At 43.0% G+C, this 72089-nt stretch overlaps 2 protein-coding genes and 1 long non-coding RNA gene across 7 annotated transcripts; 2 read left to right on the top strand and 1 right to left on the bottom strand.

The window, feature by feature from the left end:
* Positions 1-8485: 8485 nt before the first annotated feature.
* smug1 (single-strand-selective monofunctional uracil-DNA glycosylase 1) lies at positions 8486-11345 on the bottom strand. The gene is made up of 3 exons (XM_046334810.1): positions 11217-11345; positions 10702-11002; positions 8486-10395 (listed from the first exon to the last, which is right to left on the bottom strand). The coding sequence occupies exons 1-3, from the start codon at positions 11279-11281 to the stop codon at positions 9868-9870; spliced, it is 894 nt and encodes a 297-aa protein (XP_046190766.1). The 5' UTR covers positions 11282-11345; the 3' UTR covers positions 8486-9867.
* A 10210-nt stretch (positions 11346-21555) lies between these two features.
* LOC124023800 lies at positions 21556-22391 on the top strand. The gene is made up of 3 exons (XR_006836793.1): positions 21556-21636; positions 21836-21930; positions 22030-22391. It is a non-coding gene; the product is annotated as an uncharacterized LOC124023800 (long non-coding RNA).
* A 10307-nt stretch (positions 22392-32698) lies between these two features.
* LOC124019432 (heterogeneous nuclear ribonucleoprotein A2 homolog 1-like) lies at positions 32699-68342 on the top strand. Of its 5 annotated transcripts, XR_006835781.1 has the most exons (7): positions 32699-32768; positions 41536-41709; positions 63581-63695; positions 64531-64674; positions 64801-64974; positions 66816-68137; positions 68272-68340. XR_006835781.1 is itself a non-coding variant. In XM_046334801.1 (6 exons), the coding sequence occupies exons 3-6, from the start codon at positions 63671-63673 to the stop codon at positions 68042-68044; spliced, it is 351 nt and encodes a 116-aa protein (XP_046190757.1). In that variant the 5' UTR covers positions 32699-32768; positions 41536-41709; positions 63581-63670; the 3' UTR covers positions 68045-68342. The 5 variants fall into 5 exon arrangements, 4 of the variants coding, with proteins under 4 accessions (XP_046190757.1, XP_046190750.1, XP_046190741.1 ...); XM_046334801.1 differs by having other exon boundaries at positions 68037-68342; XM_046334794.1 differs by having other exon boundaries at positions 66816-68342.
* Positions 68343-72089: the final 3747 nt, after the last annotated feature.

The following is a 72089-nucleotide window of genomic DNA, read 5'->3' as shown; positions in this document are numbered from 1 at the left end:
GTCAGTCTCTTAAGGTGCAGGTGAACAGCAGGTTGTGCAGGTGGAAAACTGGGCTTTTCAACAGTCTTATGGCCTGGAGGTGGATGCTCTTACCATCTGCCAGATAGAAGCGGAGAGAACAGGCCGTGGCTGAAGTCCTTTGTGATCTTCCAGGGGACGGTGAAGCTGCTTTTACAGATGGGGATGTAACAAGACAGGATGCTTTCTATGGTGCATCTGTAGAAACGGGTGTCTTTCAGAACAAGGCTCCCATGTGGCAACTTTTTGAAGATGTGTTGCTCCATGTGTGTTATGGAAATAACGGGAAAAGATTGTAATGGTGAGTATAAGATGTAAAATGTAACCCCTTTGTGTAGATTGGATGTATAGATGGAACAATGAATAGTGCCTAACCTTTACTTAACATCTCAACACATTAGGAAAAAAAAGTGCATGTTTATTCAATATCACACAGTAAAATTTGTTAAGGATTAGTATCTAACATTAGCTAACTGGGTGTGACAAAACATAGGCCTACTATTAAATCACACACTTTATGATTTTAGCTTAGTGTGGAAGTATTGGGGCTGACATTAGACTATTTTGACAATCTGTCAAAATACACTCGTACTGCAAGTACTGTAGCTAGTTAGCTCACAAGCTAGCTAAATTGTTAGATGTGCCTAATGCACTGATCCTACCTGCTAGTGCTAGATATTCTAATTGAAAACAGCAGACAACCAAACTTCTGATTTAAAAAAAGATAACATAAGCAGCAAAAACTTTACTGTTGAATGAAATGTTCATGGTAGAGATGGAGAGGAAAGGCCCCTATTCTAGTGCCAGCCAATTCTATAGCTCTGTTCTCATTGTTCTTGGTTACTTCCTGGTTGCACTGGGGTCTCGGATTGGTTGGCGAGTGCAATTCTTTGTTAAGTCTTGGTTACAGACGGCGATATGATTGGTTGCCGCAACCAGACATTTCCTCGACTCATAGTTGTCAAGGGGGCGTCACAGAGCCACTGGGGGTGTAGAGTTTAGGGCAGTTATTAAATATGCAGCACACGATTTGAATTAAAATCCCAAGTGTCTCAGAAAATATCAAATGCTTTTATTATTTTTGGTTTTATAACAGACCATTCGCAAGAGACTATTGGAATAGAGGTGGCATTTAATTGCAGATTTGGAGACTTGGTGACAAAAGATGTTGTAAAGGAGTGTGTAACTGGCTGCAGGAAAGTCAGGCGCAGGAGAGCAGAAATGGGTAGCAAACGGAGCCCTTTATTGAGGCGAACAAAACACGGTACTCAGAAAACTAAACACACACAGGTTACAATAACCCGGCGCAAACCAGCCTGGAGTAAACATACATTTACATATAACAATTCCACACACAGACATGGGGGGAAACAGAGGGTTATATGCAAGATTAGTAATGAGGGAATGCAAACCAGGTGTGTGGAAAACAAGACAAAACAAATGGAAAATGAAAGGTGGATCGGCGATGGCTAGAAGACCGGTGACGTCGACCGCCGAATGCCGCCAGAACAAGGAGAGGGACCGACTTCGTCGGAAGTCATGACAGATGTTCGGTAATTCTCCAACTTTCTCCCTTCAATTTTCCTTTGCCTTCCCGAACCATCTTCCTGGTAGCGACAAGATACACTTTACCACTGTTCCAGTGGTTTTAAGCTTCTAAATTGTTGCCCAAATAGTGGTAAGTGGTACATTCATCAAATGTTTTTCTACCCATTGCCTGATCGTTTAGTAAATAAGTAAGTCTCTCTCTCTCTCTCTCTCTCTCTCTCTCTCTCTCTCTCTCTCTCTCTCTCTCTCTCTCTCTCTCTCTCTCTCTCTCTCTCTCTCTCTCTCTCCCTCTCCCTCTCTCCCTCTCTCTCTCTCTCTCTCTCTCTCATCACATGACCTGAGAGGGAGCCTTCACAGTGGAGATGATGGATGGGGCTTTTAGTACCTATTTAGAATGAAGCTGTCCCCACCGCTCTCTAATTACCAACTCCCTGAAGGAGGCTGCTGCCCCACTTAATTGCTTTTTGTTTGTTGACCTAGTTGAGCTCTTAGATGGATCGGTAAGAGAGAAAAAAAATAGAAAGACCTATAGCCCCTACCGGCCATTACACTTCTTTATTGTCCCTGTCTGATCTGTAAGGTTTTAATTGGTATTGGTAGGATGTTAAGCCCAGATCACTGAGGCAGACCAGTAGCTGAAAGTTTACTGGTTCAAATCTTGGGCCGGATGATAAAGGTGGGTGAAACCAGAGCGCTACTGGCTTCAGATGATAGCTACCATCCACTGTTATTGTGCCCTTGAGAAACGCATTAACCATCCACCCTCCAGGGGAACCCCACTGCAGCTGATATGTGTTGTCGAAGGAGAATAGGAGCAGATCAAGAGACACATTTCTTTAGTAATGGATTGTAGTAATGGATGGACTAACAAAGTACTATTATATTAAATTTACCTCCATATTGCTTACACCTGTCCAGAAGGTATTTTCAGATCTTAAGGTACATGAGAAGGATGTAGTGGTGGACCGTAGGTTGATTCGACATACAGTATTTTCCAGAGTCATGAATATGCCTTTGAAGTTATTCATATGAATTAAAATGTACCTTTTTCACAGCATCCTCAACATCTGGCAACACACATATGAAGGTTGTCACATTAGGCGGAGGCAGGTCTCATATTCAGATCTGAATGTGTTTTTAAAAGCTGCACTCACAGTGGAATCACAGCATTTCTAATTAAGTGAGGGATTAATTCGCCCTCTGCCATCTACGTGCCACCGCCATTTCTCATCCATCAACCCAATCACAAGTATCAACTGAGCAGGGCAGCCAGACAGCTCATTGCTCAGAACAAATGAATAATTTTAAGTTGAAATAAAAGAGGAACAGACTACTTCAGGAATACCATCTGTAAACTCAGAGAACAGAATCTGTCATCGTCGCTTGCCACAGCCAGTACCACAGCCTCTGAAATACCACAAAGAGTACTGGCCGCACCACAATGCACATTGCTCTCAACCCATAGAGACTTGAGACAAGGCAGCAGGATATCTGTCTGCTGTATACAGTCCTAAGGCTTGTTCACACATAACTCACGGAGCTTCTCCCGCTTCCCCCGCCCCATAAATAAGTCTGCCTTCTTTTGATAATGCCAGCTTAACGTTTAGTCAATAAACTCTGCTGGTGTGCTTTTACCAAGGCTGCTTTTTCCCAATATACAGTATATCAAGTATACACTCTTAGAAAAAATGTACTGCAATTATACACCTTGATAATGTGGAGCATTTTCCTTTGCATACAATGGCCATACTATCAAATGTTTCAACTTGCTGCCTTACACACACATACACTACACACACACACACAACACACACACACACACACACACAGTCGGCCCAGCGTCTAATTTATTCAAGACATTCTATTCCTCTCAGTAATGACTGGAGAATGGTTGAGAACTGAAGCATTCCTTTCTCTATAAGCCTCTGGGTAAGACTCCACTGAACCTTCACCTGCTCATAATGATGACACAACCAGCATTAGCCAATAGTCTCTTGGCCTCTATGTGGACAGTTGAGGACAGTTTAGGTCCGGTGGTGAGGGAACTAGTTTTTCAGGCCAACCCAACCTTAACATTGACAAAATCCACATTTACTGAAGGAGACAAACTGGGTTAGACTGGAAAACAAATAACTTGTAGCTGATAAAATGTGGGGAGTGGTTTCAATTTGTAGAGGGAGGTAGGCCATTACCAAGCCAGAAAATTACCATAGTAAGTGAGTGGGAAGCAGTGTGGTGCCTCTACATAACCCAGCAGCACGCTCTCTCCTAACGACTCCAGAGGTGTAATGAAGACAAACCCGGGCAGAAATTAGCAGCAACAGTAACTAAAACATTGATAAATAAACCACTAATAAAAAAGAGCAGTGGGGGCGATGGAGGGGGTAGAGAGAGGAGAAGGGAAGTGATTAGTACAGTGCATGGTGCAGAAATGTGACAATTTATCTGTCTTGTCTCGTATTTTCTCGAAACACACTGAAAACAGCAATGGCCGATGGTAAATGGATTTGCCTAGAAAAATCAATCCCCCATATGACCGTGTGCATGTACGTCCGTGTCGTAGCCGCATGGTGAACCCTCACTGTTCTTTCCCCCCTGCTGATCCGACTAATATCCTGCGCCTGTATGACTTATCTGTGTGTACCGCGTGAGCACCGTCCCACTCTCGAGAGCACGCCATGATTGATGGGCTTTGCAGCCACAGAAAAAAAGAAGAGTTCAAGCAAAATGGGAGTCACACAAGACTTTAAACAACAATTCTTATGATAAGCAAAACACTTAGGAAAACTAAACTTATACATTCAAATTTTCATTAAATTATTCTTTAATTAGAACATTCATCTTACGAGAATCTATCCAATAATTTCACAGTAACCTTTTCTTATAAGCAGGACTTAAAAATAAAAAAATCTATTTATATTTTCTAGATTTTCCAAAAACATTAGGCTGGATAAAACTGCACATTTAAAAATGTTAATATTCCAATAGAAACCCCAGTCATCTCAACACTGAAGGCCAAACGGAGTGATGGGAATGGGGAGGAAACAGCCCAAGCAGAGGGGGGCAGAATTTAAGGTTCCATGAGGGGGGTATCAGTAATGTGTACCCCCGCCTACACTCCCCCAACCCCCTTTCCTCCAGTGTGTGTGGACAGTGTGGAGGTTATCAGTTAGGTGTGCCCCTCTCGTGCCCTCGCTCTCTCCGTATGACGGGCGGCCCTGGAGGATAATAAAGAGGGATGATGCTGATGTTGTGCCATCCACCTCCCTCAACATCCCCCCCACCTCCTCTATCCTCTCTTGCAGAACATTTCGCCCCTTAATTTATCACCTCTCCCCCTCCTCCTTGTCTCCCCCTCCTCCCACCCTCGCTCTAATTCTGGTTTAATAACCGCCACCTCCATTCATCACAGAATCGATGGCTCTGACAGGCCCACGCCGGCTAACGTTAGCTCCCCTGTCCTTTCCTCACGCATGGACGTGGGGTCACCGGGAGGTCAGGATGCCAAGAAGTATGTCCTGCGCCATTGTTCCTTGGCGTAAGATGCTGAAATGCACATACAAACACCCACACATCATCAGTCAAGTGGACTGTCATGTTTGAAAAGCAACAAGCCAGACACAAATACCAAGTCAAACACACATTGAAAGGATCAGTCTCAAAATGGAAAATTATGCACCTGAGGAACATCAGAATCGATTGAAGGATCAAACTGGACTATCTTGAGGGGTTATTGTCTTACCCCATTTACTATATGCTGAATACACTGTACATAATATGTTCGTCTTACCTATGAGCAATATTTGTGTGTCAAAATGTGTGGGTGGAACACCGTGACACAAAAACAAACCCCTCTATTGTCAGCCTCCATCATGCCAGGCAGTTTGCTCATTGCAGCACAGCTTGGGTTTGTGGTAGAGAGACAGGACAGCAGCTGAATTTCACCTAGACCCACATCTAGGGCACATGACAGTACACAGGAGGGTACTTGCAGAGGAGTGTGCGTGTTGTACCGCAGGACTCTAATCCGTAGAGCGGGTCCTATTGGCAAGGCTCATTGAGCTAATTAATAATGCGGCACAGAACAGAGAGGGATGGGAGTCATTAGGGAACTGCAGCTATGCTCTCAGCCCTGCGGTGGAGCGCCATCCTGTGTGTGTGTTTGCATGTATGAGAGAGATAAAGAACGCAAGGGAGCTTTTGTGCTTGTTTGCAATTGTATTATATAGAAGTGTGAGAGAGAGTGGGGGGGGGGTGGAGAAGGAATGTGTGACTCTCGCTACATGTGTCACGGCAAAGACCAGAGTTCAGATAGTGTGTGTGCATTTGAATACGTGTGATTTTGCTTGTGGGTGTGCCTATTGTCATGTTTTGTCTTATATTGTCTTGTCATTTTGCTTTTCCTTCTGTTCGTTTTCCCCCCTGCTGGTCTTTTTAGGTTCGTTCCCCTTTTTCTCTCTCCCTCTCTCTCTCTCTTCTCTCTATCGTTCCGTTCCTGCTCCCAGCTGTTCCTATTCCCCTAATCAATCATTTAGTCTTCCCACACCTGTTCCCTATCTTTTCCCCTGATTAGAGTCCCTATTTCTCCCCTTGTTTTCCGTTTCTGTCCTGTCGGATCCTTGTATATTGTTCACCGTGCTGTGTCTTTGTATCGCCCTGTCGTGTCGTGTTTCCCTCAGATGCTGCGTGGTGAGCAGGTGTCTGAGTCTGCTACGGTCAAGTGCCTTCCTGAGGCAACCTGCAGTTTATGATCGAGTCTCCAGTCAGTTCTCGTCATTACGAGTGGAATTGTTCTTTATGTTTTATTTACCACTCCGAATTGTCTAGGAGTATTGAATATTTACTTTACTGGATTAAAGACTCTGTTTTCGCCAAGTCGCTTTTGGGTCCTCATTCACCTGTATAACACCTATGCTGCTCGGCAATCGCTCATCCATATATTTATATGTACATATTCTCATTCCCCCCTTTTAGATGTGAGTTTATTAGGTAGTTGTTGGGGAATTGTTAGATTACTTGTTAGATATTACGACACTGTCAGAACCAGAAGCACAAGCATTTCGCTACACTCGCATTGACATCTGCTAACCATGTGAAAATTTGACTTGATTTTGAGTGTGCAGGTGCTCTGAAGTCAGAGAGTTTTTGTGTGAGAGAGAGTGAATGGCCATTATACAGACACCACATCCTGCCTCATCAAGCTCCCCCCAGACAAACCCATTTAAGATGGCGGCCCCTCCTCTCTCTCTCAGACACACACCTGCACCCTGTAATGGTGAGGCCCGTAGCTGGTGACTGTAGGATTTATGCATTATCCAGGATCAAGACAAACAACATCAAACCACCGTACTGCAGCAGCCCTCTCTACCTGCCTAGCTCCTGATGATTGGGAGCCATTGTGATCAGAGTTAAAAGAGGTACAGAGAGAATTCATGGAAGTACTTTCCACTAAGCTGCTTATGCAATGAACACCGTAATTACTCAAGATACAGCATTGTATTAACATGTTACATAGCACTCCTGTGTAATGTTCCACTAAACCACAGCGTATAATACAAATAACTGGCTGATTTAGTATAATAATGAGAATGAAGTATACAGTCCATTCCTTGCCTTAGGCAATACAAAAGAAATGCAACATAGTGGAAATGAGTTAATGTACAAAAACATTCTAATAATGCCAGAGCAAAGTCATGGCAATTCAATATTTAACATCAGCAAAAAATGAAAAGTCCCTTTTTCAGGACCCTGTCTTTCAAAGATAATTCGTAAAAATCCAAATAACTTCAGATCTTCATTGTAAAGGGTTTAAACACGGTTTTCCATGCTTGTCCAATGAACCATAAACAATTCATTTACATGCACCTGTGGAACGGTCGTTAACACACTAACAGCTTACAGACTGTAGGCAATTAAGGTCACAGTTATGAAAACTTAGGACACTATAAAGAGGCCGTTCTACTGACTCTGAAAAACATCAAAAGAAAGATGCAGGATGGCAACAACAACTGCCCGAGTTACACCAAGAACGCACAATCCCTCCATCAGTGCTCAGACTGTCTGCAATAGGCTGAGAGAGGCTGGACTGAGGGCTTGTAGGCCTGTTGTAAGGCAGGTCCTCACCAGACATCACCAGCAACAACGTTGCCTATGGGCACAAACTCACCGTCGCTGGACCAGACAAGACTGGCAAAAGGTGCTCTTCACTGACGAGTCACGGTTTTGTCTCACCAGGGGTGATGATCGGATTCACATTTAACATCGAAGAAATTAGCGTTACACCGAGGCCTGTACTCTGGAGCGGGATCGATTGGGAGGTGGAGGGTCCGTCATGGTCTGGGGCAATGCGTTACAGCATCCTCAGGCTGAGCTTGTTGTCATTGTAGGCATTACAGGGAAGACATCCTCCTCCCTCATGTGGTACCCTTCCTGCAGACTCATCCTGACATGACTCACCAGCATGACAATGCCACCAGCCATACTGCTCGTTCTGTGCGTGATTTCCTGCAAGACAGGAATGTCAGTGTTCTACCATGGCCAGTGAAGAGCCCAGATCTCAATCCCATTGAGCACATCTGGGACCTGTTGGATCTGAGGGTGAGGGCTTGGGCCATTCCCCCCATAAATGTCTGGGAACTTTCAGGTGCCTTGGTGGAAGAGTGGAGTAACATCTCACAGCTAGAACTGGCAAATCTGGTGCAGTCCATGAGGAAGAGATGCACTGCAGTACTTAATGCAGCTGGTGGCCATACCAGATTACTTTTGATTTTGACCCCTTTGTTCAGGGACACATTATTCCATTTATTTTAGTCACATGTCTGTGGAACTTGTCCAGTTTGTCTCAGTTGTTGAATCTTATGTTCATACAAATATTTACACATGTTAAGTTTGCTAAAATAAAGACAGTTGACAGTGAGAGGACATTTCTTTTGTTTAATGAGTTAATTTTTTAAAACACTAACATCAGGTACACACTAAAGTGCATTACAAGGCAATAGCATAAGATTAATTCCATGCATTTCTAAAACGATCATTCTTATTAAGGGACCACCTGATTTAGGTTCACACATGGAGAGTGGCACACAGAAAGCTTGATCACCTGACCTGTGGAATTTTGCCTGAGGTGTACAGAATGTTGTGTAAGGGAGGAAGCATCATCGGAGAGAAACCTGCAAGGGAAACACTTTAGTCCCTTTTCCATTACAAGCTTAACCTCCAGCAGAGCTGAGTGGTATAACAGCACTGTGCAAGACCATTTGAGTGCCATGTATGTCAAGGGCTTCTTCTAATTATGCATGACCTATTGGGGCTTCGTCCCAGTACAAACATTATAGAGATGGCTTTATACCTAGCTATGCAGTAATGTGGGTTTAGGACCTTGAAGGCCAGAATTTTACTTAGTAGTAATGATAAGATGTCAACACGTTAAGACCTGCTAAGAAGTAACAGGTAAGGACAGGGCATGCGCATGCATAAAGCATCAGCCAAGCAACAATGGTTGGCTTGAACATGTATTAAATTGACCAAATGAGAAACATTGCTTTAGCAATGTTGTTACAATGGGACAGAAAACTAGCCCACATTCACTCCAAATTTGCAAACCACTGTCAAGACAGAGAAGGAAATAAAAGAAACTACTGCAACATGACTTATTTTTCTTGTTAACAAATTACAACACATTGTCATTTAACAGTGGAAATAACTCTGAAGAACAAACTAAAACCTATTCTAGACTAACTGGTCAGTTACATCACCAGAGTCTGATAGCAACAGAGCTGTTAAAAGACCTAAGGCAAGCTCCTCCTAAACCTGTATACAGTATCTACTGTAATCCTGAAAATCTTTAATCTTATAATTGTTGTAAATGATATCATTTAAAAAACTTTGAATTTCTTTATTACAGTCTCTGGAACTATTTCCAGGTAATATGCTACAGAATGTCCTCACAAAGGTCAGAGATGAGAACCTGTCGACATGCTGTGAGGCAGTACACACCACAGTAAAGTACATATAGACATAATGTATCTTTTCTGTAATGGATATAACAGCATCTGAGGAGAGTCATTGTGGTGCACTATTTCTCCGCATGGCCTATAAACATGAGAGCTCTGGAGGGGAACTGCTGCTCAACAGGGACTGCTGTGTGAGAGGGCCTGGGTGATGTGTTCTTCCCCCTAAAGATGAAAGTTAGGATTTGGGAAGGGTAAGCTGACCCTAGATCTGTCCCAGCGGGCAACTTATACCCCCAGGCCAGCATACAGCAAATACAGTATTCACTCATGGAGGCTGATTAGCTAGAGGTCACATGGTCAGCAGGGATAGGACACCCAGTTCCTCCAGCTTGGCCTTAGCTACTGCCTCCCAGCCCTTATTGGCCAACGGGTTCCTGGGGGATGGGTGCATGATGCCCTCCACCCGTACCTCCATGCCCGCCGCAGTGAGGGCTCGCCGTGCTCGCTGCTCTGCCACTCTGCCAACCCCAATCACCATGGTGACGCCAATGGCAGCCACAGCCTGGCACAGTGCCATGTCACAAAGAGCCAGGAGGGCCTCACGTTCCCCAATGACTATCTCGGGGGGTGTTAAGTTCTTGCCGGTGGTACCCATGAACATAAGTGGGCACAGGTTATGTACAAAAAAATGGCGGAAGAACACATCTGGCTCACCACACAGCTTGCGGAAGAAGCCCCAGAAACGGGAGCCACTCACTTCGCTCTGAATGCAGGCCAGACCTTTGATTAGTCGCTTTGGGTGCTCTGAAGGGGGATGTCCAACCTCCCCAGTGATTTTCAGCCAATCACGGACATAGTTTACCTCACCAAAGGGTACCTGAGAGCAGAGGAGGACTGATGATTAGGTGGATAATGATACAACTCTATTCTACCCTGACTTTTGATTTAAACAGAGTGGGGCAATATTGACTTATTTATGTGTACACCTTATTCCAGACATTTCCATTCTGCAATGGTGAATATGAGAAAGTGCTAATAAACGTTTATATTGTCCTCTATCAACCAAAAGTTCTAGGAGGCTACTATTAACCTTTTGCCTTGAATTGAAGTAGGCTAACTTAACAATGTAGCTATCAAGTGAGAGGTGTTGGGCTCTCTCTTTGGCCTGTCTGCACATCCTTACCCCGGTCTGAGCCATGCCGAAGGGTCCCGGGTTCATCCCCAGGAAGAGAATACTCTGTCCGCCACGACAGTAAGTCTCAACGAAGCAGCGGTGCGGTTCCCAGGCATATTCCAGCGGGTTGTAGATGTAGTGCACGGGCTCACTGAACGAGAGCCGGCGAAGGTGAACGTTCAGCTCCAACTCCACTTGCAGAAAACGAGAGGCTACCGTGGAACCATCCAACATCAACCCCGGACCCAGAGTAAGTGAACAAACGTTGTTCTCATCCGGTTCGTGTTTCTCCGCATCTCCCTCTCCAACCCTGAGGACAGATACATAAAACAATCCCGGTACTTTGATTATCAATAGGAATGCTAACCCGGTTATCAACGTCAGCAACGTCAGCGGATATTAAATTGCTTAGTCACAGAGTTATTTTAAAGTACGCATAATATAATGCACATGTCCCCTTATAACAGAACGGCTGCATTAATGTCCTTAAAACAGCACATTTTGTCGCTGTAGTTGCACTGTACCTTTTGAGTTCATGTGTGTCCATCCTGAGCGGATGTTTTCCGGAAAGAAAGACCAGCAATTGCATTCTGGGAATAGTAGTTCCACGCAGAGAGTCGACCAACCCTTCTTATTATACAGTAGCGCAGTGCTACCAACCAACGAAGGTGATAGCTTATGTTTTACTGAACACAAACCGGCTGCGCGCGTGCGCCATCGTGCATAAATTTATTTTGCCCGCCCCCCTTTCCGTCTCTGTGATAAGAGTCTCCTATGATCTGCACCGCGAGGGATTTGACAAAAATAAACACATATCATGCACTTGCACAGGGTTGGGGAGTAACTGATTAGTCTACATGTAATCAGTTACATGAAATCTGATTACTAAAAACGGTACTACCTGTAATCAGTTACTTTACCAGCAAAAATATTGTAATAAGATTACAGATACAGAAAAACAAAATGATTACTTATTGGATTACTTTTAAATTCAGAAAGGATGTTTTGTGACACCTTTCTGTTTTCTCAATGACATTCAATTCAGCATTGAAAAAAAGGTGCACGTTTAAGTTTCTTCTACCTGAGCGAGCCTGACCGCAAGTCAGAGACTACTATGATGACACACCAAATGCATTTGATGGATAATTTTTGTCTTCTTCTAAAGACTCTTAAGGGAAACGTAATACAAAAGTAACCGAAAGTAATTCTGTTACCGAGTTTGGGTAATCTTAAAGTTACATTACTGATTACAATTTTGGAAAGGTAACTAGTAACAGATTACATTTAGAAAGCAACCTACCCAACCCTGTACGCACTCGCACACACATTTAAATGGGTAACATTACATACACACAAGTGGCTAGTGTATAAGGTAGTCGGTTTACTTAGAGCCATACTATCGTCTCCCTCTCTCCTTGTCCTCTGCATGACATCGAACATGGAGAAAGTAGAATCAGCAAAGCTTTGACCCTCATATCAGACAAACACTGCCACCGATCTTTGATGTTACTAATGGGTAATTGGTTATCACTGACGTGTGCCAGTGTTATCTCCTGTACTCTGAGACCTCAGGTCAAAGATTTAACACGCTGCTACAGTTGATTTTTAATTAGCGACATTTATGTAATTACTGTTTGCATTAATTAAAAGCTTCCTTCAAAGGTTCGTAGCACGGCTATATTGCACAAGCTGACCTCCCACTTTATTCAATATTTGTCTACATCTGCTTACCATTTCATAGGCCTTCTTGGCTATCCGTGGCAATCCTAGGTGAAATTTGATAAATGCTTCTACAGCACTTTATTAGCACCTTTATTCATCTCATTGGTCCACAGTTATTGAACAATAATTGAACCGTAATTAAAGAACAACAAACACTTAACACTAATGGCATATGTTCAAGGGTGACGTATTTATTTTCCGTATTGATGATTTACCATAGAGTTTCCTTGTGCGTGTATATTTGTCATGGTTCTCCCTTCACTGCAGAGCTCAACAAACTATTAAAGACTGCTGAAGATAAAATGAAAGAGAGAAAGAGACACACCTGGAGGAAGAGTAGGAAATTGGGGAAATTTACAAACAGAAAGAGAGAGGGGGAGAGAATGTGGTAAGGCTTGAGTGGGAGAGATGACAGGAGTGTTACATTTGAGACCAGGACTCCAGCTCCAGCCAGTCTAGTGCTGTTGCTATGGCAGCAGCCCTGTATCTGCAGCGCAGGCAGAGAGCCTACAGTCCTGCAACAACACACTCACACACCCCTCCCACGCCTGAACTGCAGCTGAACCTGAGTGAGGTTATAGGTTAGACGGCTGGGAGCATATAGGTGACAGTGAGCGATGAGTAGGGGATAGAGAAAAAGGCGCAAGTGAGGAAAAGAGAGAGAGAGAAAGAGGAGGATGTGCCACACAGATGGGGCGAGGGGGGACTGAACAGGATCTAATTATCATACAGGGGGAAAATATATTATTGACAGCGGAAGGGTTTCTGCTTGTTTTGCCATGAAAAAGGAGGGTTCCTATCTCCTTGGTTTTTTATTATTCTCCTGGGTGGGGGACCACTATTTTTGCTTATTCTTTATTTTGTATGGAAATGTGGCTTTAACAAAGGATATCAAATACAAACGCTTCATACATTTCACCATGGATCATTTCTAGAAGTCGACCGATTATGATTTTCCAACACCGATACTGATACCGATTATTGGAGGACAAAAAAAGCCGATACCAATTAATCGGCCGATTTGTAAAATGTATTTGTAATAATGACAATTACAACAATACTGAATGAACACTTATTTTAACTTAATATAATACATCAATAAAAATCAATTTAGCCTCAAATAAATAATGAAGCATGTTCAATTTGGGTTAAATAATGCAAAAACAAAGTGTTGGAGAAGAAAGTAAAAGTGCAATATGTGCCATGTAAGAAAGCTAACGTTTAAGTTCCTTGCTCAGAACATGAGAACATATGAAAGCTGGTGGTTCCTTTTAACATGAGTCTTCAATATTCCCAGGTAAGAAGTTTTAGGTTGTAGTTATTATAGGAATTATAGGACTATTTCTCTCTATACCATTTGTATTTCAGATACCTTTGACTATTGGATGTTCTTATAGTCACTTTAGTATTGTCAGTGTAACAGTATAGCTTCCGTACTTCTCCTCGCTCCTACCTGGGCTCGAACCAGGAACGCAACGACAACAGCCACCCTCGAAGCAGCATTACCCATGCAGAGCAAGGGGAACAACTACTTCAAGTCTCAGAGCGAGTGATGTTTGAAACGCTGTTAGCGCGCACCCTGCTAACTAGCTAGCCATTTCACATCACATCGTTACACCAGCCTAATCTCAGGAGTTGATAGGCTTGAAGTCATAAACAGCAGAGCTGCTGACAAAACACACGAAAGTGCTGTTTGAATGAATGCTTATGAGCCTGCTGGTGCCTACCATCGCTCAGTCAGACTGCTCTATCAAATCATAGACTTAAATATAATAACACACAGAAATAGGTCATTACCTATTACCTACACACAGTAGGTCATTAATATGGTCAAATCCGGAAACTATCATCTCGAAAACAAGACGTTTATTCTTTCAGTGAAATACGGAACCGTTCAGTATTTTATCTAACAGGTGGCATCCATCAGCCTAAATATTCCTGTTACATTGCACAACCTTCAATGTTATGTCATAATTACATAAAATTCTGGCAAATTAGTTCGCAATGAGCCAGGCGGCCCAAACTGTTGCATATACCCCGACTCTGTGTGTAATGAACGCAAGAGAAGTGACACAATTTCACCTGGTTAATATTGCCTGCTAACCTGAATTTCTTTTAGTTAAATATGCAGGTTTAAAAATATACACTTGTGTATTGATTTTAAGAGAGGCATGGTGTTTATGGTTAGGTACACGTTGGAGCAACGAGTCCTTTTTCGCGAATGCGCACTGCATCGATTATATGCAACGCAGGACAAGCTAGATAAACTAGTAATATTATCAACCATGTGTATTTATAACTGGTGATTATGATTGATTAAGTTTAATGCTAGCTAGCAACTTACCTTGGCTTCTTACTGCATTCGCGTAACAGGTGGGCTCTTCGTGAGGCAGGTGGTTAGAGTGTTGGACTAGTTAACCATAAGGTTGCAAGATTGAATCCCTGAGCTGACAACTAAAGATCTGTAGTTCTGCCCCTGAAAAATCCACCGTTCCTAGGCAGTAATTGAAAATAAGAATGTGTTCTTAACTGACTTGCCTAGTTAAATCCAAATTAAATATAGCTGTAAAAAAAAAATGGCGTCCAAAATTTCTGATATCCGATTGTTATGAAAACTTGAAATCGGAACTAATTAATCGGCCATTCCGATTAATCGGTCGACCTCTAATAATTTCACTCCTGTATGCATGTATCTCTATGAGTGTGTGTTGGCGTCTTCTTGTTGAAGATGAGTGAGGTTTGAGGGAGTGTTTGTGGAACTTGTTTCTGTTGGCAAAATGAGTTTGCCTGCATATCTGTGTGCATTCTGCATGCATTTGTCTTTGTGCAATGCCTCACAATGGTGTTAGACATAACACGTGTTTGAGCTGTGTGTTGTTCACTCTACCTGTCCTGCCTGCCTTTGTACATACTCTGTATGTGCATGTGTGAGTGTGTATTGTAAGTGTGTTTGCATATCTGATAGATGAACTCACTTGATGGATGGTATTTACACATCCCCCTGTAATTTCCCACATCATGATCAGGGCGTGTGTGTGAGCTGGGTGACTGTGTGTGGTTGCATGCATGGTTTTGTGTAACCTGGTGCCACAAACCTGGTTTATGTATATTCTCAATTTCCATGAAGTTCAAGCATAGTCAGGTACTGTAAACACAGATCGTGACATGTCTTGGTTTCTGGTATTTGATGGTCAAGGTTACTGGCAGCTTCATTAAATAGTACCAGCAAAACACCAGTCTCAACGTCAACATTGAAGAGGTGACTCCGGGATGCTGGCCTTCTAGGCAGAGTTCCTCTGTCCAGTGCCTGTGTTCTTTTGCCCATCTTAATCTTTTATATTTATTGTCCAGTCTGGAGATATGGCTTTTTCTCTGCAGCTCTTCCTAGAAGGCCAGCATACTGGAGTCACCTGTTCACTGTTGATGTTGAGACTGGTGTTTTAAGGGTACTATTTAATGAAGCTGCCAGTTGAGGACTTGTGAGGCGTCTGTTTCTCAAACTACATTCTAATGTACTTGTTCTCTTGCTCAGTTGCCATTGGAACACAGGAGTGATGTTTGCTGATAATTGGCCTCTGTACACCTATGTAGATATTCCATTAAAAGAATCAGCCATTTCCAGCTACAATAGTCATTTACAACAGTAACAATGTCTACACTGTATTTCTGATCAATTTGATGTTTTTTTACAGGACAAAAAATGTGCTTTTCTTTCAAAAACAAGGACATTTCTAAATGAGAACAAACTTTTGAACAGTAGTGTAGTATAATGGAGTAACGGTCTCTGTCAAGGTTTCTAACCGTTCTAGAGGTCTTGATAGGATCTTATTCAAGAGTGACTTGGAAACAGTGTGGTCAAATGAGTTCCCCGTTGACCCCTCACCTTACTAAGGGGTCAAACAGTTGAGGTCATGGCTGCAGGTCTGTTTGTGAAGTGTCCTAATATTTAGACATACACAGTGTTACCATGGATTTGTAAATTAGAATACACTACTTTTTTGACAAAAATTAAATGCTCATCATAAAATAAAATATCGAATTATCACTGTTGACAATATTGCCATTAACAATATTGATACTATTAATAATAATATCATATTGTTTCATTATCATTAGTAGCAATAATAGGGGTGTTATTTAGTCAGTTCTTGATTACTAATAGCTGCTGTAAAAACAAACATTACAGACATTTTTAGGAAACATAGAGAAGAGGATAGTATACTGGACCCTCCATAGAAAATGAATCCCAGAGTGCCCTCTAGTGGCCTGCTGATATCTCATTATTACCAACAAGGGCTGATTGTTAAGTGGTATAATGTTATTGCAATGCATGCAGGTGTCATAGAAGATGTCATGTTCTCAAATAATATTCTCTCTGACGCTCTGTCTCTCTCTCTTTCTCATGAACTCGATGCCCGCCCAGCCACCTGATCCTCGGTCACAGCCTGTAAACATATTAGGGAGGTACAGGCAGACATCTACAGGAGCCTCTCCATCCATCAGAACACAGCCAATGGCTTTAGCAGGGCTCCCTGGGTCCGGCTGGGATTGGTGTACACCGAAATGTACAATGACCCAAAGCAACCACACATTCGTAGAATATATACACACACACACATACAGGTATGACTCATTCCAAGGCATCTAGCAAGTGCAAAATGGTGCTCAACCACACACCAACACTGAGCTCTATATTCTCTATGGCTAGAGGCTGGATCAGGGCGGTGAGGGTCATCATCCGTTCTGCCTCCTTGTTACCATGCCATGACTGCAACCTCCACACAGACACACATATTACCCCAGACAACTTTCCCTCTCTCTGCATCCCAGTCAAATCTGTTTTCCAATATCGATTGTCTTATGGTCAGAAGTGGTAAACCAATACTTTTACTCACTGTATTGTAATATACGGTTTTGAAAAGCAGGTGTATATGTTACTGGGATGTGGTAATGTGTAATCTGATTGAAGTACTATAATGCTTTATTGTTGATTTCCCCCTGTGTATGTCTTTTAAAGTCAAGACTTGGGTAACAGGAACTAGGTTTTCCCTTGAGCTTTCAAGAGTGATTTCTAAGCTTTTCTCAAAAGTATTTCCCTTTCTACCTAAGCTATCATATGCATTAAGCCATTATCTGCTATTATACTATCATTTTATGTGCACTGACAATAGATAAGAGCAACAGCTAAATTAATAAATATACAATAAGAGCATCAGTGAAGTCTGATGTGATTTCCAGGCCAGGCAGACTAAACTAATGCAGATCATGCCTGGTGCCTGGTGCTGTGAGTACAGGATGTGAACCACATGCTCTATCTGATGATGATTAGGCTGTTCTCCTGGATTACCCTGTCTGCCACACCACTCAACTCCTGCACCATCGAGCCTCTGTTTCATCTTCAAGTGTCTCCGCTGCCCGCGCCGGGCTGCGAGTACCCTCGGCGTGTGTGTGATTACTTTGGGAGTGAATATTTGCGTGCGTGAGTGCGTGTGCACGTCTGTGTCTTCCTTCCCGGTCTCTGTGCACAGCTGTTCCATACCTTCACCTCTTCATCCTCCTTTTCCCTCACCTCAGGGTGCATACAAAGCTGAACCAGAAAAAATAATCTCGCCCTCCATCTCTGTTTAGCCTTTAGCATATCTTTCTCTTTTCATCTCTCGGCTTCCCTACCCTGCCTCCTCCGCTCTCTTCCATTCTTTATCTCCCTCTCTCTCTCTCTCCTGTTTTGCTTTTACTTTTTCTCTCCATCCTTTCTTTTCCCCTTTCCTTCCGCTCTTTCTCTTTTGCTCTTTCTTCCTCATCTCTCCATCTCTATCTCCCTACCACACCTCTCTCTCATACACTCCCTCTCTCCTCTCTGTCTGATGGATCACCTTCCCCTCCCGTTGAACTCCTCTGATAATCCAGGGGAAGCAGTAAGACTTCATCCATCAACAACGCTGACAGAGCCGCAAGCTGGTGCAGTCTGACATACCACCACTCTGTCTGTACCGTGTGCGTGTGTTTGTGTTTGATGTGTTTGCTTGTGCTCTTCGTAGCAGAACGACTTGGCTGACATGTTATGAACATGTGTGTATATGCATGTGTGAGTGAATTAACTCAGGGCTCCTGTACGGATTGTTGTTTTGAGGGTGAAATTTCAACCACAGGATAATGTCATCATGGTAACCAAATTTCAACATAGACAAATATTGTATAAAATATGTTGAATTTGTACCTTTAAAACAACGTCATACTTTTACCCCTTTTTCTCCCCAATTTTGTGGTATCCAATTACAGTCTTGTCTCATCGCTGCAACTCCCGTACGGACTCGGGAGAGGCGAAGGTCAAGAGCCGTGCGTCCTCCGAAACACAACCCAGCCAAGCTGCACTACTTCTTGACACAATGCCTGCTTAACCGCACCAATGTGTCAGAGGAAACACCGTACACCTGGCGGCCGTGTCAGCATGCATTGCGCCCGGCAAAACACAGGAGTCGCTCGGGCGCGATGGAACAAGAACATCCCTTCCGGCCAAACCCTCCTCTAACCCGGATGATGCTGGGCCAATTGTGCGCCACCCTGTGGGTCTCCCGGTCACGGCCGGCTGCAACAGAGCCTGGACTCAAACCAGGATCTCTAGTGGCACAGCTTGCACTGCGATGCAGTGTCTTAGACCACTGTGTCACTCAGAAGGTCCCAAATTTTCAATGTTATGTCCACTATAAGAAGAAAAAAACAATAGGCTGGGGAGCACCTCCTACTGGAGAATTGATCGATCTACAGCTACCTTTTGGTCTCCCATAAATGTTTTTAACCCAGCCCAGCCCTGCATAGCTAGGATACTTGTCACTGACTATTGAGTACCACAGTATAAGTCATAATACCCATAAAATATAGCGTTTCGTAGGCTTACCCTGGCATGACGTTTTCATAACCGTGCAAATTTCTCTCGGACTAGGTAACTTTTATCAATATATTCACCTGTAATGACCCCTTAAAAATGAAATGCTAATTAGCCATTAATGTTGCTATCATACAGAACTGCACACCCTGACGCAAACTTTGACATACTGTAATCACTCAAGGCAGGGTGGAAAAACCTTCCACATTTTTCAATGCAAACTCAAGTAGCAAGTAACCTAGAAAGTAGATTTTTGTTTCTTGTGTAAATAATTACTATTGCGTATTTCTCGTGTGTATTCTTATTTAGCATTTTTTTAATTACCCTGGCCTTTGTAGCTAACTACCCAACCTTAGGTCTCTCCGTCAATCAGAAGCAAGGATGGTTCTATGCTATGTACCGGATTGTAACCTACTACAATAACCACATGTGCATTTGATTGTTTTCTGACCTTTATTAGCGAGTGGCGTAGCGGTCTAAGGCACTGCGTCTATGTTCTAGAGGTGTCACTACAGACCCTGGTTCGATTCCAGGCTGTATCACAACAGGCCGTGATTGGGAGCCCATAGTGCGGCACACAATCGGCCCCGCGTCGTTCAGGTTAGGCAGGGGTAGGCCATCATTGTAAATAAGAATTTGTTCTTAACTGACTTGACTAGTTGAATAAAGGTTAGATAAATAATAACAAGTTAAGCCCTGTTTGCTAGCTGCTAACAAGCTATTTTGGTTCGGTCAAAGATCTGTGGTTAGCTAGATGCTTTTGAAAATAAGCTAGATATCCACCGACTGTACTTACTTGTACAATGCACTTTGTCTTCCTTACAAGAACCAGTGTAGGCTAGCATATTGACTGTTGTGACCTTTATTATTGACAAGTTCTTTGTGAACTTGCCAGATAATCTGTTAGCTCACAGTTTGTGTAGTCATACTTTTTCACGTCGTGACATGCTAGCTAATGTTAGCCCTCCAGCCAGGGCAGGGATATAGCTAGTTAAATATTCCCTGGTGGGGCTAGCTAGTTAGGCACTTTGGTAGCTAACGTTGCACCATATATCACCGTGGTGTAGTCGAACTTTCCTGACAGGAGGTGACATGGTAGCGAATGTGCCTAACGTTAGCGATTAGCGCTAACTAGCTAATGTTAAATATTCCTGCCGTGGTGGACTAGCTAGCATGTCACCATCTGTGGGGTCTGGGAAAATGTCTGACTACACAAACGATGAACTAACGTAACTAGCAAGCTAAACGTTTGCTAAATAGCCCTGCCCCGGTGAGCTAACATTAGCTAGCATGTCACCACATGGAAATGTGTGACTACACGAACGGTGAGCTAACGTTAACTAGCTGGCTAGCTACATCACATAGGACTTGTGGGCCCAATGTTTTCCCATACAAAACATAAACGGTTTTGTTCCACAAGTACTTCTGTTGTACACCAAATGATATGTGAAGTCAGTTAGCTATACATGTCAGCAGGGATGGAAATTAAGCTAGTCCGAGGCTAGTACTTTTCAGACTGGGCTAGTACATTTACATTTAAGTCATTTAGCAGACGCTCTTATCCAGAGCGACTTACAAATTGGTGCATTCACCTTATGACATCCAGTGGAACAGTCACTTTACAATAGTGCATCTAAATCTTAAAGAGGTGGGGTTTCAGGTGTCTCCGGAAGGTGGTGATTGACTAGTAGACAATGTGCCAAACTTGCCTGACAGCAGTGAAATAGCTAGTAGAAAAGGTGCCAAAGTAGCCTGTCACAGCAGTGACATTTTGCCTTTACAAACATCGCATGCCACAGATTTAGGACCTGAATGTTACCATGGCTAGTTGAAATCGTGGTCTGCTGGCCAGTGCCCGAAATCCTTATGTTCCATCGCTGCATGTCAGTCCCTTTCAGATGATCCCCCTACCACTGTTGGTCCTCCTCAGTGACCTTACGGCTGAGGGTTTTAACTTTCCTCTTGAGAATCAGAAGTACAGTCATATAGCTCATCACAATACTTTACCTCTTTGGGCAGATTAGTACCCTCACTGTCCTGATCATCTAGTTGAGCATTCCAGATAATTCCTCCATCCCAGCAGAAATGTCCCATCCACATAGTAGGATTTTAGATAGTGCAGATAGACCAATGCCCAGCCTATTTACCATTACTATAGTCTGTGGGTTATGGTATTTTAATATAGATGTCACCATTTTAGTTATCAACTTGGCTACCTAGTAAAAGTAACTTCTTTTTTGTCTTTCAGATGGACGGACCAAAAACACAGTGACAACACTTTGGTCTGCAGCTTCCATTTTCCAGTGGAAAGAGAAATGGCCCTGTATTTCCAAGAAAAGGTAAGAGGAAGATCCAGACTGTTGACTGGGAAACAAGAACAAACAATGAGGCATGAGGATTGGGTGTTGGGGGACCACTTGTCACATTGTCCAATGTGGGTTTGTGTTATGATAAACAATGTATTTTCTGTCCAGATAAAGATGTTGATACAGCATTGAAAAAGACCCACCACTGACCAAATGTCTCATTGATTACCAGTCCAATAGGAGTGCATCCCTCAGACAATCCGGTGCATGAACATCCTGTGCCAGTGTGGTCCGAGACTACAGCAGATCAAGCCTGTGAACGGACAGGTCAGTAACTCATCACATATGATACCATATTGAGTAAAACAATGAATTTGTATATGCATAGACATTTAGATTTTATGTCCCCTCTTCCCCATGTTTTAGACAAGAGGCGTGACATGCGGAACATCAGGCTCACCCCACGAAAAGCAGTGCATGATCAACGCCACCCTCAGCAAGGCAATCTGCTGGCAGTGATGTACTCTCTCTCTCACTCTGGGGGTAAGACTTATAAATTCCCACTGTGCCCATGATAAAATGCAATGTGAATGGTGTTGTACAACTGAATGAAACTGTTAGGAGATGCACTCAAAATTGAACTTACATTGACTACATTACTTTAGTTGGCTGCTTTGAGCAAAACTTGAATGTAATATAACCTATTGTTTGTGTATGATCTGTATTCATTGTTCACTTGTTTTCAACCATGTTAGGTCCAAGCACTGGGGCCTTCAGCAAGTAAGACACAAGGGGTACAAAATAATTTGTACATCACAGATATATATTCCCACTGTGCCCATGATAAAGGTTAACTACATTACTGTAGCTGGCTACTTTGAACAACACTTGTATGTAATATAACTAGGGCTGTCATACAATCAAATAAAAAACTAGATTAATTGCATTCAATTCTGTAGTTAATTGCAATTAATCACTCATTTATAATTTTTTCCAAATTTGTTCCTAAACACACACACACACAAACACACACACACACACACACACACACACACACACACACACACACACACACACACACACACACACACACACACACACACACACACACACACACACACACACACACACACACACACACACACACACACACACACACACACACACACACTCATATTATAACACTAATAGTATGGTAAAGAAGCTTACCTTGAGGGCTCCAGCAGCGCCTACAACTTTTGCAGTTTCTCCAATTCAGCTGTGGTTTGCATGGTGAAGTTGGTTTTCTGTTGGGCCAGAGCATCTCTGTGGTTGTTGGTTTCTGTGGACACACTTTACCAATTCCTGTGTGGAATTCCATCTTTTTGTGACATCTTGAACTAGTTACTCATTCTTTTGCCCATTTGCAACTTGCTGTTGTCCTAGCTCTGCAGCGTTTGGTGTGCTGTGTTTGAAATGCCCAACAATTCTTGGCTAGGGCATTTTCAAACCTGCTGTTCTGTAGGGACACTGTGATGGACCTTTGGAGACGGTGAGCGGTGCAGGGTGTTCAAAAGGCAAATATCTTGCGGCTACAATCTGGTTCTGTGTAAAGTGTTTTCAATGTTCCACTGCTTTGCTACATCCATGAAATGCTTGGAACACGTTTAATCCCTGCTGCCTGTTGCTGCTCCACCAACAGCGCCATGCCAGCCAGGATGCCTGCATTCCCCGGGTGCCCTTGTACTTTAACAATGTCTGGTACAGACAGGGATGACAGGGAGGGTGGCGGTTGTTCTGGCTCAGGTTCAAGGTGACATGCCATTCCACTTAACCTGTCCCGTAAATGGTTCCTTACTGACTGAAGATCCTCTTCAGTTGCTTTCAGGACAGATTGTATTGTGAACCGCCAATATAGGCTGTATGGCTACACTTATGAGCTCCACGGAGGCATTTGCATATGGTATAGAGAATCCCCTGGTCACCTATAGAGACCTGCAAAGAGGAAGGATGTTAAGTGCCACATTTCTTTCAATGCATGACTTTGAACACCTTGAAATGTTTATGCTGTAAGAAATGTGCTATATACACTACCGTTCAAAAGTTTGAGGCCACTTAGAAATTTAATTGTTTTATAAGAAATGTTTTTTTTTTGTCCATTTAAAATAACATCAAATTGATCAGAAATACAGTGTAGACATCGTTAATGTTGTAAATGATTATTGTAGCTGGAAACGGCAGATTGTTTGTGGAGTACCTACATAGGCGTACAGAGGCTTATTATCAGTAACCATCACTCCTGTGTTCCAATGGCATGTTGTGTTAGCTAATCCAAGTTTGTCATTTTAAAAAGCTATTTGATAATTAGAAAACCTTTTTGCAATTATGTTAGCACAGCTGAAAACTGTTGTTCTGATTAAAGAAGCAATAAAACTGGCCTTCTTTAGACTAGCTGAGTATCTGGAGCATCAGCATTTGTGGGTTCAATTACAGGCTCAAAATGGCCAGAAACAAATAACGTTCTTCTGAAACTCGTCAGTCTATTCTTGTTCTGAGAAATGAAGGCTATTCCATGCAAGAAATTGCCAAGAAACCGAAGATCTCGTACAATGCTGTGTACTACTCCCTTCACAGAACAGCGCAAACTGTCTCTAACCAGAATAGAAAGAGGAGTGGGAGGCCTCAGTGCACAACTGAGCAAGAGGACAAGTACATTAGACTGTCTCATTTGAGAAACAGACGCCTCACAAGTCCTCAACTGGTAGCTTCATTGAATAGTATCCGCAAAACACCAGTCTCAACGTCAACAGTGAAGAGGCGACTCCTGGATGCTGGCCTTCTAGGCAGAATTGCAAAGAAAAAGCCATATTTCAGACTGGCCAATAAAAATAAAAGATTGGCAAAAGAATACAGACACTGGACAGAGAAACTCTGCCTAGAAGGCCAGCATCCCAGAGTCGCCTCTTCACTGTTGACCTTGAGACTAGTGTTTTGCGGGATTAACACAACGTGTCATTGGAACACAGGAGTGAAGGTTGCTGATAATGGGCCTCTGTACTGCTATGTAGATATTCCAGCTACAATAGTAATTTACAACATTAATAATGTCTACACTGTATTTCTGATCAATTTGATGTTATTTTAATGGACAAAAAATGAGCTTTTCTTTCAAAAACAAGGACATTTCTAAATGACCCCAAACCTTTGAACGGTAGTGTAAATAGTTTGATTTGATTGATAACATTACAGTTGAAGAATATTTAGTAAACTGACATTTTCACATAAGGACAAGTGCAGTTTGTCTATACACTTTTAATTGTTAACTTCGGATTTTATGACTTGACATATCAATCACATAGTTGGAAGGATCCTATAAATCAAGACTGTGTGAATGCATGTACCACTCTGAATAAATACTGTGCCTTTGAAGATTTGTCTCGTCATGCAACTACAGTACAGGCTGGATGTCTAAACGAAGTCTATTCTGAATGTCAATAGATTTTTAGATTCATTCTCATCAATGACAACATTCTAGAGCTGAGTTATTGCTCATCGCAGTCTGAAATGTGCAGTAATCTGATGTCCCTACCTGATCTGGTTCACCTGTCTTGTGATTGTCTCCACCCCCTCCAGATGTCACTTCTTATCCCTGGTGTATATATCCCTGTGTTTCGTGTCTCTTGTGCCAGTTTGTCTTGTATGCTTTTCAAGTCAACCAGCGGTTTTCCCGTACTCCGGCTTCTATTATCATTTGCAAGTCCTCCTAGTTTTTGACCCTTGCCTGTTTTCTGGACTCCGTACCTGCCTACCTGACCTCGAGCCTGCCTGCCACTCTGTACCTCATGGACTCTGAACTGGTTTTGACCTCTTGCCTGTCCACAACTATTCTCTTGCCTACCCCTTTTGGATTGTTTAATAAATATCAAGATTCAAACCATCCGCCTCCCGTGTCTGCATCTGAGTCTTGCTTTGTGCGCTTATATATGGTTAATGATTGTATAATTTAACATTCTACAAGGCTCTTTCCTTGTAGAATGTTGACAGCTGTATAAACACATTGTATTGCTAAGGTGCACAAACTTAATAGCTACACTCACCGACACAGGATATACTATCCTTCATGCTGGCCCTGACCAAACTGGTAAGTTGTTCCTCACTATAACTGCACTTCTCCACATGGCCAGACTTTATAGTGGTCTTCTTCCCTTTTAATGGTCTTATGCTGATCCTTGAAAAATGCAATAAGAGCTGAAGTAGACACCAAAGTCAACATACTGTACAAACAGTTATCTAAGCTAAGTAATAGAACATGATGTTTAGATCTACTGCTCCGCTAGTTAAAGAGTAGTCAGGTGGTACCTAAGACGGAGAATGGGGATTGAAGAAGTACAACCACTTTATTCAATGTATTTCAATACAGCACATGGATTCATCATGGATTGGGCACAGGTCTCTGATCATGTTGGTGAACGGTAGCGGACAGTGTCGGCTCGAGATGACATGCAGGAGCTTCCTGAGGTCTTCTCTGTTGCTAGTTAGCATTTATCATTTTTTTGAGTAAATTGAGGCAAATATCTTGAGAGAATTACACATCAAAACGTTACACTAAGGTAAGTCTTATGAGTTTTATGAGTATTAGAACGCATCCACTGTGGTGGCCTATTACCAATGTGGTATTGTGAGAATGATTGTTCAGAGATCTTCACCTAAAAACCTAAAAAATAGATTCACTGTTGCTATCGAAGTCATTCCAAGGGTAGGTTTAACAGAGCAAATGAAATGTGGCCATACTTTATCAATCCTCAACAATGCCATTTAGGCCTATATATAATTTGCAAAGTCATTAGTAATTGTTTGAATTCAACCCATAATCCAACTATTACTGAACAAAAATCTAAATATAAAATGATGGTCCCATTTTTCATGAGCTGAAATAGAAGATCCCAGAAATGTTCCATACGCACAAAATACTTTTTCTCTGAAATTTGATGCACAAATTTGTTTACATCCCTGTTAATGAGCATTTCTCCTTTGCCAATATAATCCATCCACCTGACAGGTATGGCATATTAAGAAGATGATTAAACAGCTTACACATTACATAGGTGCACCTTGTGCTGGGGACAATGAAAGGCTACTCTATAACATGCAGTTTTGTCACACAACACAATGCCACAGATGTCTCAAGTTTTGAGGGAGCGTGCAATTGGCATGCTGACTGCAAGAATGTCCAACAGAGCTGTTGTATGTCTGTAATAAAGCCTTTTTGTTGGGAAAAATTCATTTTGATTTTAACTTTATTTAACTAGGCAAGTCAGTTAAGAACAATTTCTTATTTTCAATGATGGCCAGTGGGTTAACTGCCTGTTCAGGGGCAGAACGACAGATTTGTACCTTGTCAGCTCGAGGATTTGAACTTGCAACCTTCCGGTTACTAGCTAGGGTTAGGGTACCACTAGGCTACTCTGCCACCCGGGCCTGGCTCCCCAATCTTCGTTCCAAGATGGTAAAGCAGTTCAGACATCTTTTGTCCTTGTCTTGTTGTGTCATATATATATATATATATATATATATATATATATATATATATATATATATATATATATATATATATATATATATATATATATATATATATATATAACTTTTTTTTGGCATACCTTTTTATATATATTTTTTATTTTCCATAAACTCATCTTCAAAACACTGTCCTGCAACCCGCCTCACCAATTTATATTTATAAAAAAAGGTCTTATTTACCTGAAATCTGTAATCCGCCATAGAAGCTAACCAGAAGCTAGCCAGAAGCTAATCCAGAAGCTAGCCAGAAGCTAATCAGAAGCTAGTTAGTTTCTTTACTGGCTAATCGTTAAAATTCAGCTAACCACGGTTTGTGGTCATCAGCTATCCTTTAGCTCGAAAATCTATCGCCAGTTTTGTACAGCGCGGCTCGGAACAGAAAATACCGGACCTATTTTTTTCTCCATGTCCCTGGATTTCAACCGCTAAGTCTGGACATTCATACCTGGATCTCGCAGCTAGCTAGCTGCTATCCGTGTGACTATCGGCTATCGTCGATTCCAGAGCAAACATAAATTAGTCCGGAGCTAGCCAGCTGAAGAGTTCCATCAATCTCTCCTGGGCTACAATTACCTATCCGGACCCGTTTTACTGCCAACGCGGAGCCCCGCCGAGCCTTCACAACTGGACTACCGACGTTATCTACCCGAAGGAGTTATCCGGCTGTCTCCTCCGTCGCGACGTTACCTGAATGCCCATCTGCGGTCCGCTAACCGTTAGCTGTCTTATCGGTCTATCTGAATAGACCTATCGGACAATTTATTTTATTTATTTATTTTATTTCATTTTTTCTTGGGCCTCTATAACTCTCTATTGTTTTTTGTTGTTGTGTGATTTGGATTCATCCCCTCTACCACACGGAACCCCACTAATCCTACCGACGGAAACGCACGAGGTGGCTAATAACAGACCTCCATCCTATGCTAGCTTGCTACCGATGGCCCGGCTAGCTGTCTAAATCGCCGTGACCCCAACCAACCTCTCTACTCACTGGACCCTTTTGATAACTCGACTAAGCATGCCTCTCCTTAATGTCAATATGCCTTGTCCATTGCTGTTCTGGTTAGTGTTTATTGGCTTATTTCACTGTAGAGCCTCTAGTCCTGCTCACTATACCTTATCCAACCTATTAGTTCCACCACCCACACATACGATGACATCTCCTGGTTTCAATTATGTTTCTAGAGACAATATCTCTCTCCTCATCACTCAATACCTAGGTTTACCTCCACTGTATTCACATCCTACCATACCTTTGTCTGTACATTATACCTTGAAGCTATTTTATCGCCCCCAGAAACCTCCTTTTACTCTCTGTTCCAGACGTTCTAGACGACCAATTCTTATTGCTTTTAGCCATACCCTTATCCTACTCCTCCTCTGTTCCTCTGGCGATGTAGAGGTGAATCCAGGCCCTGCAGTGTCTAGCTCCACTCCTATTCCCCAGGCGCTCTCTTTTGATGACTTCTGTAACCGTAATAGCCTTGGTTTCATGCATGTTAACATTAGAAGCCTCCTCCCCAAGTTTGTTCTATTCACTGCTTTAGCACACTCTGCCAACCCAGATGTTCTAGCTGTGTCTGAATCCTGGCTTAGGAAGACCACCAAAAATTCTGAAATTTTCATCCCAAACTACAACATTTTCAGACAAGATAGAACTGCCAAAGGGGGCTGTGTTGCAATCTACTGCAAAGATAGCCTGCAGAGTTCTGTCCTACTATCCAGGTCTGTACCCAAACAATTTGAACTTCTACTTTAAAAAATCCATCTCTCTAAAAACAAGTCTCTCACGTTGCCGCCTGCTATAGACCACCTTCTGCCCCCAGCTGTGCTCTGGACACCATATGTGAACTGATTGCCCCCCATCTATCTTCAGAGCTTGTGCTGCTAGGTGACCTAAACTGGAACATGCTTAACACCCCAGCCATCCTACAATCTAAGCTTGATGCCCTCAATCTCACACAAATTATCAATGAACCTACCAGGTACCTCCCCAAAGCCTTAAACACGGGCACCCTCATAGATATCATCCTAACCAATTTGCCCTCTAAATACATGTCTTCAACCAAGATCTCAGCGATCACTGCCTCATTGCCTGCATCCGTAATGGGTCAGCGGTCAAACTACCTCCACTCATCGCTGTCAAACGCTCCCTGAAATACTTCAGCGAGCAGGCCTTTCTAATCGACCTGGCCGGGGTATCCTGGAAGGATATTGATCTCATCCCGTCAGTAGAGGATGCCTGGATATATATTTTTTAAATGCCTTCCTAACCATCTTAAATAAGCATGCCCCATTCAAGACATTTAGAACCAGGAACAGATATAGCCCTTGGTTCTCCCCAGACCTGACTGCCCTTAACCAACACAAAAACATCCTATGGCGTTCTGCATTAGCATCGAACATCCCCCGTGATATGCAGCTGTTCAGGGAAGCTAGAAACCATTATACACAGGCAGTTAGAAAAGCCAAGGCTAGCTTTTTCAAGCAGAAATTTGCTTCCTGCAACACTAACTCAAAAAAGTTCTGGAACACTGTAAAGTCCATGGAGAATAAGAACACCTCCTCCCAGCTGCCCACTGCACTGAAGATAGGAAACACTGTCACCACTGATAAATCCACCATAATTGAGAATTTCAATAAGCATTTTTCTACGTCTGGCCATGCTCTCCACCTGGCTACTCCTACCCCGGTCAACAGCACTGCACCCCCCACAGCAACTCGCCCAAGCCTTCCCCATTTCTCCTTCTCCCAAATCCAGTCAGCTGATGTTCTGAAAGAGCTGCAAAATCTGGACCCCTACAAATCAGCCGGGCTAGACAATCTGGACCCTTTCTTTCTAAAATTATCTGCCGAAATTGTTGCCATCCCTATACTAGCCTGTTCAACCTCTCTTTCGTGTCTTGTGAGATTCCCAAAGATTGGAAAGCAGCTGGGGTCATCCCCCTCTTCAAACGGGGGGACACTCTTGACCCAAACTGCTACAGACCTATATCTATCCTACCATGCCTTTCTAAGGTCTTCGAAAGCCAAGTCAACAAACAGATTACCGACCATTTCGAATCTCATCATACCTTCTCTGCTATGCAATCTGGTTTCAGAGCTGGTCGTGGGTGCACCTCAGCCACGCTCAAGGTCCTAAATGATATCTTAACCTCCATCGATAAGAAACATTACTGTGCAGCCGTATTCATTGATCTGGCCAAGGCTTTCGACTCTGTCAATCACCACATCCTCATCGGCAGACTCGACAGCCTTGGTTTCTCAAATGATTTCCTCGCCTGGTTCACCAACTACTTCTCTGATAGAGTTCAGTGTATCAAATCGGAGGGTCTGCTGTCCGGACCTCTGGCAGTCTCTATGGGGGTGCCACAGGGTTCAATTCTTGGACCGACTCTCTTCTCTGTATACATCAATGATGTCGCTCTTGCTGCTGGTGAGTCTGTGTTAACAAACCTCCAGACGAGCTTCAATGCCATACAACTCTCCTTCCGTGGCCTCCAATTGCTCTTAAATACAAGTAAAACTAAATGCATGCTCTTCAACCGATCGCTGCCTGCATCTGCCCGCCTGTCCAACATCACTACTCTGAACGGTTCTGACTTAGAATATGTGGACAACTACAAATACCTAGGTGTCTGGTTAGATTGTAAACTCTCCTTCCAGACCCATATCAAACATCTCCAATCCAATGTTAAATCTAGAATTGGCTTCCTATTTCGCAACAAAGCATCCTTCACTCATGCTGCCAAATATACCCTTGTAAAACTGACCATCCTACCAATCCTCGACTACGGTGATCTCATTTACAAAATAGCCTCCAATACCCTACTCAACAAATTGGATGCAGTCTATCACAGTGCAATCCGTTTTGTCACCAAAGCCCCATATACTACCCACCATTGCGACCTGTACGCTCTCGTTGGCTGGCCCTCGCTTCATACTCATCTCCAAACCCACTGGCTCCATGTCATCTACAAGACCCTGCTAGGTAAAGTCCCCCCTTATCTCAGCTCGCTGGTCACCATAGCATCTCCCACCTGTAGCACACGCTCCAGCAGGTATATCTCTCTAGTCACCCCCAAAACCAATTATTTTTTTGGCCGCCTTTCCTTCCAGTTCTCTGCTGCCAATGACTGGAACGAACTTCAAAAAGCTCTGAAATTGGAAACACTTATCTCCCTCACTAGCTTTAAGCACCAACTGTCAGAGCAGCTCACAGATTACTGCACCTGTACATAGCCCACCTATAATTTAGCCCAAACAACTACCTCTTTCCCTACTGTATTTATTTTATGTATTTATTTATTTTGCTCCTTTGCACCCCATTATTTTTATTTCTACTTTGCACATTCTTCCACTGCAAATCTACCATTCCACTGTTTTACTTGCTATATTGTATTTACTTTGCCACCGTGGCCTTTTTTGCCTTTACCTCCCTTATCTCACCTCATTTTCTCACATCGTATATAGACTTGTTTATACTGTATTATTGACTGTATGTTTGTTTCACTCCATGTGTAACTCTGTGTCGTTGTATGTGTCGAACTGCTTTGCTTTATCTTGGCCAGGTCACAATTGTAAATGAGAACTTGTTCTCAACTTGCCTACCTGGTTAAATAAAGGTGAAAGTAAATAATAATTTGCTCTTAACTGACTTGCCTTGTTAAATAAAGGTTAAATAAAATACATTAAAAAGTGGGTGGGCCAATGACCTCCCAGGTCTACCCATGGCTGCACCCCTGCCCCGTCATATGAAATCCAGAGATGAGGGCCTAATGAAGTTATTTTCAATTACTGATTTCCTTCTATGAACAGTATCCCAGTAAAATATTTTTAATTGTTGCATTTATATTTTTGTTCAGTGTTAAAAAAGACAATACAATAGGCCTAGGGTTTCAAACTCTGGTTGATTTCAAATGTAATGATATTTAGTCAATGCAACCAAATATCAACATTTTAAGGAGATGTAGTAATTATAATATTAATATTTGCCCTTTAGCAGACGCTTTTATCTAAAGCGACTTTTCTTCTGCTTGGATAGTTCCATCTGTGCCACTGATTTAGTCTGCCTTTTAATTCCAATTTGTCTGCAAATTAATAATTGCTATGTTGGATTCACGTCTCCAGCTCAAGCAAAAATCTAAGTTAAAGAATAGGACTGTACAGGTGTGCCAAGTTTGTAGTGTCATACCCAAGAAGACTCGAGGCTGTAATCACTGTAAAAGGTGTTTCAACAAAGTACTGATGAAAGGGTCTGAATAATTATGTAAATGTTATATTTCAGTTTTTATTTGTAATGAATGTGTCATTATTGGTTATTGTGTGTAGATTGATGAGGAAAAAAACTATTTAAACCATTTTAGAATAAGGCTGTAAAGTAACAACATTTGGAAAAAGTCAAGGGGTCGGAATACTCTCCAAATGTACTGCAGTTAGTATGCCAAAAGTTCCCATATGTCATGCTGAATTAACCAAAATACAAGATATACAAGCAATTTCTGTGTTTTTTTCCAGTTCTTCAGAAAACGGGCATGGCTTCACAACATTTTCAGATTTGAAGAAAAAATGGCGGAAAATATGCAGCCGAAGTCTGACAGGAGCAGGTATAAATTCATTGCTTTAACTAATTATGACAATGTAATAAAGTAAGGACTTTTCACATTTTGTTAGCTACGCTAGCCTTACGACCCGCATAGCATATCATTACAGCAGTTGCTTGTATGTTAGTGAGCTATTTAATGTTAGTTGGCTACTAATACATCGACCTTGCCAGTGTATTAACTATATGCTATCAAACTAGCTACGCAACGTTTAGTGACTTGAATATTCATGTCATTCTTAGCTTAGCTAAATGGTATAGTCGACGTGTGTTCTCAATCGACATTGTTAATGATGTCGTAAGATGTCTAGCTAGTAATTTGTTATGCTAACAAGTTAGCAAGAAGTTGCATAGCAACAGCATCAACTTCCTGTACACAGGCAAAGCACTAATACACTCAACTGAAAGGATAACATTTGTTTACAGTATACTAAAATTAACTAATAGTATATAGTATAGACTCATCAAGTATGTAGTATACAGTATGTTAGTATGGGTATACGAACACAACTCTAGTTTCTCCTGTTCAGGAGAAACTAGAGAAACCCGGGGCGGCAGGGTAGCCTAGTGGTTAGTGGTTAGAGTGTTGGACTAGTAACCTGAAGGTTGCGAGTTCAAACCCCCGAGCTGACAAGGTACAAATCTGTCGTTCTGCCCCTGAACAGGCAGTTAACCCACTGTTCCTAGGCTGTCATTGAAAATAAGAATTTGTTCTTAACTGACTTGCCTGGTTAAATAAAGATAAAATATATATATATATATATAAAATGTGGTCAGGACAAAATCAGGCTCCTACTGTTAGTGGTTTGGAGGGAGTATACAGGGCACTCTTCTTCCCTCTGAGGAGGAGTTTCCTATTCCCCTGGTTTTATAATGGGGACAGTGTAGGCTACTGTCCAGTTGCTGTTTTTCAGATGTTCAGTTTAACCTGTTGATGTTTTATCCAATGGCATCTTTGTCACCTCATGGCTGTGTAAATTCCTGGCTGTCAACCTGATCCTTCTTACAACCATCTGATCATCACCTGCCTCTTAACTGTCTTCAGTCTCACCTCAACACTCCCATAGATTGGGGATTATTGAGTAGGGTAGAATGTCACAGATAATCTCATTCTAATGTATTATGCAGAACAGTCACTGTTTTCAGTCATGTCATATATGGCATCATGTTCGCTCTATACATGACAGTTCTTGCTGATACATTCAGAATGTTCACCCCACTGAATATAGTTCCCTGATGTGTGTTGACCTGTACGGCGGCCATACATCACCCAGGTGGGTGTTATACATTGTTGGTGGAATTAGTGAAAATTTGGTAGTTACCCCCTATATGCAGTTACTGTAAAGTATCTTGAGACCTAGCGAACAGCATTGCATGACCTCAATCAATTATTATAAACTGGGTGGTTCCATCCCCGAATGCTGATTTTCTGATAGCCGTGGTATATCAGACTGTATACCATTTTGACTGTATGACAAAACATTTATTCTTACTTCTCTGATCTTTGGTAACCAGTTTATAATAGCAATAAGGAAACTTGAGGGTTTGTGGTATATGGCCAATATGGCCAATGTATCCAGGCACAGCTCGTTGTGTCGTGCATAAGAACAGCCCTTAGCCGTGGTATATTGACCATATACCACACCCCCTCGTGCATTATTGCTTAATTAGACCTCTTTATCTCTCTGCATTAATTTCAGTGTAACAGCATGTTGTTATGATGCGTTCATATTCCCAGGCAGTCATTTCAGCCAGAGCATCTTCAAGCCTGGTTTCATCTCTCTTCCCGCTGTGTTTGGTCCTAAATGGAGCAATAAGCCGGGTCTCATTTAGCTCTCCATGGGGCAAAGCCATTTCCATTTCCATCCTCCTCACCTTATCTTTTTCCCATCAAAATAACAACAGCCAAAAATAACCAAACCACAGTGGTCAGTAAAGAACCCTTTGTCATCAGAACACTGCAAGCGCCATCAAGTGGTGGAAATGTAATATTGCAAGTTCTGCATAATTCTAGAAAATGTCACAAATAACCACAAATGGCTATTGATGTGGATGGGAAAAACAAAGAGTAGGCTACTTCAATGCAAATTGTGTACAAATTGACCAATTATGTAGATAGGAGAGTCAATGAGCGGACAAAGACAGTGGAGTGGAGCTGCTTGTGACCTCCTGCACAGGGAGAACAGACTCTTCCAAATCAGAAATGATTAAGGATATACAATGTGACATGATTAGAACACACACTGGGTCCATTAGACCTGACCAGGAAATACTCTAGGTCCCTTATAAGTGCCTATAACTTGGGCCCAGAGTTTTCCTGGCCATAATGACTGCTAACATGCAGGTATGTAGGCTACAGTATGAGTCAGTACATCCCTCAAGGCCAACATCTACCTGACATGATGGCAGCTTCTAATGATTATAATCAAGTCATTTTGACTGTCAGGATCATCACTATATGATTCATTGCTCTTAGTAAGTGGAAACTATAAGGTACCTCAATTAAATTGCTGGTATTTTTTTTTAATGTCATGAATGAACTATCTGAGAGTATTGAAACATTTGTTTGAACATGATGTAAATGTTTGTGCATTTGAGTGTTGATTGAATAGTTAATTTGTGCAGTGCTCGTGCATGTGTGAGGTTGAACAATGTGCATGTACAGTTGAAGTCGGAAGTTTACATACACATAGGTTTTTCAACCACTCCACAAACTTCTTGTTAACAAACTATAGTTTTGGCAAGTCGGTTAGGACATCTACTTTGTGCATGACACAAGTAATTTTTCCAACAATTGCTTACAGACAGATTATTTCACTTATGACACACTGTATCACAATTCCAGTGGGTCAGAAGTTAACATACACTAAGTTGACTGTGCTTTTAAACAGCTTGGAACGTTCCAGAAATGATGTCATGGCTTTAGAAGGTTCTGGAAAGGGTAATTGACATAATTTGAGTCAATTACAGTTGTACCTGTGGATGTATTTCAAGGCCTACCTTCAAACTCAGTGCCTCTTTGCTTGACATGATGGGAAAAAACAAAATCAGCCAAGAGCTCAGAAAAGTAATTATCGACGCCCACCAGTCAGTCTGGTTCATCTTTGGGAGCAATTTCCAAACGCATGAAGGTACCACGTTCATCTGTACAAACAATAGTACACAACTATAAACAACATGGGACCACGCAGCTGTCACTTTGGTGCGTAAAGTGCAAAACAATCCCAGAACAACAGCAAAGGACCGTTTGCTGGAGGAAACAAGTACAAACGTATCTATATCCACAGTAAAACTAGTCCTATATCGACATAACCTGAAAGGCTGCTCAGCAAGGAAGAAGCCACTGCTCCAAAACCGCCATAAAAAAAGCCAGGCTACGGTTTGCAACAGCACATGGGGACAAAGATCATACTTTTGGAGAAATGTCCTCTGGTCTGATGAAACAAAAATAGAACTGTTTGTCCATAATGACCATCGTTATGTTGGGAGGAAAAAGGGGAGGCTGGCAAGCCGAAGAACACCATCCCGACCGTGAAGCACGGGGTGGCAGCATCATGTTGTGAGGGTGCTTTGCTGCAGGAGGGACCAGTGCACTTCACAAAATAGATGGCATCATGAGGTAGGAAAATGATGTGGATATATTGAAGCAATATCTCAAGACATCAGTCAGGAAGTTAAAGCTTGGTTGCAAATGGGTCTTCCAAATGGACAATGACCCCAAGCATACTTCCTAAGTTGTGGCAAAATGGCTTAAGGACAACAAAGTCAATGTATTGGAGTGGCCATCACAAAGCCCTGACCTCAATCCAAAATAACATTTGTGGGCAGAACTGAAAAAGCGGGTGCGAGCAAGGAGGCCTACAAACCTGACTCAGTTACACCAGCTCTGTCAGGAGGAATGGGCAAAAACTCACCCAACTTATTGTGGGAAGCTTGTGGAAGGCTACCCGAAACGTTTAAACCAAGTTAAACAATTTAAAGGCAATGCTACCAAATACTAATTGAGTGTATGTAAACTGCTGACCCACTGGGAATGTGATGAAAGAAATAAAAGCTGAAATAAATAATTCTCTCTACCATTATTTTGACATTTCACATTCTTATAATAAAGTAGTGATCCTAACTGACCTAAGACAGGGAATTTTAACTAGGATTAAATGTCAGGAAATTGTGAAAAACTGAGTTTAAATGTATTTGGCTAAGGTGTATGTAAACTTCCGACTTCAACTGTATGTGAGTGATGGAAACTCAGAAGAGAAACACATAGTTATGTAATTGCCTCATGACTCCTGCATGCAGGTGAATTTGTTGACAGAGTATTTAATGAAGTTTCTTGTTTCAAGAACTGCCGGGAACCTTGTGAGACAGACTGTTTGTTCTCACACTAGACACAGCACGGACAATAGATAAGGATGAAAACAAGGGAAGAAATAGGGACTCTAATCAGGGGAAAAGATAAGGAACAGGTGTGGGAAGACACAGACTCTAGAGAGAGGAGAGAGAGGGGGGGAGAGAGAGGGATGGCCTACCATTCAAGATGATATAAGACAAAACATGACATACACAGACTCTTGGCCTACCATTCTCCTCTAACCACCTCTCGCCGGCTTTGCATTCATGTTACCTGGTGAAATTGCTGTACAATATGATCTTGTTGCCATCTGATGCACATTCCCGTGCCTTGATTGTATTACTGTTGATAATATCTGGAAATGTGCATGTACACTCTGGCCCATCTACTGTTGCTGGCCCCAATTCTGACTTTTGAGTCTGAAGTCTGCTTCACTGTGTTCTGCTCTCGTAAAAGCCTGGGTTTTCAGCACGTTAACACTAGAGCGTATTACCTAAAATGGATCAATTGAAAGAGTAGGTTCAAGGCTGCAATCCACATGTGTTGTTCATTACTGAGACGTGGTTAAGGAATAGTGTTTTGAATACTGATGTTAACCTTTCTGGTTATAGCCTTTTCCGGCAAGGCAGATCTTCCAAAGGTGCAGGAGTCCGTCCCCAAACAATTTTGATTTGCTGGTTTTAAGCATTCAACATTCAAATAGCTCTTTGTTGACTGTTGCTGGGTGTTATCGGCCACCATCAGCACCGGCCTGTACCCTAAATGCCATAAGCTCTCTCCTGGCCCCTTACACTAAGTCTGAATTTATCCTGCTAGGTGACCTAAACTGGGACATGCTTAAACCACTTAACCAAGTCCTAAAGCAATGGGACTCCCTGAAACAAATAATCCTGATAGGTATCAGTCTGGTGTTTTCTGCAATGATCTTAGTGATCACTATTTTACAGCCTGTGTTCGTAATGGCTGCTCGGTGAAAAACGCTTGGTAAAAAACTTTAATGTGAGCAAGCCTTCCTTTATAACCTGGCCTCTGTAAATTGGTATAGAATCAGCTTGATCCCCCTCTGTCCAAGACGCTTGGACCTTCTTTTTTTATATTTTCAGTGGTATTGTTAACAAACACGCCCCCATAAAGAAAATGAGAATTAAAAACAGGTTCAGCCTCTGGTTTGACTGTGATCTTACAGAGTTACTCCACCTCAAGAATTGCAGATTATGGATGTGTCACTACAAACTTAAAGGTCCTCAATGATGTCACCATTGCCCTTGATTCTAAGCAATGTTGTGCTGCTATTTTTATTGACTTGGACAAAGCTTTTGATATGGTAGACCATTCCATTCTTGTGAGCCGGCTAAGGAAGTATTGGTGTCTCTGAGGGGTCTTTGGCCTGGTTTGCTAACTACCTCTCTCAAGGAGTGCAGTGTATAAACTCAGAACTGTCTCAGCCACTGCCTGTCACCAAGGGTGTACCCCAAGGCTCAATCCTAGGCCCCACATTCTTCTCAATTTACATCAACAACATAGCTCAGACAGTAGGAAGCTCTCTAATCCATTCATATGTAGATGATACAGTCTTATACTCAGAATTTGTGTTAAACACTCTACAACAAAGCTTTCTTAGTGTCCAATAAGCTCTCTCCCCAAAACCTGTTGAATCTAGGGGTAATTTTTTAAAATTTTGGAAAAATAACGTTCCCAAAATAAACGGGCTATTTTCAGGACCAGAAAATAGAATATGCATATAATTGACAGCTTGGGATAGAACACACTATAACGTTTCCAAAACTGTAAAGATATTGTCTGTGAGTATAACATAACTGATATTCCAGACAAAAAAATGAGAAAAATCCAATCAGGAACGCAGCGGTTTCTAAATAAGAGTCCCTTCCTATGCTTCCATATTGAGCAGTGAATGGGATATCAACAAGATTCCCTTTGATATTGGCTTCATTAATATGTCTAGTATCACAAGACATAGTTTCAGGCTTTTATTTTGGAAAATGAGCGTGTACGACCACATTGCGTCAGTGTCCACCTGTTGGCTCTTTGTGTTTTTCTCGCGCAAAAGACAGAGGTAGCCATTTTTCCACCCAGTCTTACTGAAAAAATCTCTGTCCTGGTTGATATATTATCGAATAGATATTTGAAAAACACTTTGAGGATTGATTATAAACAACGTTTGCCATGTTTCTTGCGATAATTTGGAATATTTTTTGGGTTGTCATGACCGCAATTTCCGGTAGTTTTCTCAGCCAAACGTGAAGAATTAACGGAGGCTACAAAAATACTTTTTCTGGAAAAAAGGAACATTTCCTATCTAACTGGGAGTCTCGTGAGTGAAAACATCCGAAGCTCATCAAAGGTAAACGATTTAATTTGATTGCTTTTCTGAATGTCGTGACCAGATTGCCTGCTGCTAGCTAGGCATAATGCTATGCTAGGCTATCGATAAACTTACACAAATGCTTGTCTTGCTTTGGCTGTAAAGCATATTTTCAAAAATCTGAGATGACAGGGTGATTAACAAAAGGCTAAGCTGTGTTTGAATATATTTCACTTGTGATTTCATGAATATTTTCTAGTAAGTTCTATTGTCCGTTGAGTTGTGCTACTTAGTGTCAGTTGATGACAATTCTCCCGGATCTGGGATGGGTAGATCCAAGAAGTTTTAAACTAACATGTAACAGGTGGGCGCTCTTTCACCCCACGGTCGATCAGGGGGAAAGCGCACACTGCACACAACTCACTCCCTCCACATCTGGATGTCAAAAGACTCAGAGGGCCTGCACTATGGTGGTTTCACACTGCGCTGTGGTGTGTCTTGTGAGAGCAAATCTTCTGAGTGCTTAGTTAGTGTGCATACCACGGACATTTAGTGCATACTCACAATGATATATTCAACATTGTTTCCTTAATCCTCGTCACGGTACAATTAGATAATGATTACTTGTTGCTGCCTTCTAGTGATTTTAAATCAGTTCCTTGTTTGGAGTACGATCTAAATGAAGTACGAAAAATTACCTTGGAGTGTGATGAGAACTGTAGGGTGAAGTAGAGACTGGAGGCCAGATCCATCATGTGCCTTGTTCCTTCATTCCTCGCTGCCTCTGCAACAGCCTGCTCTTATAGACTAGATATAACATAGTAAACTTAAATCCAGGACACTCAAATTATTTTGGTATGGGCACATAAGACAGGTGGTTACATCAGGCAAAAACTAAAGTAGGGTTGTTGGTCAGGGTGGGCGTATAACATGAACATCTCGCAACCCAAAGGTTGTGAGTATTTTTTAGCTACTTTGCAACTACTTGGCATGTTAGCTAACTCTTCCCCTAACCCTTTAACCTAACTCCTAAACATAACCCTAGGTTAGCCACCTAGCTAGAATTCATAACATATCATACATTTTTCAAATTCGTAACATATTGTACATTTAGCTAATTCGTAACATATGAATTGTAATTGTCTTTTGATAGTTGTACACATAAACAACTCTTGACACAGGGCAGGCGTCATGACACACTGCACTGCCAATGGACCTGTGTGGTTTGGCATGAAATGTTTTGAACTGGAAAGGGATTAGTACAGTATAGTGACATAATTTATCTTTATTATGCATTGGCAGCAGTTAGGAGCCTTTTGCTGTCATTGTAAATAAGAATGTGTTCTTCAACTGACTTGCCTAGTTAAATAAAGGTTCAATAAAAAATGTAAATTCATTTTCTGCTCAATGTTGCCCCCCTGTGGTAATATGAAAGCCATGCTCACTCCAAATACTGTTGATTTACTGTTCAAGCTCACAACTACAATCAAGACAAGTACACTTTTGAATTTGTAAAAAAAGAATACAAAATTACAGTCAAGCCTAACCAACATTGGGGTGAATTAGATAGAAGTTCTGAGGACTTTGAGCTTACAGGACAGTTCTCATAGACCATGAATTGTAGGCTACTCAATGTAGGTGGGTGTTCTTTGAAAAGCAAGGGCCAACCTGAAGTTTAAGGTTTTTTCAGCACTTTCCTACTTGAGTTTCTAAACATTCTTATTATTGGACATTGTTTCCACGCCTTTCAACATTCAGTCGATAATTTTGTTATAGTGTCATGATACATTATGATACAAGTATAATTGCATGATTGTATGAAGTATGATTGATTTTGATATTACCCCTTTTATCAAGCAGGGAGCACATTTGTGCAAAAATGCTGTATATCAAAATTTTAAAAAAGTATCCCAGTCAGCAGTAAAACTGAAAACAGCATAAAAATGGGGATTGTTAAAACTCCTGAAAGTTCCTCTCCTCCCCTTCCTCCACTCCTGCACTGTACATTGCACTCTTCTGGTTTCTCAGTGGTGGAAAGACTGAGCCAGTCTGCCCCTTCCCTTCTGTCTCAACATGTTCCTCCTCCCAACCCTCCAGCCAGCCAGCATCCCCCAACCCCACCCACAGTTCCCCAAACAGAGGGAGCCTGATGAGGCAGCAGCACCTGGATGTGAGTCTCAGCAGGTGTGTGGAGCCTGGAGGTCAGGGCCTCCTGCCAGGCAGCCCCAGTCCAGCCCCTCCCAGAGAGGGCCCAGCCCAGCTAGCTACAAGGTAATTTCCTGTTTCTCTCTCCCTCTACCTCTGTCCTGCAGAGCTACTAAACAGATGGGCTGTTTATTCAGCAGGGTGGACTCCCCCCAGTTGCCATAGTAACACATCTGACATACATTTTCACATAGTAAAGACAAAAAAGGGTTTTGTGGTCATTAAAAGCAGACATTCCACATTCCTGATTCTGTTTTTCTACTTATTGTTTAGCAATGGGACACTTTCAGGGAGGAACAATGTGTACAGGGCTTTTTTAACTCAACAACAAATGAAGAAAAGTAAAAAATGTGGACATCTACAATTCTGAAATTGTAGCTGACTGGGAACATCACAGGCATGGTTAGGACTCAGGCTTAAAATGCATGCCTGTGCAGGGCTCTATTGGAGTGTTCGACGCTACTGTAGGGCAGTAGGGCACCAATAAGCAAGCCATGTACACAGAGCCATGCAGTTCTACAAGTCACAGTTAGAGGGAAGCCCTATACATACAGAGTTGGCACGCAAAAATCCAAGCGAAATGTCTTTATTTTTTAACACCTACATACAGTAGTATAGTCTCTTCCTTCATAACAATCTTCTTTGCCTATATGTCATATTCACAATCTTTCTTAATTACATTTTCAGTTTGATACCTGGACTGGAGTTCCACCTGTCCTTTCTGTGACAAAAATGTGAAAAGTCTCTGACTGCTCTGTTTCATATCCACCTTCACTCTCTGTTATTAACGACTAGAATGATTCCATTTAAAATTCCAGTTTGACAAAGCATGAATCCATGATCGAGTTAAAGGTGGAACAGCTCAACTGCCATCCATACCTGTCTTCTCTTTCTATCAATTCCATGGTGGATCCTACTGAATTACCTGCTATTTTTGGATTACCTGGTATCTTTGGATTACCTGGTATCTTTGAACCCCACTTTTCACTTTTCACTTTCCCCTTGTTCCTTTCCTCTCCTACTCCCTCTACCTTCACCATTCTCTCTGATGATCTGAGCTTGATTGTGCATGGCAAGCATTAGCATTGGGCTTTTATTACAGTCATAAAGATTTGGAGTGAAGGGATATAACAGCTCGGAGCACACCAAATTAGCTAACAACGCATTATCTGACCTTTTATGGAAGCTATAACTCTCGTTCTGCCTCTTCTTGGGAAAGAATGGGAGAGGGAGAGTAGGTAAAGTGGTCGAGAGACAGAAAGATAAAGAGAGAGGCAGAGGCGGTCGAGTCAATCAGAAGCCTGGACTCTTAATAATAGCTGAGGTCTATGGTAATTCAATGAGTGAGCCTGATAGCCACCAAACTGGCCATAGTCAAACCGTTTCACATGTGAAGTCAACTTAGCCTGTTGTGTCTTCTTTCTCCTTTATTTCCTTGTTGCCCTTTATTAAATTAGCTTGTTGATCAAGACTATAGATTTCCACATGAAAAAATACTATGAAGTTATGAAAGTTCAATCAGTAAGGCTGGTCTGAATGGATCATCACTTTTCATTCATCTAGGAAACTCATAACTCCCAAAGTCTGCCTTCGATTCATTTCATTCCAACTCTCTCTTTCCCCTCCTTGCCTCTTTTGACCTCACCCTTTCCCAGTCCCCTCCAACTCACAAGACAGGCCATACGCTTTACCTCATCTTTACTAGGGGCTGCTCGCCTACTAATCTCACTGCAACCCCTCTCCAGGTCTCTGATCACTACTTTGTTTCCTTTTCTGTCTCCCTTTCCTCCAACCCTAACCACTTAGCCCCTACCCAGATGCCGTCGCAATATTAACTTTCACTCTCCTACTCTCTCCTCTTCTATCCTATCATCTCTCCCTTCTGCTAAATCCTTCTTCTTTCTGTCTCCTGATTCTGCCTCTTCGACCCTACTCTCCTCCCTTTCCGCATCCTATGACTCGCACTGTCCACTTTCCTCCCGGCCAACTCGGCCCTCCCTTCCTGCTCTGTGGCTGAGTGACTCATTGCAAGCTTACAGAACAGGGCTGCGGGCAGCTGAGCGAAAATGGAGGAGAACTAAACTTCCGGAGGAACTATCATCCTTTCACTCCCTCCTCTTCCTCTGTATCTGCTGCTAAAGCCACTATCTATCACTCTAAATTTTCAAGCTTCTGCCTAACCCTAGGAAACTCTTTTCCACCTTCTCCTCCATCCTTAATCCTCCACCCCTCCCTCCTCCCTCTCTGCTGATGAATTTGTCAACCACTGAAAAAAAGGTTGATGACATCCGCTACTCATTCACTCAGCCTATTGAGTCCACTGGTCTCACTCACACAGAACTACCCTATGCCTTGACCTCTTTCTCCCCCCTCTCTCCAGATTACTTCCTGCAACTAGTGAGGTCTGGCGGCCCGACAACCTGCCCGCTCGACCCCATCCCCTCCTCCCTTCTGGAGACCTTCTCCCATTCCTCACTTCCCTCATCAACTCATCCCTGACCACTTGCTGCGTCCCCTCTGACTTCAAAATGTCCGAGTTGCTCCCCTGCTCAAGAAACACTTGACTCATCTGATGTCAAAAACTATAGACCTGTATCCTTCTTTATTTTATTTCCAAAACACTTGAGTGTGCTGTCTCTGATCAACTTTCTGAATATCTCTCCGAACAATCTTTTTGACCCAAACCAGTCAGGCTTCAAGACAGGTCACTCAACTGAGACTGCTCTTCTCTGTGTCACAGAGGCTCTCCGCACTGCCAAAGCTGACACTCTCTCCTCTGTTCTCATCCTATGCACACTCTTGGATTGAATCCTACCTGGCAGGCCGTTCCTTTCAGGTGCCGTGGAGAGGATCTGTGTCTGCCCCACGTACTCTCACTACTGGTGTCCCCCAGGGCTCGGTTCTAGGCCCTCTCCTCTTTTCTTTATACACCAAGTCACTCGGCTCTGTCATATCCTCACATGGTCTCTCCTATCATTGCTATGCGGATGACACTCAACTATTTTTCTCCTTCCCCCTTCTGACACCCAGGTTGCGACATGCATCTCTGCATGACTGGCAGATATCTCAACTTGGATGTCGGCACACCACCTCAAGCTCAACAAGACAGAACTCCTCTTCCTCCCGGGAAAGGCCTGCCCGCTCCAAGACCTCTCCATCACAGTTGACAACTCCACAGTGTCGCCCTCCCAGAGTGCAAAGAACCTTGGTGTAACCCTGTCATTCTCTAAACATCAAAGCAGTGACCCGCCCCTGCAGGTTCATGCTCTACAACATCCGTAGAGTACGACCCTACCTCACACAAGAAGTGGCGCAGGTCCTAATCCAGGCACTTGTCCTCTCCGATCTGGACTACTGCAACTTGCTGTTGGCTGGGCTCCCTGCTTGTGCCATCAAACCCTTATAACTTATCCAGAACGCAGCAGCCCATCTGGTTTTCAACCTTCCCAAGTTTTCTCATGTCATCCCGCTTCTCCGCACACTCCACTGGTTTCCAGTTGTAGCTTGCATCCCCTACAAGACCATGGTGCTTACCTATGGAACAGCAAGAGGAACTGCCCCTCCCCACATTCAGGCTATGCTCAACCCCTTCACCCCAACCTGAGCACTCCATTCTGCCACCTCAGGTCTCTTGGCTCCCACCCCATGGGAGGGCATCTCCCGCTCAGGCCAGTCCAAGCTCTCCTCTGTCCTGGCACCACAATGGTGAAACCAGCATCCCCCTGAAGCTAGGACAGCAGAGTCCCTACTCATCTCTGAAAACATCTGAAACCCTACCTCTTCAAACAGTATCTTAAATAATCCCGCAAATAATAACACTTTACCAGCACTTACACTTGTGGAATAGACACTCCAGTCTGTGTCTATTCCACAAGGTACCACCGGCTAAATCTATGACGTTAAAATGCCCATTTACTCTGTTCCATCTGACTGCGCAATCCAATGTCTCATCAGCCCAGCCAGGCAATTTATAAACTTGATCTCCACTATAAAAAATCAAGACATTATCTCACATTTATTTTAGACTAATATTTAGTTTTCAACAGTAGAGATTTGTATAAACCTTGCTGTCTGTCTCTGACATTTGCAATATTGTTTCAATATTCAAATTCGATTTCCAGCTGTCCCATAGTAATGAATGTGTCGGGAGTCGGTATGAGACAGACAGGCCAGTCAAAATCACGAATCAGCATCATTTTTATGGATATATACAAAGAACCATCAATAGAATGAATCTAGGGGTATTAATATGTCAATTCAAACCTTGTGTATCCCACTTGCTGTTTTGCAGCTACAGTCTTCCAAAACTTTCCACCTCCCCAGCCCTACACCCAACTGGGCAACTGCATAGGTCCACCTGTTCTCAGCATCGAGGCCTACCCTAAACTATTCAATAAAATTCCATATTGTGTTCTGTCTCTGGTGTCATTCAGTGAAGCCTGTACTCTATTTAAATAGTATACCATGGTATAAATACTATAGTATTACTGTAGTGTTTTCTCGGACATGACTGTAGTACACTTTATTATTTACAGTTTACGACAGTATAAATACTGTAGTATTTACTATAGTGTTTTTGTTTGATCTTCAACAAAGAAATATCTTTCAACAAGGTATTTTTCCTTGAATACTACAACAGCACCTTTTAAAAATTCTGTAGATACTGTAGGTATGACTGGGGTCTGAACAGATAATTCATAGCTTCTGTTATTTTCTACAACCTGGAGGGAACACAATACAGTAGCTTCAGAAAGTATTCAGACCCCTTGACTTTTTCCACATCTTGTTACATTACAGCCTCTAAAATGGATTATAAAAAACAAATCCTCAGCAATCTACACACAATACCCCATAATGACAAAGTGAAAACAGGTTTTAAATTTTTTTGCAAATGTATTCAAAATAAAACACAGAAATACCTTATTTACATAAGTATTCAGACCCTTTGCTATGAGACTCGAAATTGGTGCATCCTGTTTCCATTGATCATCCCTAATGTTTTTTGATTGAAGTCCACCTGTAGTGAATTCAATTGATTAGACATGATTTGGAAAGGCACACACCTACACATCTGCCTATATAAGGTCCCACAGTTGACAGTGCATGTCAGAGTAAAACCAAGCCATGAGGTCGAAGGAGTTGCCCGTAGAGCTCCGAGACAGGATTGTTGTCGAGACACAGATCAGGGGAAGGGTATCAAAAAATTTCTACAGCATTGAAGGTTCCCAAGAACACACTGGGCTCGGTGAAGCATGGTGGTGGCAGGGATGTTTTTCAGCGGCAGTGAGTGGGAGACTAGTCAGGATTGAATGAAAGATGAACGAAGCAAAGTACAGAGAGATCCTTGATGAAAACCTGCTCCAGAGGACTAAAGACCTCAGACTCTCATTGTGTTGTTGTCCTTCGGTGGCTAGCTAGTTAAAGTTGTCCCTTTCCTAAATTATGCATAGATGGAGGTAGGGATTTGGACTTGTGGTTTTACTTAATTATCTGTACTGGCTAATGATAATAAAGGCCATTCTGAATCAACCATAAATTCATACATTGTGCCCCTGGATGGAAGTTCAATATGTAGCTAGATGTATCTAGTAGGCTAATGTTAACTAGCTAGCGCATAGTTGCCCATGCCATGAAAGGAAGTTAGGCTAGCGAGCAAGCATTGTAGCTAGGGTAGCTTAGGACAACAGAAACCAAAAGCGGGTAATGTATGACAGATTTACAGACTGTTCTGGAAACATGAGAGAGAGGGGGATGGCATTGTCGTTTCTCTATAAGTAGGGCGAGTCAACATGTTTTCTAATTGCACGCATGCCCCCAAGCATACATAGACACACACACACAAATCAGTACCATGGACAGCCACATCATAATTAGCTGACGTTGATCGGAAATAAATCATTTTTGGTATCTTTTAGTTGTCACTGTATTAGAATAAGTATAGGGGTTTTGATGATGTTGAAGTTGAAATGGTGTTGGAATATTGGAGGCAGCTCCTGTTTTCTTTGCGACTTGCGGTAAGTCTCCGTGGTTCTAAATAAATCGTTTTTTATTAGTCAGACAATGTCGGACACATTAACTTGCTTGACAATGCTGTTTGTTTGTTTGTTACATGCAATATGTTTTGTGGACTTCACTGGACAGATGTTGAATTTATTTTGCCACTGTGTGTCTTCTTATTTACTTGGCTTTAGGCCTATCACGGTGGCAAGGCATATAAAGTAACAGGTTATAGAGGAAACAACGCAATGTTACAACACATACTGAACACTTTCTTGAATTTGTTCTGGATTTGGGGACTGTGAAAAGACCCCTGGTGGCATGTCTGGTGGGATAAGTGTGTGTGTCAGAGCTGTGTGTAAGTTGACTATGCAAACAATTTGGGATTTTCAACACATTAATGTTTCTTATAAAAAGAAGATGTGATGCAGTCAGTCTCTCCTCAACTCTTAGCCAAGAGAGACTGGCATGCATATTATTTATATCAGCCCTCTGATTACAATGAAGAGCAAAGCACACTGCTCTGTTTTGGGCCAGCTGCAGCTTAATGTATGTTCTATGTGCGGTATTTCTATGCTTCCCTTTCTGAAGGTTAGTTTTGAGCCTTTTACTTTCGGTTTTATACACCAGCTTCAAACAGCTGAAAATAAAATATTTTTGGTTATGGAAAATATATTTCACAGCAGTCTAGATAGTACAATGACTCTCTAAACCATAATTGTTTGTTTTGTCACAAACTGAAATTGGATATTTTAGAAATACAAAATTACTAGCCCAATATTGGACTAAAGGAACCCAGCGTTACTCCTTAGTCCAGAGACTAAGCTCTGTTCGCCAAAAACTTCATCAAAACGTGAATCAATTCTCATTTGAGGTACGGTTCTAAAACTGAAGTAAAATATAAACGCAAATTGCAACAATTGAAAATATTTTACTAAGTTACAGTTGATAAAAGAAATCAGTCAATTTAAATAAATAAATTAAGCCCTAATCTATGGATTTCACATGACTGGGCAGGGGCACAGCCATGGGAGGGCCTGGGGGGGCATTGGCCCACCCACATGGAGCCAGGTCCACCCACTGGGGAGCCAGGCCCAGCCAATCATAATGAGTTTTCTCCACAAAAGGGCTTTAGTACAGACAGACACAATGGGACCAACACTTTACATATTGCGTTTATATTTTTGTTCAATATAAAAACAAATCCCTATACTTCCATATCACATCAAAATAATTTCACAAATGCAAAATGCACTGAACATGGTTAACCGGTTTACAGTTGCAGTCAACAGTATTTTTCAGTGACAACACGTTTGTGGCTTCCTTCTTCCGTTTACACGCAGGTGTTCGGAGACACAGATAGCTAATTACACAGGTAGTCCACTGTCTTCCGTCTGTTTTCCGTAAACAAGCACTGTAACATGGAAATATGGCCATGTGGAAATCGTAACCCTAAAAAAGATGTGTATCAATAACAACATTTTTTTTTTTTTTTTGCTGATGACAGCAGTGGCTAAAACGGGGGGGAAAAATACCATGACAGACCTAAGTCGATCTCAGGATGATTGTCTGTGGCCAACTTAACCTTCCCTTTCCAATCAAATAAAATTTTATTGGTCACATACACATGGTTAGCAGATGTTAATGCGAGTGTAGCAAAATGCTTCTGCTTCTAGTTCCCACAGTGCAGTAATATATAACAAGTAAATATAACAATTCCCCAGCAAGTACCTAATACACACAAATCTAAAGGGGTGAATGAGAAAATGTACATACGTATATGGATGAGCGATGGCCGAGTGGCATAGGCAAGGTGCAGTAGGTGGTATATAATACAGTATATACATGTGATATGAGTAATCTAAGATATGTAAACAATATTAAAGTGGCATTATGTAAAGTGGCATTGTTTAAAGTGACTAGTGATCCATTTATTAAAGTGTCCAGTGATTGGGTCTCAATGTTGGCAGCAGCCTCTCTGAGTTAGTGATTGCTGTTTAGCAGTCTGATGGCCTTGAGATAGAAGCTGTTATTCAATCTCTCGGTCCCAGCTTTGATGCACCTGTACTGACCTCGCCTTCTGGATGATAGCGGTGTGAACAGGCAGTGGCTCGGGTGGTTATTGTCCTTGATGATCATTCTGGCCTTCCTGTGACATTGTGTGGTGTAGGTGTCATGGAGGGCAGGTAGTTTGCCCCCGGTGATGCGTTGTGCAGACCGCACCACCCTCTGGAGAGCCTTGCGATTGAGAGTGGTGCAGTTGCCATAGGAGGCTGTGATACAGCTCGACAGGATGCTCTTGATTGTGCATCTGTAAAAGTTTGTCAGGGTTTTGGGTGACAAGCCAAATTTCTTCAGCCTCATGAGGTATCTGTGTGGGTGGACCATTTCAGTTTGTCCGTGATGTGTACGCCCAGGAACTTAGCATTTTCCACCTTCTCCACTGCTGGCCGTTCGATGCGGATAGAGGGTGCTCCCTCTGCTGTTTCCTGAAGTCCACAATCATCTCATTTGTTTTGTTGATGTTGAGTGAGAGGTTGTTTTCCTGACACCGCACTCCGAGTGCCCTCAACTCCTCCCTGTGGGCTGTCTCGACGTTGTTGGTGATCAGGTCCACTACTGTTGTGTCATCTGCAAACTTGGCTAGTCACAATTCCAGGATTGAATGGAAACAGGGGGCTCTCCAGGGGTGGTCAGAGGAGTGTTCAGGTAGTGTAACGGCGTTCGTCTGTTGTAAGAAGAGAGTCGGACCCAAATGCAGCGTAGTGGTTACTCATGACTTTAATGAAGGAAAACGGAACGATACATGAAATAACTCATAAATGCAAAAACAACAAACGGAACGTGAAACCTATTACAGCCTATCTGGTGAACACTACACAGAGACAGTAACAAACACCCACAAAATACAAAGCGTAAGTCAGGCTGCCTAAATATGGTTCCCAATCAGAGACAACGATAAGCATCTGACTCCAATTGAGAATCGCCTCAGGCAGCCAAGCCTATACAACACCCCTAATAGCCGCGATCCCAAATACTACAAACCCCAATACGAAAAACAACATATAAACCCATGTCACACCCTGGCCTACCCAAACATAACAAAAACACAAAATACAATGACCAAGGCGTGACAGAAGAGCATAGGGAGGGTCCGGGTGGGCGTCTGTCCATGGTGGCGGTTCTGGCTCGGGACGTGGACCCCACTCCATAAATGTCCTATTTCCTCCCCTTCGCATCCTGGGATAATCCACCTTCTCCGCCGACCATGGCCTAATAGTCCTCACCCAGATCCCCACATAACTGAGGAGCAGCTCGTGACAGAGGGGCAGCTCGGGACAGAGGGGCATCTCGGGACAGAGGGGCATCTCAGGACAGAGGGGCTCCGGTAAATCCTGGCTGGCTGGCAGATCTGGAAGAGACTGGTTGTCGAGCAGATCTGGAAGAGACTGGTTGTCGGGCAGCGCTGGGCTGACTGGCGGCACTGGCGGCGCTGGGCAGACTGGCGGCGCTGGGCAGACTGGGAGCACTGGCGGCGCTGGGCAGACTGGGAGCACTGGCGGCGCTGGGCAGACTGGGAGCACTGGCCGCGCTGGGCAGACTGGGAGCACTGGCCGCGCTGGGCCGACTGGGAGTACTGGCGGCGCTGGGCAGACTGGAGACTCCGGCAGCGCAGGAGAGGAGAAAGGCTCTGGCTGTGCTAAACAGGCGGGAGACTCCGACAGCGCAGGAGAGGAGAAAAGCGCTGGCTGCGCTGAACAGGCGAGGCGCACTGGAGGCCTGGTGCGTGGTGCTGGAACTGGTGGTACTGGATCGAGGACACGCACAGGAAGCCTGGTGCGGGGAGCTGCTACCGGAGGACTGGTGTGTAGAGGTGGCTCTGGATAGACCGGACCGTGCAGGCGCACTGGAGCTCTTGAGCACCGAGCCTGCCCAAGCTTACCTGGCTCGATGCCCACTCTAGCCCGGCCAATAGGAAGAGCTGGTATGTGCCGCACCGGGCTATGCTCCCGCACTGAAAACACCGTGCGCTCCATAGCATAACACGGTGCCTGCCCGGTCTCTCTAGCCCAACGGTGAGCACAGGGAGTTTGCGCAGGTCTCCTACCTGGCATAACTATTCTCCCTTCTAGCCCCCCCAATAATTTTTTGGGGCTGCTTTTCAGGTTTCCTTGCCAACCGTGTTCCCTCGTATCGTCGGCTCCTATCTCCGGCTGCCTCTGCTCTCCTTAGTGCCTCCACCTGTTCCCATGGGAGGCGATCTCTTCCGGCCAATATCTCCTCCCAAGTGTAACAACCTTTACCATCCAACACGTCTTCCCATGTCCATTTTCCGAATAATTCATCCTCCTTTGCTGCTCCAGCTGTCGCTGCCTGTTTATACCAGCGTCTCTCCGTTTTAGCCAGCGTGTCTTTTTCTTTGACTCGATTCGCCTGTAGCCCTCTTCGCACTACTGAAGCGAATCCCAGGCGGGCGCCTGCACTCTCTCTGGGTCGGCCGCCCACCTGCCAGTTATCTGTGTTGTTTCCAGTTACACGCTGCTCGGTCCGTGAGTGGTGGTGGGTGTTTCTGTAACGCCGTTCGTCTGTTGTAAGAAGAGAGTCGGACCGAAATGCAGCGTAGTGGTTACTCATGACTTTAATGAAGGAAAACGGAACGATACATGAAATAACTCGTAAATGCAAAAACAACAAACGGAACGTGAAACCTATTACAGCCTATCTGGTGAACACTACACAGAGACAGTAACAAACACCCACAAAATACAAATGAAAGTCAGGATGCCTAAATACGGTTCCCAATCAGAGACAACGATAAGCACCTGACTCCAATTGAGAATCGCCTCCGGCAGCCAAGCCTATACAACACCCCTAATAGCCGCGATCCCAAATACTACAAACCCCAATACGAAAAACAACATATAAACCCATGTCACACCCTGGCCTACCCAAACATAACAAAAACACAAAATACAATGACCAAGGCGTGACAGGTAGGTGTTTCAGAGTTTCCATCGGTGCCATGTCGGTGGAGAGTTGTTAAGGGATTTTTAAAAATCAATAATGACTAATTATGTATACATTTCAATCAGGACTGACTAATCAGAATACTATTATGTTACTGTATATGTACTAATCAGAATCCTATTATGTTACTGTATAAGTACTAAAAATAATACTATTATGTTACTGTATATGTACTAATCAGAATACTATTATGTTACTGTATATGTATGAATTTTCTTCTTAATCCTAGTACTGAATATAATGTGTGTAAATATAATCAAGAATTAGAACAATGACTGTCTGTTCCTTGGTAGAAATGAATGAACTATATCGCCAGACTGGCTAGAATGCTTATCTACACTGGCTGACCTTGGCTCTAGGCGAGGTGGGAAGGCTTGAGAACTATAGAGCCTTTCCACCCGTGTCAAGAAGAGACGGAACATTTAGAAAACGCTGACGTAATTTTCAGTTTAAATTCTTGGTAAAATGTGTAAGGAGCAGTACTCTCGTGAATAAAATCTGCTGTTTAACTTTAAGACTCGGCTCTGTCCATTTTTATAAAATAAGGGTCATACAAATCCTTATGAATTGACAGAGTGTTTAATTTTAATTGGTATTAAAACATAGAGGAATTTAATTCCTGCAACAAGCGTCCAGACCAGGTTTCCACTGTGCGCACTCCCTCAGAATACGCCGATTTGGCTATTTCCTTCAGGGGGGATTGCGCGATAAACTTCCAGGTAAACGCTGTATTTCCCAGGAGTCACGTGTACCTATTGTCACCGGAGGAGATGTTGGCTATGGAGACATATGTCACTGAATCTCTGGGACAGGGGTACATTCGGTCCTCCACGTCATCCGTCTCCTCAACTTTCTTTTTTGTGAAATACGGCGGTAGAATCATTTCACGGAGTGCGTTTTTTCACGAAACTGGACCTCAGGAGTGCGAATAATCTGGTGCCTATTCGGGAGGGAGAGGAGTGGAAAACCGCGTTTAGTACCACATCTGGCCTTGTCATGCAGTATAGGTTAAAGAATGCCCAAGCCGTCTTTCAATCCTATGTAGATGAGATTCTCAGGGACCTGCACGGGCAGGGTGTGGTGGTGTATATTGATGATATCCTGATCTATTCCGCCACACGCGCCGCGCATGTGTCTCTTGTGCGCAAGGTACTTGGGCGACTGCTGGAGCATGACCTGTACTTAAGGCTGAGAAATGTGTGTTCTCCAAACGAGCCGTTTCCTTCCTGGGTTACCGCATTTCTCCCTCGGGGGTGGTGATGGAGTGTGACCGCGTTAAGGCCATGCGTAATTGGCCGACTACAACCACGGTAAAGGAGGTGCAGCGGTTTTTAGGGTTTGCCAATTACTACCGGAGGTTTATCCAGGGTTTTGGCCAGTTGGCGGTTCCCATTACCTCACTGCGGAAGGGACGCCAGGTGAGGGGCCTGCAGGACTGGGAGGAGAGGTGCTGGGTGGGGGACATGGGGGACATCTTGGAACCGTCACAGCTGAGGGATTTCCATTGCCTCCATTTATATCTGACTGGTTTATATCTGACTGGTTTATATCTGACTGGTTTATATCTGACTGGTTTATATCTGACTGGTTTATAACTGACTGGTTTATAACTGACTGGTTTATAACTGACTGGTGTACAGGAAACGTATGATCTCTGTAATTGCAAACAAAGGTTTCTGTACCAAATATTAAGTTCTGCTTTTCTGATGTATCAAATACTTATGTCATGCAATAAAATGCAAATTAATTACTTAAAAATCATACAATGTGATTTTCTGGACTGTTGTTTTAGATTCCGTCTCTCACAGTTGAAGTGTACCTATGATAAAAATTACAGACCTCTACGTGCTTTGTAAGTAGGAAAACCTGCAAAATCGGCAGTGTATCAAATACTTGTCTTCCCCACTGTACATGCTCTCCTCCTCTCACCTTTTCCCTTCATTTATAGACTTCAGTGCATAACACATCCTTTCCAAGCCAAAACTTCATATCATGACCGCTAACCGATACACAGCCTACATCGCTGTCAGGTCATAGTCAACATAGCTACTAGAACTAACGCGTTAGTAAACCCACGACAACAGTTACACCGGTGGGCCCCGGTTGCAATAAATTAATAAAACCAAAATCTTACCTTGACTTGGAAGAGTTCAATTGTTGGATAGCCAAAGCCAGCTAGCTAACATAGCATTCCTCTCTGTTTGAGCCGGGTGTTTGAGTGTCCTAAACTAGCTAGCTGCATTTGACACTAACTAAGTAAGTGAAAGTGAAAAAATATATATACTACGAAATATAGCTAACTCTCGTCTCTCTCTTCTCCTTAATTTTGGGAGAAATTACTTTGTTCAAAACCTTTCAGCTATTGTCTTTTTCTCTCTTTGAGTCAAGTACTCACCACATTTTATGCACTACAGTGCTAGCTAGCTGTAGCTAGCTGTAGCTTATGCTTTCATTACTAGATTAATTCTCTGATCTTTTGATTGGGTGGACAACATGTCAGTTTATGCTGCAAGAGCTCTGATAGATTGGAGGATGTCATCCGAAAGTTGTCATAATTACTGTGTAAGTCTATAGAAGGGAGTGAAAACCATGAGCCTCCTATGTTTTTTATTGAAGTCAATGTACCCAGTGAAGGACATATGCTAACTGTCCTCCGGCTACACCATGGTGCTACCCAACAGAATTCTGCTGAGGCTATTGTAGACCTTCCTTGTAAAACGGTGTTTTAATCAATTATTTAGTGATAACTTGAATGCACCTGGAGAGGAATATTTATATTGCATCCTCCTTCTGTACAGTTTCTTTGAGATATCAGCTGATGTACGAAGGGCTATATAAATACATTTGATTTGATTTGATTTGATTTCCTGATTCCTGCTTACAAGAAAATATTAAAGCAGGAAGCACCAGTGACTCGGTCTATAAAAAAGTGGTCAGATGAAGCAGATGCGAAACTACAGGACTGTTTTGCTACCACAGACTGGAACATATAGGATTCTTCCGATGGCATTGAGGAGTACACCACATCACTCACTAGCTTTATCAATAAGTGCATCGAGGATGTCATTCCCACAGTGACTGTACGTACATACCCCAATCAGAAGCCTTTTGCACACATTGTATATAGACTGCCCATTTTTTTCTACTGTGTTATTGACTTGTTAATTGTTTATTCCATGTGTAACTCTGTGTTGTCTGTTCACACTGCTATGCTTTATCTTGGCCAGGTCGCAGTTGCAAATGAGAACTTGTTCTCAACTAGCCTACCTGGTTAAATAAAGGTGAAATAAAAAAATAAATAAAAAATGGAGAACAGCCAACATTCGCACTGAGCTAACGGGTAGAGCTTCCGCTTTCAAGGTGTGGGACACTAACGAAAGCTTATAAGAAATCCTGCTATGCTCTCCGACGAACCATCAAACAGGCAAAGAGTCAATACAGGGCTAAGATTGAATCGTACTACACCGGCTCCGAAGCTCATCCTATGTGGCAGGGCTACAAAGGGAAGCACAGCCGCGCGAGCTGCCCAGTGACACGACGAGCCTACCAGATGAGCTAAATCACTTCTATGCTCGCTTCGAGGCAAGCAACACTGAGCATCAGCTGTTCTGAACGACTGTGTGATCACGCTCTCCATAGCCGACGTGAGTAAGACCTTTAAACAGGTCAACATTCACAAGGATGCGGGGCCAGACGGATTACCAGGACGTGTGTTCCGGGCATGTGCTGACCAACTGGCAGGTGTCTTCACTGACATTTTCAACATGTCCCTGATTGAGTCTGTAATACCAACATGTTTCAAGCAGACTAGCATAGTCCCTGTGCCCAAGAACACGAAGACAACCTGCCTAAGTGACTACAGACCCGTAGCACTCACGTCCGTAGCCATGAAGGGCTTTGAAAGGCTGGTAATGGCTCACATAAACACCATTATCCCAGAAACCCTAGACCCACTCCAATTTGCATACTGCCCAAACAGACCCACAGATGATGCAATCTTTATTGCACTCCACACTGCCCTTTCCCACCTGGACAAAAGGAACACCTATGTGAGAATGCTATTCATTGACTACAGCTCAGTGTTCAACACCATAGTACCCTCAAAGCTCATCACTAAGCTAAGGAAACTGGGACTAAACACCTTCCTCTGCCACTCTATCCTGGACTTCTTGATGGGTCGCCCCAAGGTGGTGAGGGTAGGTAGCAACACATCTGCTACGCTGATCCTCAACACTGGAGCCCCTCATGGGTGCGTGCTCAGTCCCCTCCTGTACTTCCTGTTCACCCACGACCGCATGGACAGGCACGACTCCAACACCATCATTAAATTTGCAGGAGACACAGCAGTGGTAGGCCTGATCACCGACAACGACGAGACAGCCTATAGGGAGGAGGTCAGAGACCTGGCCAGGTGGTGCCAGAATAACAACCTATACCTCAACGTAACCAAGACTAAAGAGATGATTGTGGACTACAGGAAAAGGAGGACCGAGCACACCCCATTCTCATCGATGGGGCTGTAGTGGAGCAGGTTGAGAGCTTCAAATTCCTTGTTGTCCACATCACCAACAAACTAGAATGGTCCGAACACACCGAGACAGTCATGAAGAGGGCCTCGGGAAACAAAAAATATTTGGCATTCGTCCTCAGATCCTCAAAAGGTTCTACAGCTGCAACATCGAGAGCATCCTGGTTGCATCACTGCCTGGTACGGCAATTGGTCAGCCTCCGACCGCAAGGCACTACAGAGGGTAATGCATATGGCCCAGTACATCACTGGGGCTAAGCTGCCTGCCATCCAGGACCTCTACACCAGGCGGTGTCAGAGGAAGGCCCTAAAAATTGTCAAAGACCCCAACCACTCCAGTCAGACTGTTCTCTCTACTACCGCAAGGCAAGCGGTACCCGGAGTGCCAAGTTTTGGACAAAAAGGCTTCTCAACAGTTTTTACCCCCAAGCCATAAGACTCCTGAACAGGTAATCAAATGACTACCCGGACTATTTGCATTGTGTGCCACCCCAACCCCTCTTTTACGCTGCCGCTACTCTCTGTTTGTCATATATGCATAGTCTGTTATGCAGGTGAATGAGGACCCAAAAGCGACTTGGCGAAAACAGAGTCTTTATTCCAGTAAAGGAAATAGGCAATATTCCGAGACAAATCAGAGCAGAAAACAAAACATAAAAAACTAATTCCACTCCTAGTGACGAGGACAGACTGGAGACTCGACCATAAACTGTAGGTTGCCTCGGGAAGGCACCGACCGTAGCAGACTCAGACACCTGCTCACACGCAGCATCTGAGGGAAACAAGACACAGCACGGCGAACAATATACAAGGATCCGACAGGACAGAAACGGAAGACAAGGGAAGAAATAGGGACTCTAATCAGAGGGCAAGATACGGAACAGGTGTGAAAAGATTAGATGATTGAGTAGGGGAATAGGAACAGCTGGGAGCAGGGACGGAACGATAGAGAGAAGAGAGAGAGGGAGGGAGAGAGAAAAAGGGAACGAACCTAAAAAGACCAGCAGGGGGAAACGAACAGAAGGGAAAGCATAATGACAAGACAATATAAGACAAAACATGACAGTACCCCCACTCACCGAGCGCCTCCTGGCGCTCTCGAGGAGGAACACTGGCGGCAACGGAGGAAATCATAGATCACAAACGGTCCAGCACGTCCCGAGAAAGAACCCAACTCCTCTCCTCAGGACCGTAACGGAAAACGATAAAAAGGGAAACTAGGGTACTACTCTAAAAAAAAAAAATGAGACACGGGTAGAGAACTGAAAGCTTTAGAGCAAACAGGACCAAACAGGCCAGGAGAGTAACAACTAGGGACAGACTGAGACACAGCAAGGGCAGGAACAAGACCAGGAGAGATGCGGTGGCAGGGAACAGACTGAGACCCAGCAAGACCAGGAGCAGAAGCAGAAAAAAAATTACCAGACTTCTTCTGCGCGCAGTCCGAACACGCAGCCACGAAACGGCGCGTGTCACGCTCCTGAGTAGGCCACCAAAAGCGCTGGCGAATAGAAGCAAGAGTACCTCGAACGCCGGGATGGCCAGCTAACTTGGCAGAGTGAGCCCACTGAAGAACAGCCAGACGAGTAGAAACAGGAACGAAAAGAAGGTTACTAGGACAAGCGCGCGGTGACGCAGTGTGCGTGAGTGCTTGCTTAACCTGTGTTTCAATTCCCCAGACTGTCAACCCGACAACACGCCCAACAGGAAGGATCCCCTCGGGATCGGTAGAAGCCACAGAAGAACTAAAGAGACGGGATAAAGCATGAGGCTTGGTGTTCTTAGTACCCGGGCAATAAGAAATAACGAACTCGAAACGAGCGAAAAACAACGCCCAACGAGCATGACGCGCATTCAGTCGTTTGGCAGAACGGATGTACTCAAGGTTCCTTTGGTCAGTCCAAACGACAAAAGGAACGGTCGCCCCCTCCAACCACTGTCGCCATTTGCCTAGAGCTAAACGGATGGCGAGCAGTTCGCGGTTAGCCACATCATAGTTACGTTCCGACGGTGACAGGCGATGAGAAAAATACGCACAAGGGTGGACCCCATCGTCAGTATCGGAGCGCTGGGACAGAATGGCTCCCACGCCCACCCCCGACGCGTCAACCTCAACAATAAACTGTTTAGTGACGTCAGGTGCAACAAGGATAGGAGCGGATGCAAAACGCTTCTTGAAGAGATCAGAACAACAATCATACGACCGGTGAGGAGGAAGGGAGTTGGTTCTGGACCGACTGAAGACCGTGCGCAGACCATGATATTCCTCCGGCACTCCTGTCAAATCACCAGGTTCCTCCTGAGAAGAGGGGACAGAACAAACAGGAGAAATAGCAGACATTAAACACTTCACATGACAAGAAACGTTCCAGGAAAGGATAGAATTACTAGACCAATCAAAAGAAGGATTATGACACACTAGCCAGGGATGACCCAAAACAACAGGTGTAAAAGGTGAACAAAAAATCAAAAAGAAATGGTCTCACTATGGTTACCAGATACAGTGAGGGTTAAACGTAGTGTTTCACATAATATACTGGGGAGAGGACTACCATCCAAGGCGAACATGACCGTGGGCTCCCCTAACTGTCTGAGAGGAATGTCATGTTCCCGAGCCCAGGCTTCGTCCATAAAACAGCCCTCCGCCCCAGAGTCTATTAATGCACTGCAGGAAGCTGCCGATCCGGTCCAGCGTAGATGGACCGGTAAGGTAGTACAGGTACTTGACGGAGAGGACCGTCTAGTAGCGCTTATCAGTTGCCCTCCGCTTACTGATGAGCTCTGGCCTTTAACTGGACATGAAATTACAAAATGACCAGCGGAACCGCAATAGAGACAGAGGCGGTTGGTGATTCTCCGTTCCCCCTCCTTAGTCGAAATGTGAATACCCCCCAGCTGCATGGGCTCAACACCAGAGTCAGTGGGGAAAGATGGTAGTGTCGGAGAGAGGGGAGACACAGTTAACGCGAGCTCTCTTCTATGAGCTCGGTGACGAAGGTCTACCCGTCGTTCAATGCGAATAGCGAGTTCAATCAAAGAATCCACGCTGGATGGAACCTCCCGAGAGAGAATCTCATCCTTAACCTTAGCGTGGAGTCCCTCCAGAAAACGAGCGAGCAACGCCTGCTCGTTCCAGTTACTGGAGGCAGCAAGAGTGCGAAACTCTATAGAGTAATCCGTTATGGATCGATTACCTTGACATAGGGAAGACAGGGACCAGGAAGCTTCTTTCCCAAAAACTGAACGATCAAAAACCCTTATCATCTCCTCTTTAAAGTTCAGATAATCGTTAGTGCACTCAGCGCTTGCCTCCCAGATAGCTGTGCCCCACTGCCGAGCCCGACCAGTAAGGAGTGATATGACGTAGGCAATCCGAGCTCTCTCTTGAGTATGTGTTGGGTTGGAGAGAGAACACTATATCACACTGGGTGAGAAAGGAGCGGCACTCAGTGGGCTGCCCAGAATAACATGGTGGGTTATTAACCCTAGGTTCCGGAGGCTCGGAAGACCCGGAAGTAGCTGGTGGCACGAGACGAAGACTCTGATACTGTCCTGAGAGGTCGGAGACCTGAGCGGCCAGGGTCTCAACGGCATGCCGAGCAGCTGACAATTCCTGCTCGTGTCTGCCGAGCATCGCTCCCTGGAACTCAAGAGTAGAGTAGAGAGAATCCATAGTCGCTGGGTCCATTCTTGGTCGGATCCTTCTGTTATGCAGGTGAATGAGGACCCAAAAGCGACTTGGCGAAAACAGAGTCTTTATTCCAGTAAAGGAAATAGGCAATACTCCTAGACAAATCAGAGCAGAAAACAAAACATAAAAAACTAATTCCACTCGTAGTGACGAGGACAGACTGGAGACTCGACCATAAACTGTAGGTTGCCTCGGGAAGGCACCGACCGTAGCAGACTCAGACACCTGCTCACACGCAGCATCTGAGGGAAACAAGACACTGCACGGCGAACAATATACAAGGATCCGACAGGACAGAAACGGAAGACAAGGGAAGAAATAGGGACTCTAATCAGAGGGCAAGATACGGAACAGGTGTGAAAAGATTAGATGATTGAGTAGGGGAATAGGAACAGCTGGGAGCAGGGACGGAACGATAGAGAGAAGAGAGAGAGGGAGAGAGAGAGAAAAAAGGGAACGAACCTAAAAAGACCAGCAGGGGGAAACGAACAGAAGGGAAAGCATAATGACAAGACAATATAAGACAAAACATGACATAGTCACTTTAACTATACATTCATGTACATACTTCTTCAATTAGCCCAACAAACCAGTGCCCCTGCACATTGGCTAACCAGGCTATCGGCATTTCCATCATGAAAAATGTCCTGTAATGTTTCAAGTGTTCTGTATTCTATTGATGTAATCTATTATGTGTTACGTATTTTAAATGTGTGTTTTGCAAATATTAATAATGTAAATTCTGCATTCCTTCAGTTTTATCTGTGAGCAAGAATAAATAAACTAATAATGCTGCTCTGGTGCGCATTATAGACTATTTAATTCCCTTCATTTTAGCATCGGCATCATCAACAATCATGCATGTCAGTTGAGTGCACACAGCATAACAGAAAATAAAATATTTGGGAATATAATTTACAGAACATACATGCTGGAACTGGAACTGAGAGTCATGGTGAAGGGCTACTTAATTATAGACAGCAACCTTATTGGAGGGCGGTGCCAATAAACCTTAAAGCAGCAAAGCATCTCCAAACAAACTGGCATTATTGCAGTGGTATTACATAATGAACAAATTGAATATTGTCACATGAATAAAACTTGCTGATGGACAAACTTAACACATACTATTCAGAATAATCAACCACACACCAAGCATGTCTTCGAAACATCATGGACAGAAAATGGTTGCTCACACAAGCAAAGTATAAGAGAGTTGTACTCCAGTCTAGTAGGTGGCGGTAATGCAACATTGGATGCCAACCGCCGTTAAAGAAGATCACTAGGTTGTTGATTCCTATCACGCACACAGCAATGCTGTTGTTGTTCTAACTTTGCACGAGTTCGCGCATAAAGTAGTTCGGTTTTATCCACGCTACGGCTGAACCATAACATGTCGAAGGAGGTATCTACGTTTGTATGTATTGGATACTATTCAGTGTTAGCTAGCTAGTTAATTAATTAACGTGTTAGGTTGTAGCGTTTGTCATGTGTTATTTGTATGTGACGCAGTATTTAGCTAACTGAACATGACCGCAGGCCATGTAGAACTCTGGCTAGCTAACATTAGCTAGCGCTGCAGGCGTAAAGGTCTGTCTAAATTGCTATTTAGCGAATCATCAATATTTTAACTTATTATGAAGAGATTTTTGTAAGGTCATTACCCCATTTCTTCACAATTGCAACTGTTATGGTTGCGTAAATTCAAATCTGGTATCAGGATAAATATAGCAATGAGTCACCGATTTTATACTATTTATTTTTTATTAGCTAAGTAATAAATGTCAAATGCAACTTTCGTATATACGGGCTCACTGTAATACCACGCAGGGCAGAACAGAGAACTGACTAGACGTATGTAAAACAGTATTCTTTATACTGTGATAGACATAGTTCCAACCCGTCTGTTGGCCTATCACAGTAAAGACTGGGCATGGTTTAAACTTGCTCAGCCTATTGCAGGCGCTCAGGCGGGTCCCCGCCTCTTGGCGCTTCTTTGATAGATGTAAATTGCTTGTGAAGAACATCCAGGCTCTTATGCTCCATACCGTTATCTCGCACCTGGCTCCTGTTATCTAACAAAAGACCGCTTGTTCTCGCAACACCCCGCTCTGAATGTGCCCCCCTCCCAACTCATTGAACAGTTCCTGTCTCCATGCTACTTTTCCATCATGAGAAAGGCCCTAACTTTTAACAATGTTTCAAGATAGCTATGTTGCATAACACATACATACATCCACACAAGCCAACAGCAGATAATATTCAATCATATATATGGTAATGGCTATAATGTAAAATACAGGATCCAACACAACTACATTTTTAATGGGGCATACATCAAATAAGGTCTACAGTTGCCATTAGCTAGCCGGCTAAACTAGAAGTACTAACTTTAGTCGAGGGCGCGCAGTGATGCTAGCAAGATTGGTTGGCTAACTAACTAGCTAGCGCTCTTGTGAGAACTTCTTAGGCTTGTGTCGCTGACTTTAAAGAGCTAACTAATATTTGCGTTAAAAATGCATTTTAACGGTACAGTAGACCATTTCTGGCGGTTGTAGTAACATATATCTATATTGAAGATGTGCTATCTATAGCCATTACCTGTAAGTGGAGACCTGGCCTGACATGGTTAGTAGCTAATTATGCCCATTTGCTTCTAACACATTTTGTTTCCCTGCTATTATTAATTTCAGTATCCCCGTGAGCCGGAGCAGCTCCGCAAGCTCTTCATTGGTGGGCTGAGTTTCGAGACCACCGATGAGTTTGCGGAACTATTTTGAACGATGGGGATCCCTCTCAGATTGTGTGGTGAGTATACATTTTTCATAATATTAGGTTATTTTGGCTTTCCTAATTGTGTCAGCAAATGAACAGTGCCAATTCATTCCTCAGGTGATGAAAGATCCAGTCACAAAGAGATCAAGGGGGCCCATATTCAGACATGTACACGTCATCATGACGTATGGTCATCAATCAATCATTTTGACCCGTGCCATCTACTGTATTCTCTCTTACAGTATAATAAAAATAAAGAAACCCTTGAATGAGTGGACGCGCCTAAACTTTTGACTGTTGTCCATCTTTTTAAATAGTGAACTAACATGTTTTCAGCACTTATTTACATGACTGATCAAACCATTTTTCTCATGACTCTCTCTGGTCTCTGCGGCAGACATATAGTGAGCATTATGTTTGGAACATCAAATTGCAATAAAATATCGAATCTCCATACATATAAAATCGTAATACATATCGTAACGGCCCCTAAGTATTGTGATATAGTATCGTGAAGTCCCTGTCAATTCCCAGCCCTAGAGATATGAGCACTCAAGGGCTTTTAATACCATTTAAACCATATTCAGCCTCGTTCCACAGGGAATTAATGTACTAGTTAGTTTCCCCGGTGCAATGCAGGTGGTTTCAAGTTAGTCTGACACCAGTAAAGATTTAAAAAAGACCCCCCCAGGTGGTTTTGGTGGAGGGAGAGGTGGAGGATATGGTGATAATGACTGATAAATAATAACTATGGAGGCAATGGTGAGTTCCTCTGCCTAGATATTCTAAATTAGAATGTGGGGAACGTTGTCCTGGGATCTTTTGCCGGTTTGTCCAAAAGCTTAACTTGTTATACTTGTTTCCTTAGGTGGCGGCTATGGTGGAGGCCCCGGCGGGTATGGTGACGGCAACCAGGGCTATGGCGGAGGAGGTGGCAATGGCAACCAGGGTGGCAGCTGTGGAGGAGGATACAACAATGACAGAGGCGGCGGTGGTGGTAACTACGGAGGTAGTAAGTCAATCACGCAAGGGTGAACTGCACATATAAAAAATGCCATCACTTAGTTTTGAATCTGGTTAGCTTTATGTAATGGATAGCTTGGAGTGTAAAATGCCTTTTATCTGTGTCCTCTTGCAGGTAACTATGGAGCTAACGGTGGCGGCAGCAGCACAGCTGGTGGTGGTGCTGGAGATTACAAGGACTTTGGCAATTACAGCAGCCAGTCGTTGTCGTCCAGCTACGGCCCAATGAAAGGAGGTGGCAGCTATGGCAGTGGAGGGGGCAGGAGCAGCGGCCCATATGTTGGTGGCAGTAAGTCCCATGTCGCTACACTTTCCCTTGAAGTTAAAAGAACGGAACCTAAGTCCCTGGTGTTGTATGGAAGGAAGATAGAAGCTTTTCTCTAGTAGCTAGTCCCTTGAGTTGAGCATTTATGTGAGGCCTGGCCCATTCTCAAGTGGTGGTTATGGAGGGGGCTCCAGTGGTGTGTATGGAGGGGGCTCCAGTGGTGTGTATGGAGGGGGCTCCAGTGGTGTGTATGGAGGGGGCTCCAGTGATGTGTATGGAGGGGGCTCCGGATGCTGACAGTTCTGAGGTAAGCACTGTACTACAAACATTGTACTGCACCTCTTGATTGGGTTGTTAAATGTAGTCTTGGAGTCCATACATTAGAGGAAAAGATAGTGGAAATGGCTATATGGCTTCCTTGACAAGCACAAGATGCAGCAGTTTTTAGAAGTCAAAGCAGCACCTTCATGTGGCCAGTAAGCTTAGGGGCGATATCATATATCATCATATACCGTGATACATGAACATTTGATACATGTGCTTAAATGTATTATCTGAGGTAAACATAAGGTTTACATAAGTATTCACACCCCTGAGAATCACATTTGGCAGTGATTAGAGCTGTGAGCCTTTCTGGGTAAGTCTCTTAAGACTTTTGCACTCCTGGATTGTGCAATATTTACCCCACCCCCCCACCCCCACCCACACACACACACCTCTGATTGAGGGGTTGGGTTCAATTGTTGTGCAACTGATTAGGTATACCCTTTCCCTACAACCATTTTTCAAATCTTGCCGTAGATTTTCAAGCACATTTAAGTCAAAACTGTAACTTGGCCAGTGTCTTTTCTTAGTAAGCAACTCCAAGTGTAGATTTGTCCTTGTTTTAGGTTGTTGTCCTGGTGAAAAATGAATCTTCCAGTGTCTGGAAAGCAGACTGAACCAGGTTTTCCTCTTAAGATTTTGTCTGTGCTTAGCTCCATTCCGTTTAAATGAACCCTATAACTCCCCAGTCCTTAGCGATTACAAGCATATCCATAATATGATGCAGCTGGGAAGTACGCCTGTATCTTTGTAGTGGCTAGGTGTATTGTTACACCATCCACAGTGCAATTAATGACTTCACCATGCTCAAAGGGATATTCAACGTCTGCTTTTTTATTTTTACCCATCTACTAATTAGGTACCCTTTGCGAGGTATTGGAAAACCTCCCTGGTCAATGTGGTTGAACCTGTATTTGAAATTCACTGCTCGACTGAGGGACCTTACAGATACTTGTATGTATGGGGTACAGAGATGAGGTAGTCATTCAAAAATCATGTTTAACACTATTATTGCATGCTGAGTTCATGCAAATTATTATGTGACTTGTGAAGCACATATTTACTCCTGAACTTATTTAGGCTTGACATAAAAAAAGGGATTGAATTCTTATTGACTCAAGACAGTTTAGCTTTACATTTTTAATTTGTAAAAAAAAATATTTAAAAAATACATCTAAACATAATTCCACTTTGACATTGGGGACTATTGCGTGTAGGCCAGTGACCAAAAAAAGCCTAATTTAATAATCTTATGTTCAGTCTGTAACACAACAATATTTAGAAATAGTCAGGGGGAATGAATACTTCCTGAAGGCACTGTATTTATCCCCTTGGCATGCGTATTTGGATTGGACTGAGTTTGAACCTCCCCCCCCCCAACTACACACACACACACGATCTGCCTTCCTTGCCTTTGCTATGCAGTGTAATGGGCTTGAACTGAAGGCTTGCTCCTGGCTTTATCCTCTTGACCCCTCAAATGTAGCAGATAATGAAGAAAGGTGCAAAATGTAACAATGTTGTTCCGTATTTTCCAACAGGCTACATTACTTAGGTGAGGTGACCAGAAAAGAAGCAGCAGGTTTACCTCCTATATCTGCTCAGCCAAGCACTGCCACATGAAGAGATGTACAGTAGACAAGGAAAAATAATGTGGAAAGGGAAGGAGGATACTGGGTGGGTCAAACCGTTCTTGTCAAAATACTTCCCAGCAGGATTATATGGTTTGGTTATTTTTGAAGTGTAAAGCATTCTGAGGTTTTATGTAGGTATTTTGATTTCCCTGTACCGATAGGGTGTTTTTAAAGGTTTAACTGCCACCAAATCAAGATCAATAAACCGCTTTTCAGTTCAGTTTTTTTACATGTTCTAATTTTGGTTGATGGGTTCCTGTTGATTGTCTTACATGAGATGAGCACTCAACAGCTGAGTAGATGGTACGAAGTGTTATTGGAGAATCATCAATGATCAGAGTACTTACGCTATGTTCATATTCAGTATCAAAGCAGGTGTCATTGTTTACAAAAGTTGATTTTCATTTAGATTATTTACCGCCATGCCCTTGATTTGATTTGATGGTGAAAATAAAGGTCAAAGGCCTTTTTGCTTCGGGGCCGCCGAGTTGGTTTCTCCCCATAAGATTAGCATTGTTGTCAATGGACAAAATATGTTTTCTTAAAGGCTTCTCTGTTGGCTCATAGCTTCACAATCAATTGGAGTCTAGTTTACACACACAACTTGACTAGCCATTCATTTGGAGGAGCCAGCTGAGAGGGAGAGAAGTAGCAAGATCCCCGCCAGTGAAGCAGGGGGCAGCAGCAGTCTGAGTACAGATGATTGCTCTTGTAAGACTAGCGAGAGGTAGCTCGAGAAAGAAGGGGTATTTTATACCATGCTGTTAGGTAAGATATTTTTGATCAACTTGTATGTGTAACACTCACCTTTTGTATATATGTTAGCAGTCCATGTCACCTCTCAGGGCAAATGAACTAACATGGACTCCATAGGAGTTTTATTCCAGCAAAATTATTTATTCTTAGAAAAGGAGGGCTATAGCAGTGTTTTGGGATGCCAAAATAACTGAATGATGCCAACCTTGACTGCTATCCTTGTACCGTTGCATTTATGACAACATACGTGGCCCAATGTCCTCAACATTTATCACTAGATCTGGCATTTGTAGTGCATAAAAATCTAGAATAAAATCACTCATTGCTTTAATAATGTTTATGTACTTTCTCTATTTCTCTTTTCATTTTAAGGGCTGTAAGATGTCTGCTCCAGTGCACCTAATCTTGCACCTCTCATCCCTACACCTGTACTGGGATGACCGGCAGTTGCAGGACCAATCTTGACACCATGGGTATGCTGGATTATTTATTTTTACGTGTAGCCACCTCTGCTTGATGTATTGGCCACACATCCGATTATTTAAAGATGAGATATGCTTTGTGTGGCTAAACTAACTTTCTAATTGTTTTAATCTTTGTCTTTCAGTGTCATTTTAAATTAACAGAAGGGACACAACGGGAATACTGATGGACAGTTATATTTAAACTTTTGTACTAACTTTCAATAAATGTAGATTATTTTTTAAAAGCGTGTGTCTTTATTGTATAAGCTTTGCTATTAGGATCAGGTATGTTTCTAAAACAAGTATTGTTTGTATGTGGTGTAGCGGCAGTTCATTCTGTATTGTCAACTGTACATGGTACAGATACTATTTTTACTTGATTGAGAGTGTTATTAGACATTATTTTTATCACCTTGAATTTACTGAATGTCAAATTCCTGTTTAGGGGGTTTAACGGAAGTGGAGTAATGAGGTGTAGAGTAGCTGTCACGCTTTCTGACAGAGGAGGCATGATGTTGGGAAGAAATGCAAGATAAGTGGGAAACCATGCCATGGCTCATAACCTGGCAAGTTCAGCAGTTACCTACATAACTACTGACACACCAGTAGGTATACTGAATTGTTTTAGTACAGCCTAGGCAGTTTTATTAATACATAAGTAATGTGTTCTGTGTTGTAAGGGCATCATTCTACCAAGGAGTCTAGACCTTTATAATAGTCTGCTTGCCTTGCTACCAGGGTTGTGGTCCAACGCCTCCAGCTCTTCCTTCCTACTACATTGGTAACAGTATATGGCATTGATAAGGGAATTTATTTAAAAAAATATATATATATATATAAAATGAATAATTAGACAAATGTAATTATTAGATTATGTAACATGTATAATGAATTAGAGCGATAAACTTCAGTCCAATAAGGTTTGGTCGACACAAGTAGAAGTGTGTGACTAAGAAAACACAGAGAACAATTAAACTATGCATGACGTGACCTGGTTAGAACTCTGGGAAATTTACGACAGGAAAGGGAGTCGTGTCAAGGTCCCTCGTACAGGTTGGACTGTGCTGTAAGCCACAGAATGAGACATTTGTAACACTGTTTATTTCCATAGAGGTCCTAATGTGTGTTTAAGCTCTCGTGTCCTCCTGCCTGTAAAATGTAGGGCGGTGGGCCTTGCTGGAGAACATGGAGGGCCTGTTCCTGGCAGTGGGTGAGATTGTGGATGGGTGTAGGCAGAGAACTCTCCTCACCACAAAGCAGGGGTCTCTGTATTCTCATCACAACAGTGCCCTCTGACTCTGACCAAATCAACTTTTCCATCTAGAATATAGGACAATGGTAGAAGACATGGCTGGACACTTATACCTGGATACTGTCCACGGCTACCCCATCACACCATGGGGTAGCCAAGATATAGGAAGACAGGACACTATTTGTTGGCTACCTACCACAAAGTTTACCAGTTAAATACTCTGTTACATAAGTTTAGGTTTCTGTGACTGGATTGGTTCTCAGGCCAATATAAATCAACCGTCCTACTAGTCTCCACCCCTAGACGATACAATAGCTCCTCAATGTAAGGTTGTTCAGGGTAAGGGAGGAAGCCCATTTTTCTAAGCATTTAGATGTCAGCCATTGAGTGATATGTCCTTTTCTGTCTTCCCTAGTCATCCTCGGTGTAAGGCCCCCGACGCTCTTCCTCCTCCTCAGTCAAACACCATGGTTCTGTTTTCACTGAGTACTGTGCTTCCCGGATGTCGACAACGTTAAAATGATTTGATTTGATTTCCCTCCCCCTTTATTTTCACGTTTACAGGGGAGATGATGTTCCTCTAACAAAACACACTGTGTCTCAGGTAATTGCACTTATTTACGACAATCTAATATTTACTCAAACTTGTTAAAATTGTATTACATATCTTATTGTTAAGTGACTGTCCCACTGGATGTCATAAGGTGAATGCACATTTTTCTTATAAGACTAAATGACTTAAATGTAAATGTTATACTTCTGTAATACTGGTTTTCACACATGTGTATTTGATAGTAATGCGATTTTGATATTAGCGAACAACATGGTCAAGTGCTGACTGGGTGGTTTGTCAGGCTGGCAATCTTAAGCACATACATCTAATGCTTCCCGCTCTTTTTATCCCTGAAAAGCCCTAATTGTTCTGTTGGCTATTTCAAAAATGATTTAATTTCTCTCCAGCATTATATTAAGCTGTAACATTTAGTTTTATTGTATTGAAAAGAGAAGAGAACAAAGGGGAGCATTCCCAGTGTAGCTGTTAATGAGGCTCCACTGTTAGCTAGGTGGCGTTGCTCTATACTTGGCAGACTCTCTGAGTGCCATGCTGATGGATTTTACAGGCTGCAGATGTCTGCCTCTTCCACTCTGTGCATTAATCTTCATCGCCAACCCTCGGCCCGCATGCCTCATAATGGTTACTGATAGACTTTTGTCTGCAGAATTAAAATGATAAATTTATTTATGTATTGTTCCTGTAAAGTAGTATTACTGGTTGTAATCACACCACCACCTTTCCCTTAAATATCACAGTTAGAAAGTCCTGGAAACTTCCGTTATTGTTTCATACTGTATGTTAAAGAAAATTCTAGCTGTAGTTGATGTTGAGGTGATGGACATTACCTAACTATAGGTTTTCCCTTGTTATGTTTGTTGCTAATGAATTGCATCTGCAGGATGAGGGACACTTAACCAAACTGAGTGCTTCGGTCTGCAAAAGAACAGATGAAATGGTCCCTACTGCGATAAGAGTTGTCTGCCGTCACATTTGCACCATCACTTCCTCATTTGATGATGACATTCCTCTTCCTATCCATGTGTGTCCCAGAGATTATTGTACTGAAGTCTGATTGAGCCACCAATCAGAACCACCCAGAGACCCCACTGTGGCATTTCTATCCTCCATTTCCTGTGTCTCATCGCCCAGGCAACAGTGAAGACTTAATTTATCTGTTTCTATAAATGGACACATCCTTACTGTCTCTGGCTAGAGGTGATCCCAACCTTTTCTATTACATGGTGTAGTAGCTGTTAGCCATTTTAATTAATTGTATTGTATTGTATTAGCATTCAACGGATGTGACCGATTTGATTTGAGGATGCATATGTTGCAGTTGAGAGGAATTATAATGCCACCTTTTGGGAAACAAAGGAACTACAGTGCACATGTCAGAATAGTGATGAATAAACCCTTGCCTGGCTACCCAGACTAATTGCTCTGGCTAAACGCTATACCACACTCACAGATGTTAGTTTCTTCTCCACAGTGCGTCTGATGGTCCAGAAACCGATGGGTTGGTCCAAAATACACATGTTTGAAAATTCGGCATTGGCTTTGATACTCTGATTGGTTAGAGACCATCCAATCACTGATTACTTTGTTTTGTACAAGGCCCCTCATCACCACAAACAACTTCAATAAGTGTGGATACATGCACACAATAATGTGATTATTGTGGATAGTCAGATTAATATCTCGCTAAAACATTTACATACTTTGCAAATTGGAACTAATCCTGTTTACATGGATACATCTGAAATAAGGCTAACTGATGGCACTCTGATAAATGCAGAACATCGCCAATCAAAATAAACATTTCACCACAGCGAATATGTTATTTTTGGGAAGCATATTTGATTCTGAGTTCGGACATGTAAAGTTTGTATGTGAAAACTATTTTTAAGAAGCATACATTGTTGTTCCCAACGCTTCCCAACAACGCTAAAGATGGAGGCTCGCTTGGCTGGTGCTAGCACATGCTCTCATTAAATACACAGCTGGAATGTCGATTTAAGGTGTTAACATGTATTAATAATTAGAAAGATTGCTCAGAAAACCAGGTGTTTTAATTGCCGTATGCTTACTTAGATTTTGGCCTTACGCCGATTAAGCAGAGTAAGACGTTTACATGACTATTGAATAATATGCCT

The sequence above is a fragment of the Oncorhynchus gorbuscha genome, linkage group LG03 (genome assembly GCF_021184085.1).
Source record: "Oncorhynchus gorbuscha isolate QuinsamMale2020 ecotype Even-year linkage group LG03, OgorEven_v1.0, whole genome shotgun sequence".
Lineage (NCBI taxonomy): Eukaryota > Metazoa > Chordata > Actinopteri > Salmoniformes > Salmonidae > Oncorhynchus > Oncorhynchus gorbuscha.
Note: the sequence above shows the minus strand (reverse complement) of the source record. Positions and strands in the feature narration are given on the sequence as shown.

What these genes read in the sequence shown, in the direction of transcription:
- LOC124019432 (XM_046334778.1), top strand. Translation starts at nt 63,671, where the DNA reads ATGGGGATCCCTCTCAGATTGTGTG. An exon ending in GATCCCTCTCAGATTGTGTG is followed by an intron (nt 63,696 to 64,530) that starts GTGAGTATACAT and finishes TTGTTTCCTTAG; the next exon opens with GTGGCGGCTATGGTGGAGGC. An exon ending in TGGTGGTAACTACGGAGGTA is followed by an intron (nt 64,675 to 64,800) that starts GTAAGTCAATCA and finishes GTCCTCTTGCAG; the next exon opens with GTAACTATGGAGCTAACGGT.
- smug1 (XM_046334810.1), bottom strand. Translation starts at nt 11,281, where the DNA reads ATGCAATTGCTGGTCTTTCTTTCCGGAAAACATCCGCTCAGGATGGAC. An exon ending in GACACACATGAACTCAAAAG is followed by an intron (nt 11,003 to 11,216) that starts GTACAGTGCAAC and finishes ATCTGTCCTCAG; the next exon opens with GGTTGGAGAGGGAGATGCGG. An exon ending in TCGGCATGGCTCAGACCGGG is followed by an intron (nt 10,396 to 10,701) that starts GTAAGGATGTGC and finishes CTCTGCTCTCAG; the next exon opens with GTACCCTTTGGTGAGGTAAA.